At 43.6% G+C, this 72,089-nt stretch overlaps 1 protein-coding gene and 1 pseudogene across 1 annotated transcript; one reads left to right on the forward strand and one right to left on the reverse strand.

Annotated features, from left to right (window-relative positions):
* The first annotated feature begins 11,039 nt into the window (after window positions 1-11,039).
* On the forward strand, window positions 11,040-46,958 carry LOC105034623 (glycolate oxidase 1-like; annotated as a pseudogene).
* Window positions 46,959-60,750: 13,792 nt separating this feature from the next.
* On the reverse strand, window positions 60,751-62,395 carry LOC105034622 (protein TIFY 5A-like). The gene is made up of 3 exons (XM_073257937.1): window positions 61,873-62,395; window positions 61,645-61,750; window positions 60,751-61,117 (listed from the first exon to the last, which is right to left on the reverse strand). Exons 1-3 carry the CDS (start codon window positions 61,968-61,970, stop codon window positions 60,914-60,916), a joined length of 408 nt encoding a protein of 135 aa, XP_073114038.1. The 5' UTR covers window positions 61,971-62,395; the 3' UTR covers window positions 60,751-60,913.
* Window positions 62,396-72,089: the final 9,694 nt, after the last annotated feature.

Below are 72,089 nucleotides of genomic sequence, written 5' to 3' on the forward strand. Positions count from 1 at the left end.
AGGTCTAGAAGTTGAAACAATATTTTTGGATTTAAATGAAACTCGTGTTTGTTTACCTAGTTGGCATGCATCACAAATTCTATCTTTTTCAAAATTCAGTTTAGGCAAGCCAAGAACTAATTCTTTTTTAATTAATTTTGAAAGAGAATGCATGCTAATGTGTGCAAGTCTATGATGCCAAAGCCAACTAGTCTCATTAACTTTAGCATTCAAGGATACTAGGCATTGCATGTTTATTTTGGCTAAATCATTTAAATCTACCATATAAACATTGCCATGTCTATGTCTAATAAATTTAATGCCATCGTTAACAGGACTAGTTACAATGCAAACAGATGATTCAAAAATAACTTTATACCCTTTATCACAAAATTGACTAATGCTTAGTAAATTATGCTTTAAACCATTAACTAGCAAAATATTTTCAATGTATTTGGAGGGAGTGATACCAATGTTACCTATACCGATGATCTTTCCTTTGCCATTATCTCCAAAGGTGACCATCCCTCCATCCTTAGCATCAAGCGTGATGAATTGTGATTCATCACCAGACATGTGTCTCGAGCATCCACTGTCAAGATACCATTTCCTGTTTCCTCCTTGGGATGCTAGACACACCTACAAGCAAAAGTCAAATTTTTATTTTAGGTACCCAAGCTTTCTTGGGTCCTTTTTGGTTAGTCATAATGGTTTCTTTTGGAACCCATATTTTCTTTATAGTTGAGTTTGCAGATTTGTTAAAGAGGCAAGTGTATGACTTATGTCCTACTCTACCACATTTGAAACAAGTAATATTGGTAGACTTGTTACTTAAAGAGTTTACATAAATATTTTTCAGATATTTTTGTTTCTTCAAGGGGTTATAGCCAAGTCCAGCCTTATCATATACGGCTTTTTGATTATCAAGAATCATATTGAGTTTGTTTAAGCTTAAGGTGAACTTTTCTACTATTGGTTTCAGCTTGGTAATTTCATTCTTTAAGCTTTGATTTTCTTGAAGCAAGGTGGATTTTTTAATTGAAAAGTTTTCAGCTTGTTTTAATAAGGATTGATTTTTCAATTTTAGCTCTTTGTTCTTCATCTCTAGTTTCTTTAATTCATCAACTAAATCATAGAATGCTTCATGCAATTCTTCAAATGTAAAGTCACTTGGAGTTTCGGAAATTACCTCATTTTCGTGTGCCATAAGGCACAGGTTGGCTTGTTCGGTTGAGGTTTCCTCATCGGAGCTTGAGTCATCACTCGCACTCCATGTGGCCAGCATGGCCTTCTTCTTGAACTTCTTGGGATCTTTCTTCAGTTGTGGACATTCGGATTTGAAGTGTCCCGGCTTCTTGCACTCATAGCAGATAAGGGGTTGGTCTTTCTCTTTTTCTTTGCTTTGTTCCCCTTTTGTGAATGGCCTCTTCCTCATCTTCTGTTTCTTTTTTCTTAAAAATTTCTTGAATCTTCGGGTGATGAGAGCCATCTCTTCATCCTGTTCTTCATCTTCAGTGTCATCAGTTTCTTCATCAGGAGGAGCTGTGGATTTGAGGGCAATGGTTCTTTTCTTTTTGACTTCTTCCTCTTGGTGTTGCTTCATGCTTAGCTCATGAGTCATCAAAGATCCAAGAAGCTCTTCTAGAGGTAGAGTGTTCAAGTCCTTGGCTTCTTGGATGGCAGTCACTTTGGCTTCCCAAGTTCTTGGCAAGGACCTGAGAATCTTTCTTACAAGCTCACTGTTAGTATAGGACTTATCAAGACTCTTTAAACCATTAATGATATCAGTAAAATGAGTAAACATTACAGTTATGGACTCATCATGCTCCATTTTAAACAATTCATATTTATGCACAAGCATGTTTATTTTAGACTTTTTACTTGATTGATTCCCTCATGGGTTACTTCTAACCTATCCCATATTTCTTTAGCAGATGAACAAGTAGAAATGCGATTAAATTCGTTTGCATCAAGAGTACAATAAAGGACATTCATTGCTTTAGCATTTAATTGGGCCATCTTCTTATCAACCTCATCCCATTCTTTCTCGGGTTTGGTTGATTCCTTACCATCTATAATTTTAGTGGGTGTGTGAAGACCGTTCACTATGATACTCCATATATTATAGTCGAGTGCTTGAATGAATATTTTCATCCGAGCTTTCCAATAGGTGTAATTAGACCCATTGAAAAGTGGAGGTCGGTTGGTGGATTGCCCCTCGGTAAGAGAAGTACCGACGTGGGTTGCCATAGATCTTTGGCTCTTTGATTGTTTAGATCAAAGACGGGCTAGAGCACCGGGCTCTGATACCACTTGTTGCCCAGCTATGTAACCCAAGAGGGGGGGTGAATTGGGTTTCTAAAAATTTGAACTTAACTAATGACTTATGAAAAATGTTTGTCAATAGCTAAATGAATGAGGAGAATAAACTTAATTCAAGACTAATTGCCAAAAGCAAGAATGCAAGAAAATAATAAAGAGTTAAAGAGAAGCAATTATGCACACCACAAACATAAGGATTTATAGTGGTTCGGTGCCAACCTTGCACCTACATCCACTCTCCAAGCTCCTACTTGGGAATTTCAATCCACTAAACTTGTATTCAACCCGAATACAAACATCGAAAACTCTGACACTAGCTATCCCAAGCTAGTCTACTTATTTTCCGGGTACAAGCCAACCCAATACACTCCGATTCTAGGTTCGGATCAACCTTCCCTTGTTTTGGAATCCCTCCAAAACAAAAACAATCACTCAAACTGAGTAAATCAATTTATAGCATAAATAAGTACAAGAAAAGCTCCTTTAATGAGCGAATATAATTTTAAATACACTTTACTCAAGAGAAGAAGCCCATTTTTGGATTTCCTCAAGGTGGATGGAGAATTGATTGAGCGCTTGAGGAGTTGGTAAGCTTGGATTGATGGCTTCTTGAAAGCTTTAAATGAGCTCTTGATTAGGGCTGAAAAGTTGGCTTGAGAAACCCTTTTTCAAATTCTCTCTTTTGAATGCTCTTGAATGCTCTTCTTTTTCTCTTTCAATCTCTTGCTATCTCTATTTTGTTTCCCACCTTTTGAATCCTTTTATAGCTTTAAAAAATAGAGGAAAATATTCTAGGCTGAAAAAGAGCCGTTAGACCACATTAAATGAGCATTAAAAGCACTTAAAATGGGTTAAAAACTAGCCATTGCGGAGAAATCCCGTCATAGGGGTTGACTCATGAGTCGACTCATGCCTCAGGGGTCGACTCATGAGTCGACCTCTGTTGAAGAATCCAGAAAATAGGGTTCTGTAATTTTTGGCCTAAAACTGCAGGGGTCGACTCATGAGTCGACTCATGCCTTGAGGGTCGACTCATGGGTCGACTCACAGGTTGTGCCAAGCCAAAAATTCTGCGTGCCAAAGAGCTCATTGTGCCATGAGTTGACTCAATGAGTCGACTCATGGATTTCAAACATGCATAACTTACAAAATACAAGTCCAAAAACAATAAAATTTTCGTCAATAGATCACAAATCTTTTGTTCTACCAAATGATACTATCAAATCAGGGTTTTGATAAAATTATGATTTTGCCTCTGAAGAGCAAAAAGACTTTTTCAAATGAAAATTATTGGTACCTCTTCAACTGCTTTGTAATCATCAAAATCAATCTAAGGAGCAACAACTATCAACATAAAGTACCATTGCTCCAGCTAGAAGAACCTATCTACCTTGCCTGGCTTCGGAGTCTTGTAAAAGGGGAATTCATGGTCCAACGTAGACCATAGTTCAAGATAATGAGGTCCCACTTTAAACAATAATATGAATGAGAAAAACCTTTTGCTTCCCTTCGGATTTTGGCAGCTAAATATTGACTGCAGTTTCTCTTCCAATGATCCAGCTAGTCACAATCGAAGCAACCATCGATCTTTCTCTTTTTGTTTTCATCTTGCTTGACCTAGTCTTGCTTTGGTGGCATTGCACCTGCTGCTGCTGCTCATATCCTTGATTAGCACCCTTCTTATTTTCATTCCTATTCCTCAATCTAAATTTTCTTCTAGGATGTGGTGCTTACGCATGATGCACTTTTGGAGTTTTAATTTGTTTCACTAATTTCTTAGCCTCTTAGAGTTGTCAGTACAGCTCGACAAGGGTCAAGGTCAAGGTTCTCAATTTCGGTATCGGTGGCCATTCCAGTCGGCCAGTGGCACGGCCCAGTATGGTTCCGTATCGGATTGGACTGGTGTGAATTGACAAAGGGAGGAAGGGACAAACCGGAGAGGAGAAAAAGAGAGATAGAGAGGAAAAGAGAGGAAGAGAAAGAGAGAGGGGGTTCGTCGGAGGGCCTTCGACTGGCCGTCGTGGCCGTCGGGTGGCATAAATGCTACCTGTGGCTCCGTGGCATAAAACAAAAATGATCGTCCCTGTTTCGTGGGCTTTTTAAAAAAAATCCGATAACAGTGAAGCCGGGAATAGGTTTGCCAGCTTTACTGTTTCTAAGCTTTTTTAAAAAAAATTGAAATAGTGAAACCAGCAAATCGATTGCTGATTTTATTTTTAAAATTTTTTTTAAAAATTTTTAAAAAAGTGAAGCTGGCAAATCAAGTGTCGGCTTCACTGTTCATCTTCCATTTTAAAAAATGTGAACAGGGTGGTCACCCCTATTTCGCAGCTACGGCTCCGTCTGTGCCACTTCCACCATCCGGTGGTCATGGCGGCCACATGGAGACCTCCGACGGCCCCTCTGCCGTCCCATCCTCTTGTCTCTGATGGCCTCCTCCTCTGTCTCTCTTTCTTTCTCACTCGTTGTGTAGCCCTATCGGGCGAATCGAGCTTGCACAGGCCTTCGATGGCCAGAGAGGGCCACCATCGGCCTCCGACGGGCTCTCCCTCTCCTCCTCTCTCTCTCTTCTTTTGTTTTCTTCTCTTTTTTCTCCTGTACCAGCGTATGCTGTTTTCACTGTCGAAACCATTTCGATTCTCTATCGGTCCGGTTCGGCACATCTCGAAGGGTCTGAACCACCTGGTTCGGGTTGGTTTTGAAAATCATAATCAAGGTCTTACCATCAAAGTATAAATTAAGAATAAAATTGCTATAAGATTCATGCAGTGTTTGCAACATGGTGTTAGTTTGGATGTTTGAATCCGTCTCTGACCTTAGGAGCTCCAACTCCTGAACGTGGCCAATCATCTTAACTTCATGACAAGTGATAGATCCACCTTCTAGTAGCTTGGCATTTTTAAACACTGAAGGTCTAAAGGTGTGCTAGCTTGTTCTGTCCGGCAAATATTTCCTGAACATATGTATAATCTTAGAAGCCAAGAATGCCGTATCGAGCCGAACCGCTCGATACGGGACGTACCGAACCGAACCGATGGCCAGCCAATCCGGTTCGATCATTTTTTTTGGAAAATAGGTCTGAACTATACGAAACTGGACGGTTCGGTACGGTTCGGGGCCATACCGCCCAAAATCGGATGGTATAGCTCGATACGGTTTGATTCGGTGTTGAACCGAATCGTACCGACAAAAATCACATGGGGGGAGGTGGCAGGTGTGGGAGGGTGTGGTGGGGTTCGGGCTGTCATTTAGTGGCAGCCCAGATGCTTTATTTGAGAGACCCGAGAGCTCTTTAAGAGAACTCCCGAGCTCTCTGGCATTCGACGATACACGAAAAAAATTAGAAAAAAAAGAAAATTTTGTCAAATTACAGCACTGGTTCGAGGAGATACTGATTTTTGATCGAAAGTAAGATAATGTATTATTCTTTTAGTAAATATTTTATTTTTATATTTTTATGGTTAAAAAAAAGATAAGAACGAAGAAGTATGAAAATAAGAAAAAATCATGTTAAATTTTTGTGATTTTGGTATGATTTGATTATATGCGATAGATCTTTAAAAGATCTACATGATGATACTAAAATCATTGATTTTCATTAGTTATATAATTTTTAAATATATATATATTTATTTATAAAAAATTTATTAAAAAAATAAATTTAAAAAAATAAAAAATCAAAGTTTCAGAATCATGTTTAGAATATTTCAAGTTACTTGAATCTAACCTCAATTTTTTTTTAAAATTTTTAAAATTTAAAAATATTTTTATAATTATTTAAATAATAAAATAATATTATCAAATAAAAAATATATAAAAATAGTATTACATTTTAGTTAATTTAAAAATATTATTTGAAGCATATAACATATTTTTTTGAATTTATAATTTTTAAAATTATTATTAAATTTTTTTTTAAATTTATATATAATATTTTTTTAATAATTATTAAACTGCTATGTTTTGTTATACTTGTAAAAATTTGTAAGAAGAAAGATTCAGGTTGTGATATTCGTTGACTTTCATTAATTATATATTTTTAAATATATATATTTATTCATAAAAAGTTATTAAAAAATAAATTAAAAAAATAAAAAATTAGAGTTTCAGAATCATGTTTAGAATGATTGAAGCTACTTGAATCTAACCTCAAATTTTTTAAAAAATTTTAAAATTAAAAAAAATATAATTATTTAAATAATAAAAAAATATTATCAAATAAAAAATATATAAAATTAGTATTATATTATAGTTAATTTAAAAATATTATTTGAAGCATATAATATTTTTTTGAATTTACGAGTTTAAAATTATTATTAATTTTTTTTAAAATTTATATATAATATTTTTTAATAATTATTAAACTATCATATTTTGTTATATTTACAGAAATAAGTAAAAAAGATTCAAAGCGTGACATTGATTGGGATCATAGCGAGATGCTCTTGGCTCAACATCATTGAAAATACAAATGGTGCAACACAGAATTCAAGAGAAGAGGGGCGACTAGGTTGAAGCAGCATCTGGCTGGTGTTATCCTGATGTATCCATGTGTCAGAAATACCCACAGAAGATCCAATAGTTGATGAAGAAGTACTTCACTGATTTGAAAGCAACGAAGAAAAGGATAAAGTAGAAGAGGACGGAAGTGGACCGTCAAGCTGTAGAGCCACATTCTTATCACTCTAGAGAGTCAAAGGAGGCTTCTGTTCCAAATGATGAGGCACAGATTGAGGCTGTCATTCAGGCTAACTTGGCTGATCAGTACCGACAGGAGGAGATGATCAGGTATAAAGAGCAATGTGGACCATCATGCTATAAATCGAGGTTTGGATCGACGACCAATGGGAGAGAATTTGAGTTCAGAAGACTATCTCAGTCAGAGAGCCTGGTGGTAGAGGGAGCAGACACAGTATGTCATTATTGGGAGCTTTTGACAGTAGGAGAAGATCCTCCAGAGATATTCCAACAGGAGCCACCATCCATGATTTGGATCCATATACTTTTTCCAACAAGGATTCAAAGCAGCAGAGGATTGACAATATGGTGAAAAAGGATATGTGGTGAGCTATTGGATCATGATTTCATTTCAGCTATATTTCAGTAAATGTAGCAGGCAAACCTTACTATCGATCTACCATTTCAGCCATAGAGACTGCCGGTCAGGGTGTAGATCCGTCAGGACCTAAGGACATCTATGGTCAGCTTCTTGAAAGTAACAAGAAGGATCTGCAGAAATGGATTGCTTCTTATAAGAATAAATGGCCTATATACGGACTAACAGTGATATGGTTGAATCGATCTTACTAGACAGAGCATCATTAATTTTTTGACATATTGTGATGGAAAAATATTTTTTCATAAATCAATTGATGTTTCAGATAAAATGCACAATACCGCATATATCCTTGATCTGATGGAAGAGGTGATTGATTCAGTGGGTGAGCAGTATATCATGCAAGTTATCACAGATAATGGACCACAATATAAGACTGCTAGAGAGTTGCTGATGGAGCAGCGACCGCAGATATACTAAACCCCATGTGCTGCACATTGCATTAATCTTATATTGATGGATTTGGAAAGATTCGTAGGGTGCAACAGGTAGTGGAGATTGCTCAGACTATTACTAGATTCATCTACAATCACACATGAGTCCTTTCATTGATACAGATGTATACTGAGGGGAGATCTTAAGATCGGATATCACATGATTTGCTATTAATTACATAGCACTTGATAGTCTTCTTCAGAAAAAAATAGCTTTACGTCAGATATTTGTCAATGCTGAGTGGCAGGAGAGCAGATATGCGAGGGCCGACACTGATGGAAGTCATGTGGAGAACTTGGTGATGAGTCAGTTATTTTAACAGCAGATTGAGAAGATAGTGAAAGCTATTAAGTCATTATATGAGGTGCTTCGCATCATGGATAGTGAAAGATACCTCCAGATAGGCTTCTTATATTACATGATGGAGAGGGCAAAGAAACAGATCAGTAAGAATGATCCGAAGCATGCTCAAGAATTTATTAACATCATTGAGCGCCGTTGAGACTATCAGATGGGTAGAGATTTGTATCTAGCCGGTAAGCACGAATTTAAGAATATTTTAAAATATTTTTTTTATACTTATAAAAATATACTTAATCAATTATGAAATTTATCTGTAGCTTATTATTTAAATCTGAGATTTTAATATATCATTTCTGAGATAGATATGGATAACAAGCTTCTTGCTACTCTTCATAATGTGATATATAAGATGGTGCCCGATCCAAAAATCGTATCCTTATATCTGCAAGAGGCATGCTAGTTTAAAATAGATATAATTATTCAATTGAATTCGATCTATACTCAATGATATATTTATAAATTTAATAAATATATTTTTTTATAAATGAAATAATTTAGAGAGGGATAAGACAGCTTTGGAGTCCCATTAGCTACCGTAAGCAAAAAGCAGATGAGTTTAGATAAATTATATATCAATAATGAACAGCATAGATTGATATCAAATGTCTAATAATATCATAAAATTTGATATGTAATTTTACTTTTACAGTTGAATGGTGGATTTATTTTAGAATGTCCGCAGAATATTTAAGAGGTGTGGCTGTCTGCATTTTTTTCAGATGGTCTCTGCTAGTAGCTGTAAACGTAATTGGTCGACTTTCGTCCTTATCCACAGTAAACAGAAAAATTATCTGATACAAAAGTACCTCAATGATCTTGTATATATTCACTATAATCTGAGGTTGAGACTAAAATACATTCAGGAGAAAGTACAATCTAAGTATATTGATTTGATACTAAATGATTATGCTGACGAGGATGATGATCTGATCATCGGATGGCTTGCATGTCAGCAGCAGAAGCTAGAGCTTGATGAGTCGGGGTCTCCTCCACGACCAGCCAGTGTGGTAGCTAGGGAGATCAGGGTGGATCCAGGGTAATGGGTAGAAAAAAATATTCCAAATAACGTTCCAGCTGATCAACAATAGCTTGAGGAGACACAGGAGACTCATTCATCATATGACTTGATGTCCGATATATCCTCACAGAAGTTTGATCAATCAATATTTAGACGAGATCGGCAGTCAGCAACAAAATATCCATCCTCCCAATCATAGAAAACTCAGTCACAGAGGGGCATAAGGGAGGAAAAGAAAAGATATTGCACGTGCACCACTCTCGAGAGTACATGAGCTATTTGACTCAGATTCAAAGATTAAGGAGAGTGATGATGATACTAGTAGTAGTAGTCATGGATCTAATGATCAGAAAGGAATTGGAGGACAGGAGACCACTGCTTATGAGACACAACCTAGGATGATATTCGATTTATCAGTGAGTCTCAGTTTACACATACCACAGAAGATAGGGACCATGATGGATGAGTCGGTAGAGACCGTGGGGAGCTGATTTCATATAGACGATGGGCTCCTAGAGGTCGTCCAGCATACGATGTAGCTGCAGACGATCTTGCATGTGGAGTTGGATCCATGGATGTATCTGGATCATCCTTGCATTATGGATTCTATTATCTGCAGCCACCTTATGATCCATGTGAATATGGTGCATCCGAGACATCATCTTCTAGTGTTACTATCCTATGCAGTGTGGAGCATCTTACGGATCAGAGTTTGCTACCGACATATTTGAATAGGCTCCTCTACAGCATACTATCATTCTGAGGATACTTCTCAGAGCTAGAGTTTGAGTGAGAGATCTAAGATGTCTTACAATCCAGAGAGGATACCTTATGGGATGAATATTCAGGATTATAGTGCGTTTTGGTTAGAGAGATGGACTGATGTTCCTCCAGACTATGTTAATGAGTCAGATATCTACGAGCGTCACAAACACTCGACGAGATATTAAATGTAGAGCAGATCTTGAGGTTAGTATATCATTTTTTGTGCTTTGTACTTTAAAAGTTTAGATACATTTTAATGCACATATATATATATTTTAATTTTAGGATAATAAAGTTGTAATATAATGTAAATAAATATATATTTGAAATTTTGGATCAAGAGTTCCTGTACCGCTACCGAACTCAAAAATTAAACCAAAATATGTCAATAATATACAATATAATATAATTTTGGGGTTATAATTATGAATTAATAACTTGAAGACTTAAAAAAAAAATAAAATAAAAAAAATTTATATCGGTACCCAGTCGATACGATATGTCGGAGTGTATTGTGTATTGGTATAATACGGTACTAGTACCATATCATACCGGTCCGATGCCGACATGCGTATCGGTACCGATATAGTGGACCTTGTTCGGAAGCAATTTGTGTCAACTCATTCTATAATATGAAAGTATCTGACATGCTAGCCAGGATAATGACTCTTGCCTTTTTTTATTAATGTGCTTTCAATTTTTATTTACTTCCTTCTATTGATCTATAAGGTCAACACTATTAGGATATGTTGGCCTACCCCCTGTCAACACCTAGTTGAGATTATTAATTGATAACACAAAATCCGGCTTCTGTCTCCGAGTTACGCAGTCAAGACTAACCAACTTGTTTTCTCTTGGTATTTCCATTAAGGCCCTATTTGGATATGATAACATTTAGCCCAATCCTATAGGATTTGACAATCACAAGGATAAAAATTCAGTAGGGACTAGGATTGAGTGTTTGGATGCTTTATCCTCAGGATAGCTATCCTATTGGAATACTTATCCCATATGATAAAAATAAAATCTTCAATGGGGACATTATTTTTATGGTTATTGGGCTCCTCTTCTCAGCCCCCATCTTGGGGTACTTAGTGGCTATCAACACCTCTTGTTGCCACCTCTAACGTCCGATACTGTCTCCAGCCACCTCCTTTGACATCCATCCGGCTACTCCGGAGTCCGACCTCCTTTAGCAAGTAAGCTCTCTCTCTCTCTCTCTCTCTCTCTCTCTCTCTCTAAGCAAAACCCATGCTGTCCTCCGTCCCCATGGTGAATGCCACTAGCTGCGCTGTCCATGAGGCTTTCCCGCCACCTAGCACCCGTCGACGTCCCACTAGTGCCGGCCGAGGCTGGACCCTCTTTGTCCCAAGAAAAGAATCCTGTCCACTTCGTACACCACTCACCTCCCTCTCTTTCAATCCTGTCTCTACCTTCCTCAACCTCTCACCCTCCTGAGTTGCCTACTCCACCTCTCCCTTTTCACATCTTGATTGTTTCTACTAGATGCCCTTCCATTGTTTAATGAAATGCCCCTTAGAATTTATTAGATGTTTGTTTCAGTTATCTCCCTTCTTTTCTAAGCAATTATATCTTATCAATTTTGTATTCAAATAAACTAAGTTATCAATACCACTGAACTTCCAATACTTTATCTTAAAAGAGTTTGTAGGAAATAAAGGATTGTGTGGGAGCTCACTTTCAAAATATGGTATGGGGGGGTTACTGATACTCGGTACACTGAATCGGCCCATGTACTATGCATACTGACATAGTGACAGGGTAGCACCGATACGGCACCCGGTGCCGAGATGGAGTACCTTGCTCATACCCTTGTCTCGTTAGCTTAGCTACTCCAAATTTTCTTGTGCTCATTAGTCTTTTCTTGTAGTCCATTCTACTGCAACAAAACCTAGTTCCTTCAACATGGCTATGAAGAGTGCACATTGGAGAGATACTATGGTAGCCAAAATTAAAGCCTTGGAGGATATTGAGCCAATACTTCTCTTCCCCTTGGCAAGAAGGCAATTGTATGTACATGCTTGTTCGAGATAAAGAGGCAGTAGATGGTTCGACTGAATGATATAAGGCATGACTTGTAGCCAAGGGATACATTGAACAAGAAGGCCTAGATTATAATTATAGTTTTGTGCCAATGGCTAAATTAACCACTTTGTGATGCTTGCTAGATGTGGCAGCCACTTAAAATTGGCTTTACATTGATTAGATTTGAACAATGCTTTTATGCTCGGCAATCTCCATAAATAAGTATGCATTCCACAAGATTTTCTTGAAAGGACACATGCATGTCATCTCAATAAGTCACTTTATGGGTTCAAGCACAATGGTTTGCGAAATTTTCTTATGCTCTTCATGATGTTGGATATCGTCAATTTAAGGTTGATTACTCTACATCATCATTGCTGGTAATCAGGGTTTTTCATACCGTGCCGAACCGGCCGGTACACCCCATATTATATTGGACCGATAGGGAACCGGCACGATTCGGTCGGTAAATTCAGTACACCGGCGATATAGAAGGAAAAAAGAGAAAAAGTAAGAAAGAGAGAGAGAGAGGGGAGGGAGGTGGGAGTTATCGGAGGCCGATGGTGGCCAGCTGCAGCCATCAGAGGGCTTCTGAGCTCCGTATCGCCCAATAGGGCTTTCAAGAGAGTGAGAAAGAGAGAGAGAGAGTGCTTGGGGGGAGGGACCTACTAGACAGACGACGCCTCCATCGCGAGGCCCTTGATGGCTGGCGAGCCGACACCGACGGCCTGAGGGCGGTCGAGCGGGTGGAGCCCCTCCATGGCTCTGCCTCCTTTTTCAAAATAGACCGTCGTCTGTTTCGATTTTTTTTTTTTGGTTTTAAACTAATGAAGTCGACAACCCAGTTGTCGACTTCAAAAATTTTTTTAAAAAAAGATAAAAATCATGAAGTCGACAAATTATTTGTCGGCTTCACTTAAAACTATATTTTTTAAAAAAACTCGCGAAACAGGGGCGACGCCCCTGTTTCACGACCGCGGCGCCGCGCGCGTGGATTGCGCCCTCCGACGGCCATGGCGGCTAGCCAGAGGCCGTCCGACGGCCCCGCCGGCTCCTTCCCCTCCCTCTTTTTCTTTCTTCCTCCTTTTCTCTCTTTCTCTCTTTCTCTTCTTTCGATTCAGGTTTGCTTGCCTTCGTCGGTTTGGTACGGTATGAAACTATACCGAACCGTACTATCGGTGGTACCGGTTCAGCATACCTTGCTGGTAATGATGCTAGTGTCATAATTTAGTTGAAGATTTTCTTAGAAAAATGCTTCCACATTTAAGGTCTTGGCCCACTAAAGTATTTTTTAGGCATTGAGGAGGCCTGCTCAAATATTGGCTTTTCTTGAATCAAAGAAATATTTACTTGAAATTCTCACTATTTTTGGCTATTTGGGCTCTCATGATTATGATTTTCCTATGGGGGAACATCTTAAATTTGATAACAATGGTGCTTGGCTTGATGATCCTAGTTGTTGTCATCACCTTATCAGCCATTTCATCAACTTAATAATCATCATGCGAGACATTGTATATCTGGAAAATATTCTTGAGTAACTTTATGCATCAACCTAGCCAACCTCACATGAATGCTACCTTACCGTTCATTATATCTAGATTACACCTTGCTGAGGCATACTTATCTTCTAGTTCATGTCACTTGAAATGCTATATTGATTTTGATCAGGTGAGTGGTCCTCTGACCTGGTGCTCTACTTCTAGGTTTATTGCCCTACTTGGTCAGAGTGTAATATCTTGGAAGACAAAGAAACAAGGAACACTATCAAGGTCCTCTACGAGGCTGAGTATCGATTAATGGCCAGGATAGCTTGAGAGATGACTTAAATATCTTCTTAATGCTTTGGGCATAACATGTTTACCGCCTGCACAACTTTATTATGAGTTTATGACAATCAGGCTGCGCTTCATATGTTGCTGCAAATCTGGTATTCACAAGTGCACTAAACATATTGAACTTGGTTACCATCTTGTGCATGAGAATAGCACTCAAGTTTGATTTCCACTTGTTATGTTCAAACCAGTCAATAGAGAGCTAATGTGATTACCAATTTGCCACTGCCGTTGGTCATGACTCATGATCAATCCCATGCTCCAACTTGGGGAGAAGTATTGGGAAGGTTTATTTATTTTGAATTTGAGTTCAAATGTTTGAATTAAAATTTAAGTTTAAATTCATATGTTTGAATTCAAATTTGATAGTCAAATCAATCATCATGGTGTAATTGGTTGTAATTTGTCACAATTCTGACCTCTTTTGTCCCTTCAGTTATGGGATTATGCAATTAACTTTGTATATATATTTTTTGCACAATGGAATGAGAAAAGAATGCATCTCCAGAAATTTACAGTTAACCTACCTAGACCTAAAAAAAAGAACAAAACAATGATAATACCGGAAATCATCTACGGAACTAACCGTTCTTCATTCTCTGTGCCCCACAAATGCATTGGCCATTCTTCATTCTCTGTGCATCTTTTCTTTCCTTTCCTCCATCGTGCCCCTCTCGCCCCATTGGATCCACCTTCTGAGCCCCTCCTCTATCTCTCTCGGTGGACCACTCCCTCCCCCTACATCCACCCACTTCCAACCTATCTCTCCCCACCTCTTCCCCATATTGTCTTTTGTCTCCCAAAAAATCCTGCCAGATACCTGCTTGGTTTAGGATTCTTGCTCAAAGTGTTTGATGGCAGCATAGACAGGGGCAGTAGAAGTGGCAGTGGAGGGAGGGGGCAGTGGTGGGTGCATGAGCATGTATTGAAGGAAGATAAATGGCAGGTTGCCCCCCCTGTGGACTTCATGGAGACCAGAAGCCTAACCTGCTCATGGTGGACCAGGGTCTGCCATCTTGATTCTCTTTTCTCTTTTGTATGTCAGAAAAGCTGTGACGGTGTGACCTACTCCCAGTTTTAAGGAGTGTTTGGATGAAAAGTTTCAATTCTGGGCATTAGTTTTGAAGCATGCATGCTCTAGAATTTATGGACATGGAAACTGAGTAAGTTTTACTTTATTAGTTATTGTTCACGATTTCCCAGCATCAGTCTTTTCTTGGTTACTGTGGAAATAAAAAGAAAATGGTCCACAACTAAATTTGATGTTGTGATCATTGAAGGTCAGCTGCTAAGGTCCAAAAGGGGAATCAATGGTTGGAAGAATCAGCTCCAGTAGTCCACAGATCACTGTTCATACCGATGAAGGGCATATCATATGTCAGCAAGACATTAAAATATAATGGGACCTCATCCCATTGCTGGAAGTATAACAGGCGAATATTGAAGCATCTAATACATCTCCAAGTCCTTTATCTTGTCTTTCATTCTATTTGGTGGCTATTTGGGAAGTTTAGATATAGCACAGATTTAGATTAATAGAAAGTTTAGATACACCATTTGACAGTCTTCTAACTAAGAAGCAGTTTTTTACTTTTATTTTTTGTCCTGCTTGTGATTTGCTGATGCTCTTTTTAGCTGCTGGATTTTCTCTCTCTTTTCCTTCTTCCTCTTTCTTTTTTCCTCATCTCTCCTTTCCTTTTCCTCCATTTTCTTCTGTTTTTTAGGGTCTCTTCTAGGACTTTCCTGTTGTATCATTTCATCCTTGCAATGCAATGGTGGTGGCAGGTTCACCACTACCATCCAGAAAACGAACCATAATTATTTTCTAGGCTCTACCTGCTTTGATCTAGAAAGATAATAGCCTTTATAAATGAACAATCCTATAATTTGATGGGAGGTTTTTTTTTTTTCTGAATAAAGATCCTGGACATGTCTGACCCCTTTCCTTTTTCCTGTCCAAACACTTTCTTCTCCTCTCCCTTTCATTTATTTCTTCTTCTTTAATTACTTTCTTTCATTGCTGTCTATGATTTTATTGCTGCCAGATCTACGGTCTTTTATTGGGGAATTCTACAAAAATCAACCAAAGTTACCTGAACTAGATTGCATATCAACCAGCAATGTCACATTATCCAATCAACTGTACATATCTTTATCCAAATGCCTCGACCTCCCAACCCAAAAAAGATTTTTTCCCTATCTTTCTAATTTTTATAATTGCCAAAAGAAGCATCATCTGCACTGTTTTCTATGGCAGGTCCACAACATGGTTTCTAGATCTCATCTTTTTTCTTATATCCATGTATGCCTTGTCTTCCAACAACCCCAGAATCACAATTCAAGGGTGTGGCAGCCGCCGCATGCTCACAAGGGTTTGCCCTATAAGCATGCAAGGCATTCCATCTATCAATGAATTCAATATAATCAGGAATTCATATAATTCATTAGAGGGGAGAGAGGGACTATCAGGGTGTGAGAGAGAGATGACAAAAGGGTGTGGTTTCCTCATCCACTACCTCAAACACACATATGCACATGGAGGAAAAGAGGGGAATGATGAGTGAGTGAGAGAGGGGGGGGGGGGGGTTGGAAGGGAATAAGGGGGGAAAGAGTGACTGTGGGGTGAGAAAGAGAAGGGAGGATAATGGAGAGGGCTTGGATTGGAAATAGAGGAGAGGTACTCTTGCCTATACTCACATACACATACACACACTCAAAGGAGGAGAGATGGAGAGAGTGAGGAACAATGGGGAAGAAGGGAGACAAGAAAGGAGAGGGCAGAAGGGACTCGAGCACAAGAGAGAGGGAATATATGTGAGGGAGAAAGGAGCAACAAAGCTTTTTTGGTATGGGACGTCTAATGGGCAGGAGAGAGTAGGAGAGTGCATGAGCAAGAGAGGGTGCATGTGAGCGAGAGAGCGATCATTGAGATGGAGGGCGGCATGGAAACAATGAAACAGAGATGTTGCTTTATTTTAATAGAGAGCACCTTTCTTCCCTTATCTAAGAAACCAAGGGCTTAACCATCCATGGGGATGGTCGGGCCCTTGGCCATCACCTATCGTACAACCTCCAACCACTAAAAAGAGAAAAAATGGACCCTAGAAGGGACCTTGGGTGGTGAAACAGTGATATCCTGTACTATCCTTCTTAAGGTCCTACAAGGGCAAAAAATGAAGGAGAAGACAAAAGGAAAGCTTACTGACAGGATGAGAATGCAGCATATCAGGAAGATGAGAAAGAGAGAGAGCAAGAGTGAGCGATGGAGGGTGATGGAAGGCGGATAGGATGCATGAAGGGAAAAAGAAAAGAAATAGGGGTGCTCTGTTTCCACAGGGTGCAGCCCCCTATCTCTCAAAGAGAAAGGGCACATGGCCCTCTTTTGCTTTTCAAATCAATAAAGGCATTGCCTATAAGTGGGCCTTGATGCTAGCTGGACCTGGGCTGCAATCTTGGGCCAGGTATCACATCCTCCCCTCTTTAATTAAATTTCGTTCTCGAAATTTACATACCTAAAAACTATAATAATTAGGATATACTGTGCCTCCTTTAATCCTGTAACTCCTAAGAATGATCACCCCACAATAGCTGGATTTGATGAATCCTTTCCACTATCAATGCACAATTTCAATTGCCAAATACTTTTGCTTTTGATTATTATCCCAATAGACAAGAGATCTAACTTTGTCATAGATTACCTTGTAAGATGCTGTTTGAATAGAGATAAATGTTCATGCTAACTTTTTGTCATGAGATCTGAAATTTACTATCATAAATAGATTGTTCATGCCCCAGCCCTTAGGTCAAAGTCACTGCCTTTAACATATTCTTCAAGGTCTAAATAGACTTATTCTACTGGCCTTGAATTCAAGATATTCAATCAGCTATAAAAATTTCTATATAATGTGATCCAAAACTTAATATGGAACTAAATCATTAAGCATATAAACTTCAATGCAACTAAAGATCAATAATCTTAATAAACATCTATGTTATAAAAGAATAGATGATACCTTCATGTGATTTAACTTTTTTTTCTTCTACAGAGAATTTTCCATTAAAGATGCTTTAGCATCTAAGTGGAACATCTTATATTTGTCCACTTCTTGTTGTAACTATCCAAATTTATCCATTAAATTCTTATGTTTTCTCAACAATACTTTATATTCCTATTTTAGTTGTCGATGTTTCTGTCACGCCTCTCGATCCGAAATTATGAGCCGAAGGTCATAGCAACCACCGCATACTCATAGGAAACTCTCTCCACAAGCATATAAGGCATCTTATCAGGCTATCATAAAACAACAACGGAATAATTAGTCAATAATTTAAATCGAAAATATAACAATCTAAATTTCAACTTTAATATCTCAATAAATTCAACAATATTCAATAGGTCTTATATCAAATTCAATAAGACTTTCAATCTAAAATAAAAGTACGGAGGTTCTGCTTCTAATCACTCTTCCATTCATATCTTGTATCATCTTAATTTCTCAACATCTGTAAAATAATAAAATAGGAGGTAATGAGCTAGACAGCTCAGTAAGCAATAATCACTTTAAATAGATTTCATCAAGCATTAAAGTAAATAATCATTTATAGAAAATAAGCATATAGATTTCATCAATTTGAAATCAATTTCAATTATGCAATATAGTTCATGCCAATTTCATTTCTTTTTCAAAAATTCGAGTTTCTTTCGAGATTTCAATTTTTTTCATTCTCAAGTTCTTTTCATCAACCATTAGCTATGACCATATTTTTTCTAGGGCAGGATCATGACACCGTGTATCATCTTGCGGTGAGCTGCGAATCATTTGACAGCAAAGTCCTTCAAAATCATTGATCTCGCTAGCGACATGTCATTGGTCTCATTAGTGATATAAATCTTCAGGACAAATCAATTGTCAATGTATTAACCTTCATTGGCGGGATCTTTTATATAGTCAGATTGTCAATTCATATTGTTGGGTATAAAATACCCTCAGTCGAAGTTCTCAACGGGATTGACCCTCACGAGTCGTCTCCAACTTCAACTGCAAGAAAGACTCCGTCCGGACTCCTACGGGAGCCGGGCTCCGTCGCCAACTTCAACTTCAAGGAAGACTCCGCTCGGACTCCTACGGGAGCCGGGCTCCGTCGCCAGCTTCAACTACAAGGAAGACTCCGCCCGGACTCCTACGGGAGCCAAGCTCCGTCACCAACTCCAACTGCAAGGAAGACTCCGCCCGGACTCCTACGGGAGCCGGGCTCCGTTACCAACTCCAACTGCAGGGAAGACTCCGCCCGGACTCCTACGGGATCCGGTATCCGTCACCAACTTCAACTGCAAGGAAGACTCCGCCCGGACTCCTACGGGAGCCGGGCTCCGTCGCCAGCTTCAACTTCAAGCAGACTCCGCCCGGACTCCTACGGGAGCCGAGCTCCGTCATCAACTCCAACTGCAAGGAAGACTCCGTCCGGACTCCTACGGGAGCCGGGCTCCGTCACCAACTTCAACTGCAAGGAAGACTCCCCCGGACTCCTACGGGAGCCGGGCTCTGTCGCCAGCTTCAACTGCAAGCAGACTCCGCCCGGACTCCTACGGGAGCCGGGCTCCGTCACCAACTCCAACTGCAAGGAAGACTCCGCCCGAACTCCTACGAGAGCCGGGCTCCGTCACCAACTCCAACTGCAGGGAAGACTCCGCCCGGACTCCTATGGGAGCTGGGCTCCGTCACCAACTTCAACTGCAAGGAAGACTTCGCCCGGACTCCTACGGGAGCCGGGCTCCGTCGCCAGCTTCAACTGCAAGGAAGACTCCGTCCGGACTCCTACGGGAGCCGGGCTCCGTCACCAACTCAAACTGCAGAGAAGACTCCGCCCGGACTCCTACGAGAGTCGGGCTCCATCAACAACTTCAACTGCAAGGAAGACTCCGCCCGGACTCCTACGGGAGCCGGGCTCCGTCACCCACTTCAACTGCAAGGAAGACTCCGCCCGGACTCCTACAGGAGCCGGACCCCGCACCAACTTCAACTACAGGGAAGACTCCGCCCGGACTCCTACGGGAGTCGGGCTCCGTCACCAACTTCAACTGCAAGGAAGACTCCGCCCGGACTCCTACGGGAGCCGGGCTCCGTCGCCAGCTTCAACTGCAAGCAGACTCCGCCCGGACTCCTATAGGAGCCAGGCTCCGTCATCAACTCCAACTGCAAGGAAGACTCCGTCCGGATTCCTACGGGAGTCGGGCTCCGTCGCCAGCTTCAACTGCAAGCAGACTCCGCCCGGACTCCTACGGGAGCCGGGCTCCGTCGCCAACTTCAACTGCAAGGAAGTCTCCGTCCGGACTCCTACGGGAGCCGGGCTCCGTCGCCAGTTTCAACTGCAAGGAAGACTCCGCCCGGACTCCTACGGGAGCTGGGCTCCGTCACCAACTCCAACTGCAGGGAAGACTCCGCCCGGACTCCCACGGGAGCCGGGCTCCGTCACCAACTTCAACTGCAGGGAAGACTCCGTCCGGACTCCTACGGGAGCCGGGCTCCGTCACCAACTTCAACTGCAAAGAAGACTCCGCCCGGACTCCTACGGGAGCCGGGCCCCGTCACCAACTTCAACTGCAAGGAAGACTCCACCCGGACTCCTACGGGAGCCGGGCTCCGTCACCAACTCCAACTGCAGGGAAGACTCCGCCCGGACTCCTACGAGAGCCGGGCTCCGTCACCAACTTCAACTGCAAGGAAGACTCCGTCCGGACTCCTACGGGAGCCAGGCTCCGTCGCCAGCTTCAACTGCAAGCAGACTCCGCCCGGACTCCTACGGGAGTCGGCCTCTGTCACCAACTCCAACTGCAAGGAAGACTCCGCCCGGACTCCTACGGGAGCCGGGCTCCGTCGTCAACTTCAACTGCAAGGAAGTCTCCGCCCGGACTCCTACGGGAGCCGGGCTTCGTCGCCAGCTTCAACTGCAAGCAGACTCCGTCCGGACTCCTATTGGAGCCGGGCTCAGTCACCAACTTCAACCGCTGGTAAGCTTCGTCCGGACTCCTACGGGAGCCGGACTTCGCCCCTGACTTTAATTGCAGGAAGACTCCGCCCGGACCCCTACGGGAGCCGGGTCTCATCCCCGACTCTGGCTAAAGGAAGACTTCGTCCGGACTCTTATGGGAGCCGGATTTCGGGCTCCTCTCAAATGGATAGCTAACCACCCCTCGCCGCCAGACACTCCAGTCGAACTTCAGCCGACAGGTCTGCACTCCCTGGCGTGACGCTGCAACGGCCACGATCCTGCTTCACTTCCTGCGACGGATTTCGCGCGGCTCCATTACTCCCTGGCGTGACGCAGCAACGGCCACGATCCTGCTCCACTTCCTGCGACGGATTCCGTGCGGCTCCATTACTCCCTGGCAGACCGCTATGATGCCCACGATCCTGCTCCACTTCCTGCGACGGATACCACGCGATTCTTCCATCCTCTGGCAAGTCGCGACAACGGACGTCGCTTCACTCCCTGTGGCAGACTCCACGTGGCGTGCTTCGGTGATAGCCACGGGTCTACTCTACTACTCTCCGCAACAAACTCCGCCTGACTCTGGACAGCCCACGACCAGACGGTTACAAACATCGCTATCAGTCTGTTGCTCCCTCCGCCTATAAAAGGGGGAGTCCCAGATACGTTATGGTCTAAGCTCTCATCTTTATCTAGAAATTCTGCTAAAATTTTCGTTCGAGCACTCCATTCTTGTTGAGACAGAGAACTGACTTGAGCGTCGGAGGGTCTTGCCGGAGCAACCCCACCTCCGGTTGAGACTTCTTTTGCAGGTCCCGGCGGCGATCGCGACTCCCTCGACTCCAGCTTCTCCGGCGCAGGCGGATTTTTGCACCAACAGGATTGGCGCTAGGAGGGGTGAACCTTCGCGGTACCCTTGTTCTTAAAGGAGCGCTCAACGGGACCGCCCCCGGGCATCTTTTCCGGCATCCTCTCCTCCTTCCTCCACTTGGTCTTTGCTCGATGCCTCCCCGCAAGGCGTCCACACGACGATCCACGGCCTCCGCGGCCAGATCTCAGGCTCCGGCCTCACCTCCTGTTTCCCAACCTCCTCCTCCGGCGACGGCAGTCGGCGCGGAGCAGTTTGATCTGCTAGCGCAGCAGGTCAGAGGCCTCACTGAAGTTGTGCAGGCCATGCAGCAGCAGCCGCAGGCATCAGTGCGCCTGGAAAGGGTGTCACCAGAACACCAGAATTCGACGGTGGGGCGGGCCACTTGGGCCAGCCGTCTCGTCTTTCCTGGAAAGACGAACCCGAGGGTGGAGAGCCCTCAATCGGACCATGATTCCATCCCTGGAAGATCCCTGCCTCTATTCTGCTAGAGGACCCTCGAGATCCGAAGTCGAGAGGATTTCCTGGACCGAAGACTCCAAGAGATGAACCGGCGGATCGAAGAACTCCGCCACGCTCCTCCCGTTTATGGTGAGGATATTTGCACAGACCCTCTCTTTTCTCAAATGATCATGCAGGAACCGATCCTGCCAAACTTCAAGCTCCCCCAGTTCGAAAGCTACGACGGGACTTCGGACCCGGTTGATCATCTGGAAGCCTTCCGGATGATGATGCTGCTTCATGGCGCTCCCGACGCCATTCTATGCCGAGCCTTCCCATCCACCTTGAAAGGAGCGGCGAGAAACTGGTACTCGGCGCTGAAGTCGGGTACCATCTTTTCCTTCGATCAGATGAGCCACCAATTCGTGGCCCATTTTGTCAGCAGCCGGCACCCCCGGAAGGGTTCGGAGTCCCTCATCAATATCAAGCAGAGGGAAGGGGAGTCCATTCGGGCCTACATTAACCGTTTCAACGTCGCAGTGCTGGAGGTCCGAAATTTGGACCAATCAGTCGCAATGGCCGCTCTGAAGGGCGGTCTTCAGAAGAATGACCTTTTGTTCTCCTTGGAGAAAAAGTACCCCAGGGATTTTGCTGATTTATTGGCTCGGGCTGAAGGGTACGCTCGAGCGGAAGAAGCCTTCAAAATGAAGGATGAGGAGACCGCGAGAGAGCGGCAGGTGGGAGACTCGAGTAAGCCCGCAGTCGAAAAAAGGTCGAGAGAAGCTCGACCGCATTCTCGATCCCCTCCTGGGCACAAGCGTGCCCATACTCTGCCCCGGGTACGCAGGTAGAGAAGTCCGGACGGCGGGGTTCGGCGGGGTTCTCCACCGGGAAGATTCCGCAACTACGCCCCCCTCAATGCTTCGAAGGCCCAGATACTGATGGAGGTCAGGGAGCAGCTTCCTAGGCCAGAGAGGATGCGCACACACCCCGGAAAGTGCAACCCCAACAAGTTCTGTCTCTATCACCGCGACCACGGCCACGACACGGAGGAATGCATCCAGCTCCGAGATGAGATCGAGGAGCTCATCCGGCGAGGTCGACTCGACAGATTCATCCGACGCCGGCCTGAGGGTAGAGAAGATCGGCCAAGGGCCCTGCCGCAACCTGAACCGCCAAGGAGGGAGGAGTAGCCCGGAGATCGGCCTCCAATTGGGACCATCGACTCCATCGCCGGAGGGCCTCAAGGAGGAGCAGACCTTCCACGACCATGGAACTCGGGAAACCTGTAAATGTATCGCTTACGATTTTGCCCTGAATCTAAATTCCTTTCGACTTCGCATGCTCCTCCCATTTGAAATGGATCTGTTACGACTGGGGATAACCCCTTCAAACAATTAAAACAAGGTTATACTAGGAACGGGAGGAGAACCTCATCCTAACATAACTAAAATGAAAGTCCGATTATCTTGAGATCGGATTGGGGGAGAGGCCTCACAACGCCCTAATGCGCGCCCATAGCCATGTCAGGAACAGGAGGAGAACCTCGTCCTGACATGAGCAAAGTCAAAGGCCCGGTTCTTTTAGACCGGATGGGGGGAGAGGCCTTACAACGTCCTAATGCGTCCCCACAGCCATGTCAGGAACAGGAGAAGAATCTCGTCCTGACATGAGCAAAGTCAAAGGCCCGGTTCTTTTAGACTGGATGGGGAGAGAGGCCTTACAACGCCCTAATGTGCCCCCACAGCCATGTCAGGAACAGGAGGAGAACCTCGTCCTGACATGAGCAAAGTCAAAGGCCCGGTTCTTTTAGACCGGATGGGGGGAGAGGCCTTACAACGCCCTAATGTGCCCCCACAGCCATGTCAGGAACAGGAGGAGAATCTCGTCCTGACATGAGCAAAGTCAAAGGCCCGGTTCTTTTAGACCGGATGGGGGGAGAGGCCTTGCAATGCCCTAATGTGCCCCCACGGCCATGTCGGGAACTGGAGGAGAACCTCGTCCTGACATGAGCAAAGTCGAAGGCCCGGTTCTTCTAGACCGGATGGGGGGGAGACCCTTGCGATAGCCCTTATGTGCCCCCGCGCCCCCGTTGGGAACAGGAGGAGAACCTCGTCCTGACGGCGATGAAACCCGGCCGCCCAACAAGATCGAATGAAGGGGAAAGGCTCCTCAGCGACACCTTCATACTTCTACGCAACCCCGTAAAAAGCAAGGGGAGGGCCCTCACTCTGAAAAGAGGAGGGAAATTAAAAAAGAGCGACGAACTACGACGGAAACAGATGAAAGACAAACTACGCCAAAGACGTAAGGAACCCCGTCTCAACAAAGATGGAATGTTCCTACCAAACACCCCTGGCCTCTAAGAAGGCTCTCGACATGGGTCAAGAAGATGGCGGCACCTCCGAGGTAGTGCGGAGTCCAGACCACCAAGGAAAGCAGACCAGCACATCGACGACTGGGCACCTCCAAACGACGCCAACATCGGACAAGTCGAACGACAAGAGAAGTCCGGCGGACGATAATTTAATACAATATGCAGACGAGGTAACACAAAATTCTCTTTTCATTCCATTTGCGAAATATACACCACGAAGCCCAGAAGGCCAAAGGAAGAAAAGCAAAGCGATAAAAGCGAGACAAAACAGCAAAAGGAAAAATGTATACATGAGAAGACGGAAGGCCAAGAAGAGCCCTAGGGAAGCTCTGCTCCTTCTGACCTAGAATTATTTACTCCACCCCCTATCCAGGACTGCCTCAGATTCTCAACTTCTTCTAGCTCTCCCTTTTTCAGCAGTGCGTCCTGGAGCGCCCGACGAAGTCGCTGGCTTTCGGCCTCCGCCTCTCGACGCCTCTTTCTCAGGACCTCAGATTCTGCCTCCGCGTCCGTGACGGCTCGCTGCTCGTACGCCAGTTGGATCTTCAGTTGCTGCAGCTCAGTCGTCCTTTCCCCGAGGGCGACAGAAATCCCTTCAACGGTTCCTCTTAGGGACTGGAGTTCATCAGAATCCCGAGCAGAAGTAAGCTGAGCCCTGTCAGCCAGCTGCCTTTGAAGACAGGCGACTTCGTCGGCCGCCACCCTGAGTCTCCCTTTATACTCGTCCACCTGCCTACGCCAACCGGCCCGATGCACGTCGTAGCTCACCTCGGCGTCCTGAAGCTACTGCTGAAGGTTGGAGACCTTCTTCGACCACTCCTGGTCGCCGTCGGCCCGGGTTAAGAGCCGGGACGAGCTCCCTTCCAGCTGGCCGATCATCTCCTTCGCAGCCGACAGTTTCACCCGGAGAGCACTAATCTTGGCAGCTTGAGCTCAAATTCGGTCGCTGGCGCTCTTCTTGCATTCCTCAAGCTCCTTCGCGAAGTCCGTCTTCCTCTGGCTATACTCCATGATCCCCGTCACGTGGAGATTCCGAAAGCGGGTGGCCTCCGCGGTGGCTTCAGAATGATCCTCTCTCAATCTGCGAAGCTCGCCTTTCATCTTCTTTGACTTCTTTGTCAAGTGAAGAACTTCCTTCTTCAGCCGCTGGATCGTCGACTTCAGTGGGATCCCCAGGGGCAGGGGAAGTGCTTCGGCAGGGCACTGTCATTGGGAGACAAAAGTGTCAAGATGCGTCTCATCACAGAAAGAAAAGCAGAGAGAAGAAAGGAAGGAGGGAGAAGCCATCCACGCCAAGAAATTCAACTTTATTGATTGGATGATTCTTGAAGACAAAAAGAAAAAAAAAATTGTGGTAAAATAAAAATACAAGGTCGAAGGTCTCAGACCTCAGAGGCAGGAGTTGGAGAGCTCGGCATTCCTGGAAGGGGGGCTGCGGCAGCGGTGGTAGCGGGAGAGGGACCGACCTCGTCTTCAGACTCCTCACCCAGGAAGCTGAGGTCGAGCTCCAGAAATTTCCTGGCCACCTTCTCCTGACAGAGCTCGAACCCCTTGATGAACGCCTCCTGGCCGAATTGGACATTCAGGTCCCTCATCTCCGCGGAGGTCTTGAACTCCTCTACCGCAAGAACCCTGGCCTCCGAGATCAGGACTGGAATCTGCTCAGCCAAATTGGCGACCTCGGCCTCTGCCTTTCTCACCGTCTCCTCCAAGGTCTGCTTTTCCTCCTCCCGGGCTTGTTTCTCTCTTTCCAGGGCCTCTTGGAGGGCGGCTACTTCGGCTGCCTTTTCTTTGAGGCGAGCGACCTCGGCCCGGCAATGCTCCTCCACCTGGACGGCGTCCCTCCTCGCCCGGTTCATCGCCTCGATATTGGTGAGGAGCTGGTGCCCAATCTGCAAGGGCGACAAGGGGATCAGAACAATGGTCGAATAGCCGGTCAAATGAAGGTTTGTTTACCTCGAGGAAGGATCCTAGGGAGTCCCAAACCCGTTGCTCAGGATCGGCGCGGTCGATCCTCTTGACTACCTCGGGCAGGATGCAGCCGTCGATCAACCGCCTGATCAAGTCCCTGTCATTGAAGGGATTCTCCGGCTCCTCTTTGGAACCAAGGGACTCGTCAGCGGCGGCTCGGTGGCTACTCACCCTACGGGCCACCGACTTCCTTCTCTTCCCCCTCTCGACTATGGGTGCCTCCATGGAGCGGACCCCCGAAACGGGAGCCCCAGTTGACGGACTCCTTGAGGAGGCTCGGGGGGCCGTAGGTTCGGCGTCCGAGGGAATGTCGATCGCTGGAGCCGTCTGGACGGGCGCGGCCAAGCTCGACTCCTCCGCCCTGGCCCTCTTTGCCGATCCGGAGGCCGCGGCACCCTTTCTTTTGTGGGCCTTGAGGCTCCTGGCGAACATCCGCGCTGCTTCGGCGTCTATTCCTTAAAAAAAAAAAAATCAATCAAGAGTCAGAAATCGATAATGGGGTGAAAAAGGAAGGAGTGGCACAAAAAAAAAAAGAGAAGGAAGAAGAGAGAAGAAAAAGAAACAAAAAGAAGAAGGATAGAAGAAAAGAAGAGAAAGGAAAAGATGAAGTACTCGCAGGATCCTGGGGGCTCAGGCCGACGTTGAACAAAAATTGCTCCCTCAGAAGGTTGGGAAGGGAAGGAGCGGAATAGGCGAGAAGCTTCCGGGCAGCCTGGAGGTCGTCCTCCCCCAGGCTGGGGGCCCGGCGAACAGAATCCCTCAGAGAGCCCCAAGGGGGCAGGCCCAGCCTCAGGGTCGGGTAGTGGACGAAGAGGTATTTTCCCTTCCAATTGTGGATCGAAAAGGAGGCACCTTTCAGCAACCCCTTCTTGCCGAACTGAGGGGAGAAATACCACCAGTCCTTCGCCGAAGGATGACGCTTGAAGGTATAGAAATGCCTAAACAGAGAGAGGGACGGCTGGACCTCGACTACGTGGCAAAGGGAGAGAAACCCTATCAAAAACTTAAAAGAATTCGGAGCAACTGAAGCCAAAGAGATATCTAAGAAGCGGAAGAGGGCGACAACAAAGGATGGAAGCAGAAGCCGGAGCCCGGCACGGAACGCCTCCTGATACAGGCAAAAGCGACCGGATGGAGGAGTGCTAGCCCGATCGGAGGGGCCGAGAAGCTCCAGGTCATACTCCGGAGGAACTCCGTATTGAACCCTTATCAGCAGGAGTTCATCCGGAGTCAAGGAGCAGGGAATGGCACCCGGCGCAAAAACCGGGCGAGGCCCCGCCCCAGGTATGGGTTCATCTACAGAACGGGGGACCTGAGGGGTTGAAGCGGAAGAACTCCCGGAACCGCCGGAAGCGGAAGTACCGGAAGACATTTCGAATACCTTCAAATGAAGATCCTGATGATCCCGAAGCAAACGGACAGGACAAAGGGCGAGAGATCACAGGAGGCTGACTCAGAGGAATAAAAAAAAAAAATGGCAAAGAAAGGGCCCCTAAGTGGCGGGAAGAGAGACGAAGGTTCTGGGACTAACCTAGATCGCTCTGAGGGATGCAGAGGGGCGAGGACAGGGATGACTCGAAGGACGCCTATGGCCCAAGAAGACGCCAAGAGAAACAGGGCTCTCGAAGAAAGGGCAGATACCGCTAGAATTCTGAAGCGGAATAGGGCCCCTAAAGGCGGAAGGACGGGTTTAAATAGACCCTGGGATCCGGCGCCATAATGATCGCGAATCCCCCCAGGTCGGCCCGCGCTCGACACGTGTCCCACTCGCCACGGCAGGCGGCTGAAAGCGGCTGACGGTTGGCAGGGCCATTATTGCGCCGTACCAGGGCCAGTGTACCAGCGGGAATTTCGAAGGGTCCTTTCGTATCGCCCCGATTCAAAAAGACTCCAGCACGCGCACATTTAATGCCAAAATATCTGGAGGCGGTCGTACACAGGGTTCAAGGGGACAACTTCGGCTGTGCAAACCTCTCTGTACTTCCTTCATTCGAAATTCAAACTTGGAAGTAGGGGGACTGGTGTTGGGTATAAAATACCCTCAGCCGAAGTTCTCAACGGGATTGACCCTCACGAGTTGTCTCCAACTTCAACTGCAAGGAAGACTCCGCCCGGACTCCTACGGGAGCCGGGCTCCGTCACCAACTTCAACTGCAAGGAAGACTCCGCCCGGACTCCTACGGGAGCCGGGCTCCGTCACCAACTCCAACTGCAGGGAAGACTCCGCCCGGACTCCTACGGGAGCCGGACTCCGTCACCAACTCCAACTGCAGGGAAGACTCCGCCCGGACTCCTACAGGAGTCGGGCTCCGTCACCAACTTCAACTGCAAGGAAGACTCCGCCCGGACTCCTACGGGAGCCGGGCTCCGTTGCCAGCTTCAACTGCAAGCAGACTCCGCAGGAACTCCTACGGGAGCCGGGCTCCGTCACCAACTCCAACTGTAAGGAAGACTCCGCCCGGACTCCTACGGGAGTCGGGCTCCGTCACCAACTCCAACTGCAAGGAAGACTCTGTCCGGACTCCTACGGGAGCCGGGCTCCGTCACCAACTCCAACTGCAGGGAAGACTCCGCCCGGACTCCTACGGGAGCTGGGCTCCGTCACCAACTTCAACTGCAAGGAAGACTCCGCCCGGACTCCTACGGGAGTGGGCTCCGTCGCTAGCTTCAACTGCAAGGAAGACTCCGCCTGGACTCCTACGGGAGTCGGGCTCCGTCTCCAACTTCAACTGCAGGGAAGACTCCGCCCGGACTCCTACGGGAGCTGGGCTCTGTCACCAACTTCAACTGCAAGGAAGACTCCGCCCGGACTCCTACGGGAGCCGGGCTCCGTCACCAACTCCAACTGCAAGGAAGACTCCGTCCGGACTCCTACGGGAGCCGGGCTCCGTCACCAACTCCAACTGCAGGGAAGACTCCGCCCGGACTCCTACGGGAGCCGGGCTCCGTCACCAACTTCAACTGCAAGGAAGACTCCGCCCGGACTCCTACGGGAGCCGGGCTCCGTCGCCAACTTCAACTGCAAGCAGACTCCGCCCGGACTCCTACGGGAGTCGGGCTCCGTCATCAACTCCAACTGCAAGGAAGACTCGTCCGGACTCCTACGGGAGCCGGGCTCCGTCGCCAGCTTCAACTGCAAGCAGACTCCGTCCGGACTTCTACGGGAGCCGGGCTCCGTCGCCAACTTCAACTGCAAGGAAGTCTCCGTCAGGACTCCTACGGGAGCCGGGCTCCGTCGCCAGTTTCAACTGCAAGGAAGACTCCGCCCGGACTCCTACGGGAGCTGGGCTCCGTCACCAACTCCAACTGCAGGGAAGACTCCGCCCGGACTCCCACGGGAGCCGGGCTCCGTCACCAACTTCAACTGTAAGGAAGACTCCGCCCGGACTCCTACGGGAGCTGGGCTCCGTCACCAACTTCAACTGCAAGGAAGACTCCATCCGGACTCCTATGGGAGCCGGGCTCCGTCACCAACTTCAACTGCAAGGAAGACTCCGTCCGGACTCCTACGGGAGCCGGGCCCCGTCACCAACTTCAACTGCAAGGAAGACTCCGCCCGGACTCCTACGGGAGCCAGGCTCCGTCACCAACTCCAACTGCAGGGAAGACTCCGTCCGGACTCCTACGGGAGCCGGGCTCCGTCACCAACTTCAACTGCAAGGAAGACTCCGCCCGGACTCCTACGGGAGCCGGGCTCCGTCGCCAGCTTCAACTGCAAGCAGACTCCGCCCGGACTCCTACGGGAGCCGGGCTCCGTCACCAACTCCAACTGCAAGGAAGACTCCGTTCGGACTCCTACGGGAGCCGGACTCCGTCGCCAGCTTCAACTGCAAGCAGACTCCGCCCGGACTCCTACGGGAGCCGGGCTCCGTCGCCAACTTCAACTGCAAGGAAGTCTCCGCCTGGACTCCTACGGGAGCCGGGCTCCGTCGCCAGCTTCAACTGCAAGCACTCCGCCCGGACTCCTACGGGAGCCGGGCTCAGTCACCAACTTCAACCGCTAGTAAGCTTCGTCCGGACTCCTACGGGAGCCAGACTTCGCCCCTGACTTTAATTGCAGGAAGACTCCGTCCGGACCCCTACGGGAGCCGGGCCTCATCCCCGACTCCAGCTAAAGGAAGACTTCGTCCGGACTCTTACGGGAGCCGGATTCCGGGCTCCTCTCAAATGGATAGCTAACCACCCCTCGCCGCCAGACACTCCAGTCGAACTTCAGCCGACAGGTCTGCACTCCCTGGTGTGACGCTGCAACGGCCACGATCCTGCTCCACTTCCTGCGACGGATTCCGCGCGGCTCCATTACTCCCTGGCGTGACGCAGCAACGGCCACGATCCTGCTCCACTTCCTGCGACGGATTCCGCGCGGCTCCATTACTCCCTGGCAGACCGCTATGATGCCCACGATCCTGCTCCACTTCCTGCGACGGATACCGCGCGATTCTTCCATCCTCTGGCAAGTCGCGACAATGGACGCCGCTCCACTCCCTGCGGCAGACTCCACGTGGCGCGCTTCGGTGATAGCCACGGGTCTACTCCACTACTCTCCGCAACAAACTTCGTCTGACTCTGGGCAGCCCACGACCAGACGGTTACAAACATCGCTATCAGTCTGTTGCTCCCTCCACCTATAAAAGGGGGAGTCCCAGATACGTTATGGTCTAAGCTCTCATCTTTACCTAGAAACTCTGCTAAAATTTTCGTTCGAGCACTCCATTCTTGTTGAGGCAGAGAACTGACTTGAGCGTCGGAGGGTCTTGCCGGAGCAACCCCACCTCCGGTTGATACTTCTTTTGCAGGTCCCGACGGCGACCGCGACTCCCTCGACTCCAGCTTCTCCGGCGCAGGCGGATTTTTGACCAACACATATCATTTTTGAATTAAAATTTTTCATAATTCATATTTTGTTATTCTAGTTCGATAGGAATACACATAATCATGTGGTATCGAAATCAATCAATATAATGCATAATGAAATCAATATGTTCAATCATGCTTCATCATAATATTTTAAATAAGATATTTTTCATAACAAAATATCATTCATCCAATTCATGCATCATTTCACAAATCATGTTAGAAAAATATATTATAATTTATCGATAAATCTAGAAAAAGTGAAGCATTACTTACTTCATTCGCATTCCAACAAATCCACATAATTTTAGAAATATCTTTCCAAAATCTTCAATTCATAGATTATATCACAGTATCCAATTATCGGGTATCCACAATCCCTATACAAGATCAAGTCCAATAATCAAAAAAATACGAATACGATATTTAACGGTTTAGATTGGTCCGATCATCTAATTTCTTTCGATTAAGATCCAATTAGGACATAAGTGGTTCAGAGAATGACTATTTAGGTCAAATCAGATTCGAAGTGATAGAGCTGAGAATCTTTTATTGAGTTCATAAATCAAGTGGAAAGAGAAAATCAGAGGAGAGAGAATTCATAAGGTATAATTCGAATTGATTAGGTGATATAATCCAACATCTCGATCGGTCCGAACAAGATAATTTTCATCAAATCATGATTCAATTACTCCATAGATAACTCAACAAAATGATGGATGATAAAATCTAATAATATCTAGTTTGGTCAAGATGGGTGTCAACATGCCAATCAGTGATCATGGATTAGAATTCCTTCATTAAAATCATTCAAACTCATCAAAATAAATTTTTTTTTCTTGATAAATTTTAAAAAAAATAAACTTTTAGAGAGATACAATTATAGAAAGAAAAATTCATGAAAAAAGACATAATCTAGAGAGAGAAAGTAGAGAGAGAAAATAAAACTTCTAGTGAGAGAAAGTGAAACGTTCTTAGGGAGAGAAAGTGGGTTTCCAACTCAGAGAAAGGAGAGAGGAAAGGGAGAGAAATTTTTTTTTTTTCTTTTCTTTTTTTTCTTTTCTTTTCCTTTTCTTCTTTTTCTTTTTTTTTCCTTCTCTTATATATAATTTTTTTCATGGTGAAACAGAGGACTGCGTCCTTTGATCCTCTCTTCCCACGAAGCAAGCAGAACAAGGAACTTCTTGTTCCTGTCTCCGACGCCAAGGCGGGCCTCCTTCCCATCGAGAAGGCTTGCAGCTGGAGGAGTAGCACAAGACTGGGATTGACAACTCAGGTCTGGCGATCGGCACGGCAACCAGCAACAACAACCAAAAACAAAAATAGGAAAATCTGAATTCAAAGTTTTCAAGAGATATTTTGGCAGCAATTTCAACAAAAATTCAGCCAAGATTCAAGCTTAAAACCCATAGACCTTTGAGGGAAATTGATTAAAGGAATTTATCTACTCTTTGACTTGGATTGATCCGATTCTTGATAGCCAAAACAAGGGTAAACTGCCAGCAATCCAAGGAAAAATAAGGGCAGCGAATTGATGATTTTTTTGGTGAGGAAAAATGAGGGATTTAAGCCTTTAAATAGACCTTTTAAGGGAGGGAATCTGAGTTTGATTTGGTCTCTTAATCCTAAAGGTTTTAGGATTTGAATCAGTGAAGAATTCCTTTGGGAGTTCTTCTGTGAGTCCCCTTCCACAGCAACGCACGTGCTGTTCCCTCTTTTTTTTTTTTTTAAAAATTCATACATGGCCTGTTTGGGCCACTTCTCTTGCTGGGTTGGTTTAATTGAGCTGAGTATTACATTCTTCCCTCCTAAAAGAAATTTTATCCTCGAAATTTTTCTTCTTTAAGTCCTCAAAAATTCTTACTTGGGATTTATGGTTTAAATCTCACCCTCAAACATTTCAATATTCTAATTCTCGATATAAATTTATTCTTAAATCATTTCATAAAGAAAAGGTCAATACGTTAAGTGTTGATCTGAATCAAAACCATTCATTTCTTATTATCAAAATCAACATCTCAAATTTAAATAAGAATATCAAGGGTCTCACCAAAATCATTATCTACTCTTGACTTAATTAATCTAACAAAAGATTTTTTTTTTTTACAAACTTTACTATATTCTCCGTAGATAAATATTTAAGTATAAAAATCTAATATCAAAATCAAAGATCGATAAACAATCTCAATTTTTTTTTCTAATAGATAGAAAAGTATAAGCTTCAAATATTTCAAGTCTAAGGTCAAGAATCAATGGTCCACTCATCCAAGATTCAAGATGCTAAAATTTTTTTTAGCATAGTAAAGAAGAGACCGACTTGTGAAAATCATATAGTGACACCAGATTATCTAGAATCAAAATATCATCCTTTCCATTATCAATAAATTCTTTCCACAAGGAATATCGAAATCATATCATCTTTTATAAATTCTTAACTTAAAAGATCAATATTGTTGATTAGCTCAAATAATCCAGGTCATTATGCTTCCACTATGCACTCTGATCTAAACTATCAAAAATTCATAGGATGTAATAACTTTCAACAAAATATTACTTCGTATTGAGAAGATTCAAAATTTAACTTTCAAGTAGGTTAAAAGAAACTTTCAAGTCTCATCCCTAATACGCATCGAGCATATTTATCTAAATCAATCTTTAAGTCAATTGACATCCCAAAACCATCATATAAGTTTACTATAATTCAATATGAATTAAATCTTAATTCTCTTGTCAATTCAACTAAACAATTCCATATCAAACTCTAGTGAGTAAAAGAAATTAGATGAATTTTCTCAATCGATGCAATCAAGTTCTACGATCATACATCAAACGTATTAGAAAAATTAACTCACTTATCTCTTGTAATGTTTCTTTTATTAAGACTTTTATCATCTATCAAAATCTTCCATAATAATCATGCAGGCCACTTAAAGTCAAATTCTCCATTCAATATTAGGTTTATTAGGGACTTCAATAACAATGGTAAAAGAACTTTAGTTCAATTCATAATTTCTAAATTTTCAAATTAAAATTTTACATTACGTCTCATAATCTCCAGTAGATATAACTAGAATCTTTTATCTTAATCCCAAGATGGCAAATCAAGATTTCACTAAATGAATATTCGACTATCCCATAATTAATCTCTTCAATATGAAATAAACTTCGTTGCAATATTCCTCAAATATATTTTTTGTTTCTACATGCAAATTTCATATAAGATCAATATTCCGGTATAAACTTCAAAGAATATTGCAATCAAATATCATGAAAGGTCTTCTTAGTCCAACTTGAAGTAACACTTTTATGAATAAATCTTCATCTTATCACTGAATAATTAATTTTAAAATTAAGAGCAATATCATAATATTCTCTCATGTCAAATTTGAGCTCACAATTTACTTAAACAATTAATGATTAAATTAATAATCATACTAAATAAAATTTCATGATCAACCTCTTGTAATTAGTTTAGATCAAATCTAGCAAATCATTACATGATCTATAGATTGTCTATCATATTTCAAACTCTATGCGTCATAATCTTTTGCGAGCCATTCATACATAATCATAATATTTAAAATTTATAAAGATACCTCACACTACAATCATCAAAGATCTACACCATAATGTCTCTAATGTCTACTACATACACTCATCTTATATTTAATTTTACGTCTTAATTCATCCACTAATGCTCTGATACTATTTTAATTGTCATGCCCCCTGATCCGAGATTGTGAGCCGAAGGTCATGGTAACCACCGTATACTCATAAGGAACTCTCCACAAGTATGCAAGGCATCTTATCAGGCTACCATAAAGCAACAATGGAATAATTAGTCAATAATTTAAATCAAAAATATAATAATTCAAATTTTAATTTTAATATCTCAATAAATTCAACAATGTTCAATAGGTCTTACATCAAATTCAATAAGACTTTCAATCTAAAATAAAAGTATAGAGATTCTGCTTCTAATCACTCTTTCATTCATATCTAGTATCATCTTAATTTCTTAACATCTATAAAAATAATAAAATAGGAGATAATGAGCTAGACAGCCCAATAAGCAATGATCACTTTAAATAGATTTCATTAGGCATTAAAGTAAATAATTATTTATAAAAAATAAGCATATAGAGTTCATCAATTGGAAATCAATTTCAATTATGCAATATAGTTCATATCAATTTCATTTTTTTTCAAAAATTTGAGTTTCTTTCGAGATTTCAATTTCTTTCATTCTCAAGTTCTTTTCATCAATCATGAGCTATGATCATATTTTTTTTGGGCAGGATCATAACACTGTGTATCATCTTGCGGTGAGCTGCGAATCATCTGACAGCAAAGTCCTTCGGAACTGCTTGTCTTGCTGACGGTTTGTCGCTGATCTCGCTTGCAACATGTTGCTGGTCTTGTTGGCGACATAAATTTTCAGGACAAATCAATTGCTAACGTATTAACCCTCACTGACGGGGTCCTTTACATAATCAGGTTGTCAATTCATATCATTTTTGAATCAAAATTCTTCATAATTCATATTTCTTATTTTGGTTCGATAGGAATACACATAATCATGTGGTATCGAAATCAATCAATATAATGCATAATGAAATCAATATGTTCAATCATGCTTCATCATAACATTTCAAGTAAGATATTTTTCATAACAAAATATTATTCATCTAATTCATGCATCATTTCACAAATCATGTCATAAAAATATATTATAATTTGTCGATAAATCTAGAAAAAGTGAAGCATTCTTACCTCATTTGCATTCCAACAAATCCACATAATTTTAAAAATATCTTTCCAAAATCTTCAGTTCATAGATTATATCATAGTATCCAATTATCAGGTATCCACAATCCCTATATAAGATCAAGTCCAATAATCAAAAAAATACGAATACGATATTCAACGCTTTAGATTGGTTCGATCATCTAATTTCTTTCAATTAAGATCCAATTAGGACATAAGTGGTTCAGAGAATGACTATTTAGGCCAAATTAGATTCAAAGTGATAGGGCTAAGAATCTTTCATTGAGTTCATAAATCAAGTGGAGAGAGAAAATTAGAGGAGAGAAAATTCATAAGGTATAATTCGAATTGATCAGGTGACATAGTCCAACATCTGGATCGGTCCGAACAAGATGATTTTTATCAAATCATGATTCAATTATTCCATAGATAACTCAACAAAATGATGGATAATAAAATCTAATAATATCTAGTTTGGTCAAGATGAGTGTCAACATGCCAATTAGCGATCATGGATTAGAATCTTTTCGTTAAAATCACTTAAATTCATCAAAATAAAGTTCTTTTTCTTGATAAATTTCAAAAAGATAAATTTCTAGAGAGATACAATTCTAAAGAGAAAAATTCATGAAAAGAGACAAATAATCTAGAGAGAGAAAATTTTAGAAAGAGAAAGTAGAGGGAGAAAATAAAACTTCTAGTGAGAGAAAGTGAAACATTTTTAGAGAGAGAAAGTGGGTTTCAAACTCAGAGAAAGGAGAGAGGGAAGGGAGAGAAAATTTTTTTTCTTTCTTTTCTTTTTTTTTCCTTTTCTTTTTCTTTTCTCCTTTTTCTTTTTTTTTCTTCTCTTATATTTTTTTTTTCATGGTGAAACAGGGGACCATGTCCTCTATTTCTCTCTTCCCACGGAATAGGCGGAACAGGGAATTCCTTGTTCCTATCCTCGATGCCAAGGTGGGCCTCCTTCCTATCGGGAAGGCTTGCAGCTGGAGGAGCAACGCAAGATCGGGACCGACGACTCAGGTCCGGGACTGGTGACTCAGGTCCGACGATCGACGATGGCAACCAGTGGCAAAAACCAAAAGGAAAAAGGGAAAAACAGGAAAATTCGAATTCAAAGTTTTCAAGAGATATTTTGGCAGCAATTTCAACAAAAATTCAGCCAAGATTCAAGCTTAAAACCCATAGAGCTTTGAGGGAAATTGATCAAAGGAATTTACTTGCTCTTTGACTGGGATTGATCTGATTCTTGATAGCCAAAATAAGAGTAAACTGCCAGCAATCCAAGGAAAAATAAGGGCAGCGAATTGATGATTTTTTTGGTGAGGAAAAATGAGGGATTTAAGCCTTTAAATAGGCTTTTTAAGGGAGGGGATTTGAGTTTGATTTGGTCTCTTAATCCTAAAGGTTTTAGGATTTGAATCGGTGAAGAATTCCTTCGGAAGTTCTTCCTTGAGTCCGCTTCCACAGCAACGCACCTGCTAGTCCCTCTTTTTTTTTTCTTTTAAAATTCATACATGGCCTGTTTGGGCCACTTCTCTTGGTGGGTTGGTCCAATTGGGCTAGGTATTACAGTTTGATTATAAATCTTCATAACTAGTGTGGATTCTTTGATACACATATTTGTAATATTCCTTATCTTCAAAAATCACATCCTTAATTTCCAGATTAAATTTTTTCTTCACTCAATTAATATCGAAAGCGGCAGCCTTCTCCTTCGACTCATGTTGCTCTCATGCTCTAGGACCCCAAAGCCTACTAGTTTCTGGTGACCCTTCTTCCTGACTTAAGATAATATCAACAAATGATCTTACATACTAGCCATCTTGAAGTTCACATCCATAGATTGGCTTGGGAAGTCCTAACTTTTCAGTAATTTCCGCCAAAATGGTCTTCGATGAAGTATTGATAACATCCATTTCTCTGCAATTACCATTAATATAAATATTAAATATTTATGCAAAATGACTATCAGATATATATTCAATATAAATTCTAAATTGGATTATAAATATGCACAGCATATTGACATCTCGGGCTAACATCATAGTACAATTTATAAACAATTTCCAAGGAACATGTGGGTTCCAATTTCACCACTCTTCCATTGTGCCACTCTGATTCATTCCTTCTACTAAATACAAGAGACTTCATTAAATCATCCCTGTTCCAATATAGCCACATCATACATGTCAATATAATATCTCAAACATTTAAGTGCATGTCCTTTTCTCTTGCTTTGAAACTTCAAATCTTAATCTTGCATATGTTGTCCTCTATTTCACCAATTGACTACAATCTGTAGTATCACTCCCCCCAACCTTTCTTTCTTAACATCCTGAATTTCAATAATTTGTCTCATAGAACAACTAATAGCAACTATTGAGTTATAACTTCCTTAAATCCCCCAAGATAACAAGTTATACTCCTAATTTATTTAAGCAACAAAAGAGTAACTAAACACGACATATACATATACAACACAAATTTGCATTCCAGTATATTTTGGTGCTGCTAGGATGTACTGTATCACTGGTACGATGAGCCTCTTCTAGGATTTCCCTCTTCTACTCTGTGCAATAGGAGGGATTTTGCTTACTAGTGCTTGAGTTGATTGAGCTACAGAAGGTGTCAAAACAGTTCCGCTCTTTCTTGTCATTGGACAAGCTGCTACTTTGACCATTTTGTCTACACTGAAAGAACGCACCGGTGTTCTAAGGATAGTTTATATTTGAATGATTTTTCTCACACCGTGAACAACGATTAGAACTTCTTTGCTACTGGCTAACCATATGTTGCTGGATAAATTTTCTTTACTGCTATATCAAAATTTTGCCCACTCTATAATGCCATTGGTCTAGACTTCTTTCTCTGACCTTCCCTTTCCTTTTATTCATGCTCGATTTCTCTTTCTATTATCAATGCTATATTTAGAATTTCTCGATAGATAGTACATTGTAATGGTTCTACCTCTTTTCTAATTGCTGCTCTTAAAGCCCATCTGGAACTTGTAGGCTCGGGTCACTTCATCCTCTACCAGCTTGGGGGGCAACTTGGCAAGTTCATTAAATTTGGGCTCATGTCTCTTTGTCCTCCACCAGCTTAGGGGCCAACTCAGCAAGTTCATTAACTTTGCTTCATATGGGGCCATAATTATGCCTTTCTACCTCGAAGTAATGAATTCTTGTTGTTTCTAAGCTCTAATAATGGAAGAAAAATATTTTTCATAGAAGGCTTTGTAGAATTTTTCCCAAGTAAAGAGATCTGTTTCAGAGACATGCATGGTTTGTACTATCCTCCACTAGTCATAGGCCTCTCCTTGTAGCATTAGGAGGTATAGGCTATTTTGTATTCTTTCGGGCATTTAATAACCACAATGGCCTTTTCCATTTCCTCTAGCTAGCTTTTAGCCTCCAATGGTTCATTAGGAGTCACTTTCCTAAATTCTGAAATACCTCCACACTTCACAAAATGGGCTCCAACACTTGACGATTGTGGTTTCTTTTGTTGCAACAGTTGCTGTTCTTGCAGAAATTATCGCTGTATTTGCCATTGAAATTGCAATTGTTGTTGCTGGAACCATTTTTGCTGCTCTTACTGTTCTTGAAATTGCAACTGTTGTTGTGTTGTTATTCTAACTATAGTCTCCATAAATAGGAGCAATGCGGGCTGCTATTGTTGTTCAGTCTGGATATTCCCGACAGAGGTTGTGACACCCTCCTGCTGACCTGTGTTGTCAACATGTTGATTTGAAGGTTCCTTTATATGAGAGTTATCAATAATGTTGGCAACCTTCTTAACACGATAAGCAACAATAGAAGTTCATTGTAAAGTTTTAATTAAACTAGGATGTAGCATTATTAAATACTTGTAGCATAATAGTTAGGGATTATATCTGATATTTGATAACTACCCCACCTACACTAAATGTACATCATATCCTGGGGCCTAGATAAATTCTTACAATTGAAATCTATGCTTTGATACCACTTTAACTATCATGCCCCTGACCTCAGAATCATAATTCAAGGGTGTGGTAGCTACCATATACTCATAGAGGTTGGTTCTATAAGCATGCAAGGCATTCTATCTGTCAATGAATTCAATATAACTTGAAATTCATAAAATTCATCTGCAAGTAGTAGTGATTATCAGAACAACTAAAGTATTAAATTAAAATGTCAAACAAAATTATACACCCCACTCCTAGTTATAAACAGAGATCTATTTCCAAAATTTACAACTCAAACTTTCAGTGTCTAAGTATTTAAACATAACCCCAAGCCACACTTTAATATACACCACTAATCAAAACCAAGTATACTAACTAGGAAAACTACCTTGCCTTTATTTACTTACCCTAACAAGTCAGTGCTTGCCTAGCTCTTGGTCTTTGGGTCTGAAAAATATGGGTGACGATTATGAGCTGCACTAATTAAGTAACAAATCCACTTTGTAGAATTGGATCAAGCTAAATTACATAATGCAATTTAATTAAATTATATGAAATATGAGACACCTATATAGGTGACTCCATGATAATTATTTTCAATAATATTCACATATTAAAATGATACATTTCATCTTTTCAATGTTGTGCACATAATGAATTGATACTTGGAATCAAAGTAAGATAGATTATTCAAGTCTCATGATCATACTGTGCTTACATTCATATACTTATACATATACTTGAGTTGGGTATCCAGTTTCGGACTTTTGCTTGACAACCAATGAGTATTGCTGCATTTAACCCATGGGCAGAGGTCACTCCATGTTTAACCCTTGTGGTTTGGGACCTTTGGGTCACTACATGTTTAACCACTTGTGGTTTGGATTTTTAATTGGAACAATGATCATACAGCCACACTTAACCCGCGCGGCTTAGGTCATGCCACGATTACCCCCCCTTGTGGGGTCACCACATTTAACCCCTATAGTAGGGTCACACCATGATACCTATGGCCCTGTGGTGGGGCACATAATCAGGTCCGGTTCCATACATAGTCATGTTGAGAGTCAAGTGATGCACATATATACATATTTAAATCTTCTTTTCTTTTTCAATACCACTTGAGTTTTATATTTGAACATGCAACAATTTCATTTTTATACGTTTTACTCCATTATGATTATTTAAACATGCATTTACTTAGTATAATTATAACGGTAAACCGATTACTACATAATTATGAAATTTCGTCGATAATTTATTTTAGGAATCATAACATCGATTCGTACCATTAATCTTAAACAAATACTATAAAGTGTAGATGTTACTTATGTTGTAGATGTCATCTAGATAGGTACTAGACATTTTACAGGATTTCTGGAGACCTAGTAATGCCCAAATCAAATGTAATCAAATTAGGGTTACTTTAATATTTTAAAATACTTTCTAAAAATGTCCAAAAATTCTTAAAATTTCTAATTCTTAATCTACCATTGCTATTATGTGGAATCGGGCAATCACCTTGCCCCATTTTCCATCATAGGGTGGAAGAGGAGAGGTGGTACAGTGGGGCCTTCTCAAACTTATCGCAGATAAGGGGGAGAGGGACTATTAGGGGTAAGAGAGAGATGGAAGATGGCTATGCTTCCCTCACTCACTACCTGACACATACACATGCACATTGGAGGGAAAGAGAGGAACTATAAGTGAGGGAGAGAGAGAGAGATGGTGGAAGGGATTTAGGAGAGAAAGAGGGACTGTGGGATAAGAAAGAGAAGAGAGGATAACGGAGAGGGTGTGGAACGGAAATAGAAGAGAGGTACCCTCGCCTACACCCACAAATACATACACACACCTGAAGGAGAAGAGAGACAGAGAGAGAGGGAGAAAGTGAGGGAAGGTGGGGAAGGAGGGATGAGGGAGGGCAGGCGAAAGGGATCCGAGTACAAGAGAGAGGGAAGAGATGTGAGGGAGAGAGAAGAGCGGTGGAGGCTTTCTCAGTGTGGGATGTCTAATGGACAAAGGGGAATGCATGAGCAAGAGAGAGTGATGGATGGAGGGCAGCATGGAAACAATGGAATAGGGCATTGCTCTATTTTAACAGAGTGTGTCTCTCCCTCTCTCCCCCTTCTTACTAAGAAACCAACAGTTCTTAACCATTTGTGGGATGGAATGAGAGAGAGGGGATGCTGATGGTCAAGCCCTTGGTCCCCACCTACGGCATGGCCTCTGGCAACCAAGAAGATGAAAAAGGAGATTGAAGAAGGCCTTTGGGTGGTAAAAAAGGACATCTTGTGCTGTCCTTGTTAGGATCTTCCAAGGGAAGAAAACAAAGAAGAAGAGAAGAACTTTAGCTTACCGACAGGCAAAGAAGGGTGAAACACTGAGAGGATGAGAGAGAGTGAGGGAGAGCGAGAGGGAGCGGTGGAGGGCAATGGAAGGGAGATGGGATGCACGAAGGGCAAAAAAAAAAAGGAAACGTGGATGCTCTGTTTAAACAGTGTGCAGCCCCCTTTCTCTTATAGAGAAAGTGCACATTGCCCATTTCTGCTTCCCAAATCAACAAAGACACCATCAATAGGCAGATCTTGACTCTTGACGCTGGCTAGGCTGAGGCCACAATCCTGGGCTAGTATCACACATTTGCATGTGATTCTTAAGTGATCCTGCATCACAATTAGTAAATCAAATGATACGCAGAATGTACATTTGAAATGGATGTCCTGGTGCATGAAGCTCTCGCCATTGCGGGGTCTAGGGATGGTTAGATGTATGTAGGAGAGGCTGTTTCTGTGTTTCATATCAGTGACCTCAAGATCACAATATAGGGAATATATATTTATCTTTTGTAAATTTAGGGACTCATACCTTTTTTAAGTCAGGAAATTGGTTATGATTTATTTTAGCTAGATTCACATGTAAGCTCAAAAGACTTAGTCTGGAATCTCAAGAATTGATGGCCTATTTTAGAAACTTCAACAGATATGAGATCAAATCATGGCTTTTCTGTTAGCTGCTTCTTTCATATCAAAATTTTTCAAATTTTAGTATATTTTACACCATGTCGATCCTTGAATTTCTAGAATCAAAATTTCCTCTTGATGCATCAATTTTGCAGATTTACATTGCCTCCATATTTAACTCTGAAGAACTTTGAGGGTTTGGACCTCGAAAAAATAGATAAGGTGAGGAGCAACTGAAATATTGTTGAACAATACAACCAGAGTTCTTTATTATTCTCTGTAATGTTGTATGCAATGCTCTGCAGACTAATGACTCTGGGATAGCATCATATTTTGCTGATCAAATCAACTGCTCTCTAACCTAGAAGGTATGTTTATTATTATGACTGGTGAATGATGAAATGATGATTCAGTATCATTGTATTCAACAACAATGTAGACCTTGTAGGATGCTTGCTTGCTGCATCTTATGAGGCAACCATACTATTAGCAGTTTCTGCTTCCTAGCTGTAGGACTTGTTCAAATGTTCAATAGATGATGGAACTTGTGGTTCAACTCTTCATGCTGCTTCCAAAAAGTGTCACATTTAGAGACTCAAAGTTTAAATCTTCTGAAGCCCTTCAGCCTAATTTTGACCTAATTTATCTGTTTGACAGTAAGAATGTTCTTAGGGGCTGTTTGGGGAGGAATTTACCAAGTCCAATGGCCTCAGAGAAATTCCAAGTATAAAAGATCGCTGAGGACAGGATTTGTTGTTTCAATGGATACATGACAAGATCAAAGTACCATGTGAAAACCTTATCCACTGGAAACAATTGCTCCCTCTTCCTCTCCCCCATGGGTCTTTTTGTCCATGGTGCTTGCCCCCTCCTTGCAAAACCCCCAGTCTCATCTCAAGGGCTTGCCCCCCTTTAATGTGATGGCCATCAACCATCCTCATCATCGACACCACTTTGGTAATGATATCCCTCCTCCCCTCTTCCCTCTCCCAACTTAGCAAAAACCCATTGCCCACCACCACCGGTTCCTTTTCACCTTTCCCTCTCCTCCCATCTTGTGTAACCTAGAGGACATCTATAACCACCAAACACACCTGGACCATAAATTGTCAGATAGGGTTTAAACTAAATAGAGATGTACCATATATTGAGATGAGGTTTGGAATACTATCTTTGACATCCATCTCATTTGCTTGCTTTTGGGGGAGGTGGATTATCATGTACCTTAAGCTAGTGAAGGTCTTAAGTGAAGAGAGCATTAGCTGGGGAAGACGTGGACTGATGAAGACATGGAGTTTGGAGATCAACTTCAGAGTTTCCAAGATGTTTTCTGTAATTACATTTTTTTTGTTTCTATTTTTTGTTCCAGAAGAGGGTACTTCTTTTGTGTCATCATTTTCTTAGGATAGATAAACTTTAATAGCATATATGCTCTTTCTAGTCTGTTTTCACATTCTGTAGTTTTTGTGTTAAGTTGCAGTGATGTCTTTTCTTCATTTCTTAACTTTGTTCTCTATCTTCATTCCTTTAAATTGCCACAAGTAGTCATAATGATTAAGTGATGGGCTTCTAGATCTCAGATAATGTCCTAATATTTATTTTCTGAGTTGTCCTTAAAATGGGGTGTCATTTTAATGCATCAACACTCCTATCAATGAAGAAATGCAATCAACAAATTCTTAATATGGGCCAATAAGCATTGTTGGCCTTACCGAATCTGTGCTGAATATTATCATGTAATATTGCTAGAAGTTTCCTTTTGGTTTTGGTTTTAATAATATTTCTTTTCCTTCTTCTCTCTTTAATTCAGTTTCTTAAAATTGCTCGGAGTGATGGTTAGGGTGAAGTGATAGGCTATGTAGGTCCTACAAAAAGGTTCACATAAATGGTGCCACTGTTAGTGCTCGATTCTCTAGAGTTTTATTCTTGTCTCTCACTGATTCATCTTGATAGATGTAGCAAGTGTTATAGAAAATGCATCATGTTCTTTTCAATTTAAAAATATTTTATTGCATTTTGTACCAACCTGGTCTAAATTTTCTATTTCTTTATAGATTACTATTATATAATGTTGCATATCAATTCCCTGGTTCATTTGTCTCTTGGCATCCAAGTCTAGGATAGAATTAAAACACCCGGATTTTTCTTCCATTGGATCCTATATGTTTTTATCTCATATAATAAAATATCTTAACCACCCAATCAGGCCTTATTAACAAAAGTTAATTCTTTGGAATTACAGGAGAATTCTTTGATCTCTTAACATGTTGGTGTTTTCATCACTATTGGTGGAATCTTTAGAGCATTTGTCTCTCTGACATTGATTTGCCTAGGGTTGATTCATTTATCATTTCTGAGAATGCCTGCTTCGTATTTGGTCAGGATGTAAAATGGTTGCAGACAATTACTTCTTTGCCAATTCTACTGAAAGGATTTATGACTGCAGAGGACAGTAAGCATTTGGTGTTCACTCAGTTTTGTTTTATTTGTTTAATCTGATAAATAAACTTCTCCTGGTTGTAAGGTCGTGTAACTTATGGTCCTCTTCTAACCATGCAAATACAGCATGGCTGGCCATCCAAGCTGGGGTGGCTGGTATTATTGTGTCCAATCATGGAGCTCGCCAGCTGGACTATGTTCCCGCAACTATCAATTGTCCGGAAGAGGTACAGAGGCTTCTCATAATAAACTAGCCCATGGTTTTATTTTTCATTTTGTCTTCTTCGCTAGCCATTAACTGAAAACTGTAGATTTTGCCAAATATACACTTGCTTTATACCACTGCTATATATGATCAAGACTTCATTTAAAACAGTGATGGTGAATACATATTGTGCTAGTTTCTATATGTATACATATTAATAATTATATGTTTCCAACATGTAGATAATTTTTGTCAGCAATCCTAAGAATAATCTCTCTTGTTATTACAATTAAGTTGGTTTAGCATGTCATACAATGAAGTATTTTTAACATGTAAGGTCGTTAAGAGTTTTTATCCCAAGAAGGAGAAGAAGATAGTTTCTTTTCCAAGTTCTCGGGCCTTTCACAGCTAAAGCTGCATGCAGAGGCATTATATTGGCTTTTCTTTTGATACTGACCTACTGAGTTCAGGTTGTCAAAGCTGCGCAAGGTCGAGTTCCTGTGTTTCTTGATGGTGGGGTCCGTTGTGGCACAGATGTTTTCAAGGCTTTAGCTTTGGGAGCCTCTGGTGTATTTGTAAGTAACTAGTACATGATATAATTCAGATAACACAAGTATATAGTCCAGTCGCACCATTATTAACATTCCCGATTCTGATAAAACTCTATCTCGAAGTTGAAATGAACTCAAATAGTTTTTCATTCTTTTTGGTTCTTTGGTTTCTCCTGCTAGTTACTCTTTTTCATTTTCTTTGAAGTTTACTCTCTTCTTTAATTCCTATACTCACCTCAGATTGGAAGGCCAGTAGCATTCTCATTGGCTGCAGAAGGTGAGTCTGGTGTGAAAAAGATGCTTCAAATGCTTCGAGATGAATTTGAAATTACTATGGTACTAAGTGGTTGCACCTCTCTCAAAGAGATCACTCACAATCATATTCTGACAGAGGTGGACATGTATCATGGTCCCTTCAGGTTATAAATTACTCTGGGTAATTATTGTTCTGAAGAGGCATATGCTTTCTGATGCTTGGAGAGTATTATTTACATGGCTAGTTTCTGTCCGGAAGTACAGTAATAAATATTTCACAAATGTTGGGAAATTTTAAGCTCCAATGGTTATAGGGAATAATATTCTCATAAACAGCTATCCTGATGGCCTTGGTCATTATTCTTTTGCTATCTCTGATAGCGTACTACCTGGACTTGAAACTTGTGTTGATGAATACCTGGAAAAATGTGATATGATTGTGCAAATTTTGCTCTAGCTTGGTGCTTGTACCCCTTCTCCAGACATAAAAGATGGTATTCAAGGTGAGGTGTTTTTCCAAGGGTTTGACAAAGCTACTTCTTCATCTTTTTTGAAAAAAAACGATGGGTCCGCTTTTTTTTTTTTTTTTTTTAGCTTTTTGTATTTCATATGATAGTGGGATGACATGCTTCTGTTCTACAAGTATATCAGCTCTTCTAGCTCCATGGTTTTGTGTTGTCATTATCATGGTTGTTGTTGGTGCAAAAATCCGCCTGCGCCGGAGAAGCTGGAGTTGTGGGGGTCGCGGTCGCCGCTGGGACAAAAGAAGTCTAAATCGGAGGTGGGGTTGCTCCGGTAAGACCCTCCGACGCTCAAGTCAGTTCTCTGCCTCAACAAGAATGAAGTGCTCGAACGGAAATTTTAGCAGAGTTTCTAGGTAAAAATGAGAGCTTAGAGAATAACGTATCTGGGTTCCCTCTTTTATAGGCGGAGGGGGCAACAAACTGATAGCGATGTCTGTAACCGTCTGGCAGTGGACCGTCCAGATTCAGGAGGAGTTTGTTGCGGAGAGTAGTTGAGTGGACCCGTGGCTATCACCGGGGCGTGCCACGTGAAGTCTGCCACGAGGAGCGGAGCGGCGTCCGTTGTCGCGACTTGCCAGAGAATGGAAGAATCACGTGGTATCCGTCGCAGGAAGTGGAGCAGGATCGTGGCCATTATTATGGCCTGCCAGGGAGTGATGGAGCTGCGTGAAATCCGTCGCAGGAGGTGGAGCAGAGTCGTGGCTGTTGCTGCGGCCTGCCAGGGGGTCCAGGCCTATCGGTCGGAGTTCGGTTGGGGTGTCTGGCGGAGAGAGGTGGCTAGCCACCCGTCTGAGAGGAGCTTGGAGTTTGGCTCTCGCAGGAGTCCGGATGGAGTCTTCCTTCAATTGAAGTCGGGGACGAAGTCAGGCTCCCACAGGAGTCCGGACGGAGTCTTCCCGCAGATGGGGCTGGAGACGAAGTCTGGCTCCCGTAGGAGTTCGGGCGAAGTCTACCTGCAATTAGAGTCAGGGGCGAAGTTCGGCTCCCGTGGGAGTCCGGATGAAGTTTACCATCAGTCGAGGTCGGAGATGAAGTCCGGCTCTCGTAGGAGTCCGGACGGAGTCTTTCCGTAACCGGAGTCGGAGACGAGGTTTGGCTCCCGTAGGAGTCTGGGCGAAGTCTACCTGCAATTAGAGTCAGGGGCGAAGTCCGGCTCCCGTAGGAGTCTGGATGAAGTTTACCATCAGTCGAGGTCGGGGATGAAGTCCGGCTCCCGTAGGAGTCCGGGCGAAGTCTTCCCATAGCCGGAGTCGGAGACGAGGTCCGGCTCCCGTAGGAGTCCGGGCAAAGTCTACCTGCAATTAGAGTCAGGGGCAAAGTCCGGCTCCCTTAGGAGTCCGGATGAAGTTTACCAGCAATCGGGGTCGAGGACGGAGCCCGGCTCCCGTAGGAGTCCGGGCGAAGCCTTTCCGCAGTCGGAGTTGGGGACGAGATCCGGCTCCCGTAGGAGTCCGGGCAAAGTCTACCTGCAATCACAGTCAGGGGTGAAGTCCGGCTCCCTTAGGAGTCCGAAAGAAGTTTACCAGTAATCGGGGTCGAGGAAGGAGCCCGGCTCCCGTAGGAGTCCGGGCGAAGCCTTTCCGCAGTCGAAGTTGGGGACGAGATCCGGCTCCCGTAGGAGCCCGGGCGAAGTCTACCTGCAATCACAGTCAGGGGTGAAGTCCGGCTCCCTTAGGAGTCCGGACGAAGTTTACCAGCAATCGAGGTCAAGGAAGGAGCCCGGCTCCCGTAGGAGTCCGGGCGAAGCCTTTCCGCAGTCGGAGTTGGGGACGAGATCCGGCTCCCGTAGGAGCCCGGGCGAAGTCTACCTGCAATCACAGTCAGGGGTGAAGTCCGGCTTCCTTAGGAGTCCAGATGAAGTTTACCAGCAATCGGGGTCGAGGATGGAGCCCGGCTCCCGTAGGAGTCCGGGCGATGCCTTTCCGCAGTCGAAGTTGGGGACGAGATCCGGCTCCCGTAGGAGCCCGGGCGAAGTCTACCTGCAATAACAGTCGGGGGTGAAGTCCGGCTCCCTTAGGAGTCCGGACGAAGTTTACCAGCAATCGGGGTCGAGGACGGAGCCCGGCTCCCATAGGAGTCCGGGCGAAGCCTTTTCGCAGTCGGAGTTGGGGACGAGATCCGGCTCCCGTAGGAGCCCGGGCGAAGTCTACCTGCAATCACAGTCAGGGGTGAAGTCCGGCTCCCTTAGGAGTCTGGACGAAGTTTACCAGCAATCGGGGTCGAGAACGGAGCTCGGCTCCCGTAGGAGTCCGGGCGAAGCCTTTCCGCAGTCGGAGTTGGGGACGAGATCTGGCTCCCGTAGGAGTCCGAGCTGAAATCTGGTAGTTGTAGGAATCTACCGTTGGAGAAGTTCAGCCGTTGGCGAAGTCCGGGGTAGTTTGGATTGGAGTTGAACCTGGCTGGAAGAAGTCTGGAAGGGATTCGGGGAGTAGCTGATAGTCGTAGAAAGTCGACTGGCGGCGGAGCTTAGTGAGCGCTTAGGGCGGTTTAATAGATAACTGGGGGAACTCATGTTAAAGGAGCTCGGGTGGTGTAGTGGGAGTTCGTCCGTCTGGAGAATTCAGTCAGCACTATGGGAATCTGGTTATTGGAGAAGTCCGGGGAGATACCGTCTGCGGTCGACAGCCGTCGGAGTCTCGGGAGGGTCAATCCTGTTAAGAACTTCGGCTGAGGGTATTTTATACCCAACACCAGTCCCCCTACTTCCGAGTTTGAATTTCGAATGAAGGAAGTACAGAAGGACTATCACAGCCGAAGTTGCTCCCTCGATGTCCGCGCACGATCGTCCTCAGATATTTTGGCATTTAATGCGCGTGCACCGGAGTCTTTTCAAATCGAGGTGATCCGAAGAGGCTCTTTTGGAACCTGCAGCGGAATGGTACTCAAGGCGTGGCGCAATAAAGGTACGGTCAGCCGTCTGCCACTTTTTAACCGCCCGCTGTGGTGAGTGGGATACGCGGCGAAAAGAGACCGGCCAGAGGAGATTCGCAATCATCATTACGCCGGATCTCAGGGCCTATTTAAACCCGCACTTCCGCCTTCAGGGGTCCTATTCCGCCTGAAAGTTCTATCGGTGTCCGCCTTTTCTTCGAGAGCCCTGACCCTCCTTGGCGTCTTCTTTGGCCCTAGGCGTCTTTCGAGTCATCCCTGTCCTCGCCCCTCTGCATCCTTCAGAGCGATCTAGGTTAGTCCCAGAACCTTCGTTTTTCTTCTTGCCATTTAGGGGCCTTTTCTCCATTTTCTTCTATCGTATTCCTCTGATTTGGTCTCTCGCAACCCCTCGTCCTTTGTCCGTTTGATTTCTCCAGGATCTTTAGGATCTTCGTTTGAAGTCATTCGAAATGTCTTCCGACACCTCCGCCTCTAGTAGTTCTGGGAGTTCTTCCACCTCAGTCCCCCAGGAGCTCCACTCTGTAGACGAACCCACTTATGGGATTGGGCTTCGCCTGATTTTTGCACCGGGTGCCATTCCCTGCTCCCTGACTCCGGATGAACTCCTACTGATAAGGGTTTAGTATGGAGTTCCTCCGGAGTACGACCTGGAGCTTCCTGGTCCCTCCGACCGGGCTAGCACTCCCTCACCCGGTCGTTTCTGCCTGTATCAAGAGGCCTTCCGTGCCGGACTCCGGCTTCCGCTTCCGTCCTTTGTCGTCGCCCTTTTCTGCTTCTTAGATATCTCTTTAGCTTCAGTTGCTCCGAATTCTTTTAGGTTTTTGATAGGGTTCCTCTCCCTTTGCCACGTAGTCGAGGTTCAGCCATCCCTCTCTCTGTTTAGGCATTTCTATACCTTCAAGCGTCACCCTTCGGTGAAGGACTGGTGGTATTTCTCCCCTCAGTTTGGCAAGAAGGGGTTGCTGAAAGGTGCTCCCTCTTCAATCCACAACTGGAAGGGGAAATATCTCTTCATCCACTACCCAACTTTGAGACTGGGCCTGCCCCCTTGGGGCTCTCTGAGGGACTCTGTCCATCGGGCTCCCAGTCTGGGGGAGGACGACCTTCAGGCCACCCGGAAGCTTCTTGACTATTCCGCTCCTTCCCTTCCCAATCTTCTGAAGGAGCAATTTTTGTTCAACATCGGCTTGAGCCCCTAGGATCCTGCGAGTATTCCATCTTTTCTTTTCTCTTCTTTTCTTCCGTCCTTCTCTTCTCTTTTTTTTTTTTTTGCATGTCACTTCTTCCTTTTTCACCCCATTGCTGATTTTCGATTTTTCAATTTTTTTTTCAAGAATGGACGCCGAAGTAGCACAGATGCTCGTCAGGGGCCTCAAGGCCCACAAAAGAAAAGGTGCCGCGGCCTCCGGATCAGCAAAGAAGGCCAGAGTGGAGGAGACGAGCTCGGTCGCGCCTGTCCAGGTGGCCCTCGCGGTCGATGTTCCTTCGGACGTCGAACCATCGGCCCCCCGGGCCTCTTCAAGGAGTCCCCTCGCTGGGGCTCCCATTTCGGGGGTCCGTTCCACGGAGGCGCCCGGAATCAAGAGGGGGAGGAGAAGGAAGTCGGTGGCCCGCAGGGCGAGTAGCCGTCGAGCCGTCGTTGAAGAGTCCCTTGGTTCCGAAGAAGAGCCGGAGAATCCCTTCAATGACAGGGACTTGATCAAGCGGTTGATCGACGGCTGCATTCTGCCTGAAGTCGTCGAGAGGATTGACTGCGCCGATCCTGAGCAGCGGGTTTGGGACTCCCTAGGGTCCTTTCTCGAGGTAAACAAGTCTTCATTTAATTAGCTTTCCGACCCTTGTTCTGATCCCCTAATCGTCCTTGCAGATTGGGCACCAGCTCTTTGCCAACATCGAGGCGACGAATCGGGCAAGGAGGGACGCCATCCAGGCGGAGGAGCATCGCCGGGCCGAAGTCGCTCGCCTCAAAGAAAAGGCCGCTGAAGTAGTTACCCTCCAAGAGGCCCTGGAGAAAGAAAAGCAGGCTCGGGAGGAAGAGAAGCAGACCTCGGAGGAGATGGTGAGAAAGGCGGAGGTTGAGGTCGCCAATTTGGTGGAGTAGATTTCGGTCCTGGTCTCGGAGGCCAGGGGTCTTGCAGTGGAGGAGTTCAAGGCCTCCGCGGAGATGAGAGATCTGAACGTCCGATTTGGCCAAGAAGTATTCATCAAGGGGTTCGAGCTCTGCCAGGAGAAGGTGACCAGAAAATTTTTCGAGCTCGATCTCAGCTTCTTGAGCGAGGAGTTTGAAGATGAGGCCGGCCCCTCTCTCGTTGCTACTGCTGCCGCAGCCCCCCTTCCAGGGACACCGAGCTCCCCAACTCCTACCGCTAAGGTCTGAGACCTCCGATCTTGTATTTTTCCTTTACTGCAATTTTTCTTTTCCTTTTGTCTTTACGAAACATTCAATCAATAAAGTTGAATTTCTCGTCGTGGATGGCTTCTTCTCTCTTCCTTTCTCCTTTTTGTTTTTCTTTCTGCAATGAGACGCGCCTTGACGCTTTAGTCTCCCGATGGCAGCGTCCTGCCGAAGCACTTCCCCTGCCCCAGGGAATTCCGCTGAAGTTCACGATCCAGCGGCTGAAGAAGGAAGTTCTTCATTTGACAAAAAGGTCGAAGAAAATGGAAGGCGAGCTTTGCAGGTTGAGGGAGGGTCACTCTGAAGCCACCGCGGAGGCCACCCGCTTTCGAAATCTCCACGTGAAGGGGATCATGGAGTACAGTCGGAGGAAGGCGAACTTCGCAAAGGAGCTTGAGGAACACAAGAAGCGCACCAGCGATCGAATTTGGGCTCAAGCTGCCAAGATCAGTTCTCTCAGGGTGGAACTGTCAGCTGCGCAGGAGAGGATTGGCCAGCTGGAGGAAAGTTCATCCCGGCTCTTGGTTCGGACCGACGGCGATCGGGAGTGGTCGAAGGTCTCCGACCTTCAGCAGCAGCTTCAGGATGCCGAGGTGGGCTACGACGCGCATCGGGTCGGTTGGCGCAGGCAGGTGGATGAATACAAAGGGAGACTCAGGGTGGCGACCGATGAAGTTGCCCGTCTTCAAGGGCAGCTGGCTGGCAGGGCCCAGCTCGCTTCCTCTCGGGATTCCAGCGAACTCCAATCCCTGAGAAGAACTGCAGAAGAGCTTTCTGTCACCCTTGGGGGGAGGACGGCTGAGCTGCAGCAATTGAAGATCCAGCTGGCATGCGAGCAGTAGGCCGTCAAGGACGCAGAGGCAGAATTCGAGGTCCTGAGAAAAAGACGTCGAGAGGCGGAGAGCGAAAGCCAGCGATATCATCGAAGATACATGGAGATATTAATGAGAGAAAGAGAATTGGAAGCAGAAGTCGGACGTTTAAGAGATTCCCTGGCGAGGATCGAAGCTGAAAGTCCGAGGTCGGAGGAAGCTAGGCCCCCTTAGGGCTCTTTTTGTCTTTCCATCTTCCCATGTATATATTTTTTCTTCTGTTGTTTCGTCTGGTTCTTGTCGTTTTGCTTTTCTTTCTTTAGCCTGCTGGGCTTTGTAGTGTATATTTTGTGAATGAAATGAAAAGGAGATTTTGTGTTACCTCGTCCACGTGTTGTATTAAATTATCGTCCGCCGAACTTCTTTTGTCTTTAAGACTTGTCCGACGTCGATGTCGTTTGGAGGTGCCCAATCGTCGCCACACTGATTTGCTTTTCTTATCGTCCATGGTCGTATGCTCGAGCTTGGTGGTCCGAACTCCGCATTACCTCGAAGGTATCGTTGTTTTCTTGACCTGTGTCGAGAGCCTTCTTAGAGGCCGGGGATGTTTGGTAGGAACTTCCTGTCTTTGTTGAGACGAGGTTCTTTAGGTCTTTGGTGTGGTTTGTTTTTCATCTGTTGCCGGCGTAATTCGTCGCTTTCCTTTTTAATTTTTCTCCTCTTTTCGAGTGAGGGTCCTCCCCTTGCTTTTTGAGGGGTTGCGTAGAAGTGTAGAGGTGCCATTGAGGAGACTTTTTCCCTTATTCAATTTTGTTGGGCAGCCGGGTCCTTATCATCGTTAGGATGAGGTTCTCCCTCTGTTCTTGACGTAGTCGATCTCAGTTCAGGTTAGGACGAGGTTCCCCTCCTGTTTTCAGTGGGGTTGTGGGGGCACATAAGGGTCATTACAAGGGCCTCTCCCCCCATCCGATCTAAAAGAATCGGACCTTCGACTTTGCTCATGTTAGGGCGAGGTTCTCCTCCTGTCCCTAACAAGGCTGTGGGGGCACATGTGGGTGCTGTTTGGCCTCTCCCCCCATCCGGTCTAAGAGGAACCGGGCCTTCGACTTTGCTCACGTTAGGGCGAGGTCCTCCTCTTGTCCCTAACGTGGCTGTGGGGGCGCATAAGGGCGTTGTAGGGCCTCTCTCCTCATCCGGTCTAAAAGAATCGGACCTTTGACTTTGCTCATGTTAGGACGAGGTTCTCCTCCTATCCCTAACATGGCTGTGGGGGCGCGTAAGGGCGTTGTAGGGCCTCTCCCCCCATCCGGTCTAAAAGAACCGGGCCTTTGACTTTGCTCATGTTAGGGCGAGATTCTCCTCCTGTCCCTAACATGGCTGTGGGGGCGCGTAAGGGCGTTGTAGGGCCTCTCCCTCCATCCGATCTAAAAGAATCGGGCCTTTGACTTTGCCTCTGTTAGGGCGAGGTTCTCTTCCCGTCCCCAACATGGCCCAGGGGGCATCCGAGGGCCATTATATGGGCCTCTCCCCTGATTCGATCTTAAAATAATCAGACTTTCATTTTGCTCATGTTAGGACGAGGTTCTCCTCCTGTTCCTAACATGACCATGGGGGCACTCAAGGGTCGCTATATGGGCCTCTCCTCCGATCCGATCTTAAAATAATCGGATTTTCATTTTTGCTCATGTTAGGACGAGATTCTCCTCCTGTTCCTAACATGACCATGGGGGCACTCAAGGACCGTTATATGGGCCTCTCTCCCGATCTGATCTTAAAATAATCGGACTTTCATTTTGCTCATGTTAGGACAAGGTTCTTCTCCTGTTCCTAATATGACATTGTTTTAATTGTTTGAAGGGGTTATCCCCAATCATAACAAATCCATGCCAAAAGGGAAAGACATGCAAAGTCGAAAGGAATTTTGATTCAAAGCAAAGTCGTGAGCAGTACATTTACGGGTTTCTCGAGTTCCATGGTCGTGGAAAGTCTGCTCCTCCTTGAGGCCCTCCAGTGATGGAGTCGATGGTCCCGATTGGAGGCCGATCTCCGGGCTGCTCCTCCCTCCTTGGTGGTTCAGGTTGCGGCAGGATCCTTGGCCGATCTTCTCTACCCTCAGGCCGGCGTCGAATGAACCTATCGAGTCGACCTCGCCGGATGAGCTCTTCGATCTCGTCTCGGAGCTAGATGCATTCCTCCGTGTCGTGGCCGTGGTTGCGATGGTAGAGACAGAACTTGTTGGGGTTGCGCTTTTCGGGGTGTGTGCGCATCCTCTCTGGCCTAGGGAGCTGCTCCCTGACCTCCATCAGTACCTAGGTCTTCGAGGCATTGAGGGGGGCGTAGTTGCGGAATCTTTCCGATGGAGAATCCCGTCGAACCCTGCGATCCGGACTTCTCTGCCTACGTACCCGGGGAGGAGTATGGACACGCTTGTGCCCAGGAGGGGTTCGAGAACGTGGCCGAGAATGGGGGCTTACTCGAGTCTCCCGCCTGCCGCTCTCTCGCAGTCTCCTCATCCTTCATTTTGAAGGCTTCTTCTGCTCGGGCGTACCCTTCAGCCCGAGCCAACAAATCAGCAAAATCTCTGGGGTACTTCTCCAGGGAGAACAAAAGGTCATTCTTTTGAAGGCCGCCTTTCAGAGCGGCCATTGCTACCGATTGGTCCAAATTCTGGACCTCCAGCGCTGCGACATTGAAACGGTTGATGTAGGCCCGAATGGACTCCTCCTCCCTCTGCTTGATATTAATGAGGGACTCCGAACCCTTCCGGGGATGCCGGCTGCTGACAAAATGGGCCACAAATTGGTGGCTCATCTGATCGAAGGAAAAGATGGTACCCAACTTCAGCGTCGAGTACCAGTTTCTCGCCGCTCCCTTCAAGATGGATGGGAAGGCTCGGCATAGAATGGCGTCGAGTGCGCCATGAAGCAGCATCATCGTTCGGAAGGTCTCCAGATGATCAACCGGGTCCGAAGTCCTGTCGTAGCTTTCGAACTGGGGGAGTTTGAAGTTTGGCGGGATCGATTCCTGCATGATCATTTGAGAAAAGGGGGGTCAGTGCAAATATCCTCACCATAAGCGGGGGGAGTGTGGCGGAGTTCTTCGATCCGTCGGTTCATCTCCTGGAGTCTCTGGTCCAGGAAATCCTCTCGACTTCGGGTTTCGAGGGTCCTCTGGCAGAATGGGGGTAGAGATCTTTCAGGAGTGGAGTCGTGATCCGACTGAGGGCTCTCCACCCTCGGGTTCGTCTTCCCAGGAAAGACGGGGCGGCTGGCCCAAGTGGCCCGCCCTATCGTCGGATTCTGGTGTTCCGGTGACACTCTTTCCAGGTGCACTGATGCCTGCGGCTGCTGCTGCTGCTGCATGGCCTGCACAGCTTTAGTGAGGCCTCTGACCTGCTGTGCTAGCAGATCAAATTGCTCCGCGCCGACCGCCGTTGCCGGAGGAGGAGGAGGCTGGAAAACTGGAGGTGAGGCCGGAGCCTGAGATCTGGCCGCGGAGGCCGTGGATCGCTGTGTGGACGCCTTGCGGGGAGGCATCGGGCAAAGACCAAGTGGAGGAAGGAGGAGAGGGCATCGAAAATGATGCCCGGGGGCAATCCCATTGAGCGCTCCTTTAAGAACAAGGGTACTGCGAAGACACAGCCCTTCCTCTAGCGCCAATCCTGTTGGTGCAAAAATCTGCCTGCGTCGGAGAAGCTGGAGTTGTGGGGGTCGCGGTCGCCGCTGGGACCTGCAAAAGAAGTCTAAACCGGAAGTGGGGTTACTCCGGCAAGACCCTCCGATGCTCAAGTCAGTTCTCTGCCTCAACAAGAATGGAGTGCTCGAACGAAAATTTTAGCAGAGTTTCTAGGTAAAAATGAGAGCTTAGAGAATAACGTATCTAGGGTCCTCCTTTTATAGGCGGAGGGGGCAACAAACTGATAGCGATGTCTGTAACCGTCTGACAGTGGGCCGCCCAGATTCAGGAGTTTGTTGCGGAGAGTAGTGGAGTGGATCCGTGGCTATCACCGGGGCGTGCCACGTGGAGTCTGCCATGGGGAGCGGAGCGGCGTCCGTTGTCGCGACTTGCCAGAGAATGGAAGAATCGCGCGGTATCCATCGCAGGAAGTGGAGCAGGATCGTGGCCATTATTATGGCCTGCCAGGGAGTGATGGAGCCGCGTGGAATCCGTCGCAGGAGGTGGAGCAGAGTCGTGGCTGTTGCTGCGGCCTGTCAGGGGGTCCAGACCTATCGACCAGTGTTCGGCTGGGGTGTCTGGCGGAGAGAGGTGGCTAGCCATCCGTCTGAGAGGAGCTTGGAGTCCGGCTCTCGCAGGAGTCCGGATGGAGTCTTCCTTCAATTGAAGTCGGGGACGAAGTCCGGCTCCCACAGGAGTCTGGACGGAGTCTTCCCGCAGCTGGGGCTGGAGACGAAGTCTGGCTCCCGTAGGAGCTCGGGCAAAGTCTACCTGCAATTAGAGTCAGAGGCGAAGTCCGGCTCCCGTGGGAGTCCGGATGAAGTTTACCATCAGTCGAGGTCGGGGATGAAGTCCGGCTCCCGTAGGAGTCCGGGCGGAGTCTTCCCGTAGTCGGAGTCGGAGACGAGGTCTAGCTCCCATAGGAGTCTGGGCGAAGTCTACCTGCAATTAGAGTCAGGGGCGAAGTCCGGCTCCTGTAGGAGTCCAGATGAAGTTTACCATCAGTCGATGTCGGGGATGAAGTCTGGCTCCTGTAGGAGTCCGGACGGAGTCTTCCCGTAGCCGGAGTCGGAGATGAGGTCTGGCTCCCGTAGGAGTCTGGGCGAAGTCTACCTGCAATTAGAGTCAGGGGCGAAGTCCGGCTCCCGTAGGAGTCCGGGCGGAGTCTTCCCGTAGTCGGAGTCGGAGATGAGGTCTGGCTCCCGTAGGAGTCTGGGCGAAGTCTATCTGCAATTAGAGTCAGGGGCGAAGTCCGGCTCTCGTAGGAGTCCGGATGAAGTTTACCATCAGTCGGGGTCGAGGACGGAGCCCGGCTCTCGTAGGAGTCCGGGCGAAGCCTTTCCGCAGTTGAAGTTGGGGACGAGATCCGGCTCCCTAGGAGCCTGGGTGAAGTCTACCTGCAATCACAGTCAGGGGTGAAGTCCGGCTCCCTTATGAGTCCGGATGAAGTTTACCAGCAATCGGGGTCGAGGACGGAGCCCGGCTCCCGTAGGAGTCCGGGCGAAGCCTTTCCGCAGTCGGAGTTGGGGATGAGATCCGGCTCCCGTAGGAGCCCGGGCAAAGTCTACCTGCAATCACAGTCAGGGGTGAAGTCCGGCTCCCTTAGGAGTTCGGACGAAGTTTACCAGCAATCGGGGTCGAGGACGGGGCCCGGCTCCCGTAGGAGTCCGGGCGAAGCCCTTCCGCAGTCGAAGTTGGGGACGAGATCCGGCTCCCGTAGGAGCCCGGGCGAAGTCTACCTGCAATCACAGTCAGGGGTGAAGTCCGGCTCTCTTAGGAGTCCGGACGAAGTTTACCAGCAATCGAGGTCGAGGACGGAGCCCGGCTCCCATAGGAGTCCGGGCGAAGCCTTTCCGCAGTCGGAGTTGGGGACGAGATCTGGCTCCCGTAGGAGCCCGGGCGAAGTCTACCTACAATCACAGTTAGGGGTGAAGTCCGGCTCCCTTAGGAGTCCAGACGAAGTTTACCAGCAATCGGGGTCGAGGACGGAGCCCGGCTCCCGTAGGAGTCCGGGCGAAGTCTTTCCGCAGTCGGAGTTGGAGATGAGATCCGGCTTCCGTAGGAGTCCGGGCTGAAATCTGATAGTTGTAGGAATCTACCGTTGGAGAAGTTCAGCCGTTGGCGAAGTCCGGGGTAGTTCGGATTGGAGTTGAACCTGGCTGGAAGAAATCTGGAAGGGATTCGGGGAGTAGCTGATAGTCGTAGAAAGTCGGCTGGTGGCGGAGCTTAGTGAGCGCTTAGAGCGGTTTGATAGATAACTGGGGGAACTCATGTTGAAGGAGCTCGGGTGGTGTAGTGGGAGTTCGTCCGTCGGGAGAATTCAGTCAGCACTGTGGGAATCCGGCTGTTGGAGAAGTCTGGGGAGATACCGTCTGCGGTCGACAGCCGGAAGAGTCTCGGGAGGGTCAATCCTATTAAGAACTTCGGCTGAGGGTATTTTATACCCAACAGTTGTCATTGTTAAGCATTGTTCAAATAACTGGCGGGCCATGTCCCTATTTTTGGACCTGGTCTGTGGATTTGCTACCAGTCGCCTATTGCTCTCTACATGATATGCTGATTCAATGAAACTAAGACATGTATAATTAATTAAGAGACAGGGAAGTAGGGAGGCAGAGCTCTTTGGTCTAGAGGGCTGAGGAGGCTGAAGTGATGGAGTTGGTCTCATTTGTAGGGCAATGGTAGGAGACAAAAGAGAGAAGAAGACGACTTAGAGGAGTGAAATCTCAGCATGAGCTATGGAGAGGTGGATTTTGCTGAGCAATGGATGTAGAATGTTTAAGAGGAGAGATCAATCTAAATGATGTAGACTTGAGCTTGAGTGTAGCTTGATTCAAGGGTTTCAAACAAATGCTGCAATATCATATTACTGACTACTGAGTGGTGTGGAAGTAACATTGGAAAAGTTTACACAGCTGGGATGCAACCGTCCTATTGCTCTTCTTGTTAGCTTTCTATATTGTCGGTTAGAAGGGAAGCAATAGGAAAGTTGCAACTTTAGCTTCATAGCTTTGTGTGAGATCTCTGTTGCTAATGCACCTGTCTTAATTACCTCAACTACTGTAGGATGATCAGGCAAAGCTGGTCTAAGAATAAGCACACTGAATCTGTTAAGAGTCTCCCGAGAGTTCTAGCAGTTCCGCTGATGATGGTTTTGGAGCTTTTCTTTGTTCTTTTTTTTTTTTTTTTGGGTTTAATATGGTGGCTGCGCGAAGTCATGATTGTGATGTCACATAGATGTGTTGGATGATACCCAACTCGAACCAGACCTGATCCGAGTTTGCAAGTCTCGAATCTCTTTGGCCCGTGTCCTGTCCCAAAAATGGACCAAGTGGCATCTCCCTTGAGATGAGGTTATGCAGGGCTGCCGGACGGGGTTCGGGCTGCATCTTTCATACGAAATAATGGACTGTCTGTCATCACATCGACCGTTGGATTGCTCTTGCGCCAATCGCAAAGCAATCCGAAACTGCACAGATCTTGGAGCGACAGTTGTATGATCTAATGCTGGATTTGTTCGCGCAAAAGATACAAGACGATGGCTAGTTATGAACTAATACTATGCATCTAACAACTTCACAAATTTACCTCATCTACAAATGATATTCCATGTTGTTTGATGACCTGTCAAACTCTGAGTGCTGGTCTAGAGTTACAAGACGAGCCTGTAAGGGTAAGGCCTAAAATTAAGACCTAAGTTCTAGTTGGGTTGGGTATAAACTAGGGTATCCTAGATCTGGCCTCAAATAAGATTTAAAAGTAGTAGAGGTATGAAAGCCCGAACAGTATTTTGGTCTATTACTGCTTGAACTATATTTTAGTTTAGCTTTGGGTCTAATTGCTCGAACATACCCTCTTCAAGATCAGAATTTGGAATCTCCGATTTGCATGTTTTTCTTTTTCCAAACAAATAGAAAGAGTATTTACGTTGATAGTTTCTGTTCGTTTGCCTGGAAAAGGATACCTACATAATAGCATATCGGATGAAACAATGCTCTAAATGAAGGGGAGGGGAAAGAAAAAGAAAAGAAAAACTGAGTCACAAGTTTCAGATGCATTAGGAGGAGGGAAGGTGATGGTGGGGGCTTTTGTAAGGCGAGGCGTCACCCATCAGTCCTGCTTTTTCTTTTCTGCAAAAACTGCTTCAAAGATCGCTTCATCGAGAGGCCAGGATTTAGCAGCTGTGGCATTGCTGGTGGAGTCCGAGAAGCCGGTGAAGGTGGATACGGTTCCATGCCTCGATCCTTCTGTTTCTTGGCAGCCATTTCCTCCATTTCTCGCTGAGCCATGCATATGATGGCTCTGGCCTGCATCTCTCTCCCATCAATGGCAACACAAGGCTATGAGTGAATCTAAAACACAGTCAAATCTACACTTCTAAACAAGGTCTGAAATAAAAGCCGTTCTAAAATTATAACTGCTCTATTAAAAAATTTTGGAGCCTTCTCCACGTTATAGATATCATGAGAAAAATTTAAACTACATCTTTTATCGGGCATTACGTGGTTCTAAGGGCCAGAAAAACAACTTTGATTCAACTATTTCACGTGCCCCAACTAAAATAATGTTTCTGAGATTCAAATCTCTATGCTAACTGTTGGTACAATATTTCCCATTGATCAGTCATTAATAAGGATTTACGCAAATAATTCTGTTGCTCTTCATTAATTTCGATCAACCTTAAATTAACCATCATTGATATTCTCCATCGAGAACAGATCTGACGAAAAATGGTTGTAACAGAGACCATGGCATGGAGATGATATAGCAGAGACCTGTAAGAAAGAATCGTTCCAAGTCATAAAATAGGAGGGGAGGCATTAATTTCATATACCTGGATCTCTGTTGCATCACAAACGCAGACACGACCACCATAAAATATGGTAATCGGCTGCTGCTGCTGCTGCTGCTGGGATGTATTTCCTTCCTGTCCCTTCATCCTTAGACATTCCGGTAATATCTTACAGTGAGAGAAATAAAAAGAGGTGGTGTAGTTCTTCACATATGATACGAAAGAAACTGGCAGCTTCGTATGGATGGAAAGCTATGGTGTTGTCAATACCTGCTGGATTCCGCAGAGTCGGAATGGGAGGACGGGCAATAATGGCGTCCTCCAGGAGTGAGGCATAGCTCGGTATCACACTCTGTATCCTCTAACATTCTTCTTCTTCTTCACTCTTCTTTCCCTGGCTTTACTTCTTTTTTCCGCGACTTATATCTTAGAGAAATATATCGCTGCTTTTTATATCGGAGGTTGGAAAATGGAAACACCTTACTTTTAGAGAGGGAGAGGGAGGAGGGAGATTCCATCACATCTTTTTCCTCTATAAAGTGTGCTTTTCCATCTCAGGTATGGGAAGGGGGGTACGAGGCTTGAGATGGGAGAAGAAATTAATGTGATGAAGTTGTTAGAGAGGCACGGGGAGCATGAGTTTCTCATGTGTGAAATTGTTGTGGCCCGGTCCTACTCAAGCCGGCATGTGATTAGATCCTTCGACGAGGAACGGTAGCCCAGGTGCTTTTGGTCCGTTTTTCTTCCTTCTTTGGTTGGTTCGTTTCTTGCCGTGCTTCGCCGGTTCCTTTTGGTTGGGGAATATGATAGCAATAATGGTCGTTTAGGTTTCAGACGGCCTCGCGGAGGGGCAATCCTTATCTACTTGTTTTCTCTGTCAATCGTTGCCATCCACTCCGTCAAAAATTTAGAGCCATACTCGGGTCTTATATGTAAAAATAGAATTCTTTTTGTTAAATCTTATTTCCCCACTGGCCAGCTATAATTTTCGTTCGGCAAGTTGGCTGGACTGATTTGAAATTTGCAAGTTTTGAAGACTAGCACCATAGCATGTCGACTTGACTTTTAACCTTCTAGATTATCCAAAACTAAAAACTCGTGCTCAAATCTAGGTTAAATAATGTCAATTTTATTCTGCAACTTTGCGGAAGGAAGAAAAAAAAAAATCAAGTAATATTATATTGGCCAATTTTAGTTCAGATCAGCATATGATTGGATCGAGTTGCTTTATTTTAGATGGGTCGCAGCTTAGTAGCTAACTTTAATTATCACGCCTCCGATTCGAGATTGTGAATCGAGGGTCATGGCAACTGCCGCATACTCATAAGGAACTCTTCCCATAAGCATGCAAGGCATCTTATCATACTATCCTAAAACAACAGTGGAATAATTAGTCAATAATTTAAATCTAAAATATAACAATGTAAATTTTAAATTTTAATTTCTCAATAAATTCAACAATGTTCAAGTCACCTTACATCAAATTTAATAAGACTTTCAGTCTAAAATAAAAGTATGAAGATTCTGCTTCTGATCACTCTTCCATTCATATTTTATATCATCTTAATTCCTCAACATCTGTAAAAATAGTAAAATAGGAGATAATGAGCTAGACAGCCCAGTAAGCAATAATCACTTTCAAAAAATTTCATCAGGTATTAAAATAAATAATTATTTATAAAAAATAAGTATATAGAGTTCATCAATTCGAAATCAATTTCAATTATGCAACATAATTCATACCAAATTTATTTTTTTAAAAAAAAATTTAAATTTTTTTCGAAATTTCAATTTCTTTCGTTCTTAAGTTCTTTTCATCAACCATGAGCTATGATAATATTTTCTCCGTGACAGGGTCATAACACCGCGTATCTTCTTGTGGTGAGCTGCGAATCATCTGGCAGCAAAGTCATTCGGAATCGCTAGTCTCTCTGACGGTTTGTCGCTGGTCTTTCTGGCGATATAAATCCTTAGGACAAATCAATTACTAACGTATATGCCCCCATTGGCGGGATCCTTTATATAGTCAGGTTGTCAATTCATATTGTTCTTATATCAGAATTCTTCATAAATCATGTTTCATATTCTAATTTTAATAAGAAAATATATAATAATGTAGTATCGAAATTAATCAATATAATGCATTATAAAATCAATATGTTCAATCATGCTTCATCACAACATATCAAAATATGATATTTTCATAATAAAATATCATTCATCCAATTAATGCATCGTTTCATAAATCATGTCAGAAAAATATATTATAATTTATCGATACATCTAGAAAAAGTGAAACATTACTTATTTCGAACGTATTCCAATAAATCTACATAATTCTATAAATTTTCTTTCAAAAATTCTGTTCGTAGATCATATCGCGATATCCTATGATCAAACATCCACAATCCTATACAGGATCAATTTCAATAATTAGAAAGAATACAAATACCATATTTCAACGGTTTAGATTGGGTCCGATCATCTAATTGCATCTAATTAAAATGTAATTAGGACATAAACGATCCAAAATTTGATTATCAGATCAAATCGGATTTGAAGTGATAGGACCGAGGTTTCTTCATTGGTTTCATAAAATCAAGTAGAGAGAGAAAATCAGAGGAGAAAGAATTCATGAGGTACAATTCGAATTAATCAGATACCATAGTCTAACATCTCGATTGGTGTGATCAAAATAATCTAATCAAGTCATGGTTAAATCAAAATTATGGATGATCAAATTGAGAAATATCCGATTTGATCAAGACGAGTACCAGCACGCTGTCTGACAATTATGGATCAAGATTCTTCATTAGAATTAGATCAGAAATATTAAATTTTTTTTTTTCATTGACTAATCTTTTTAGAGAAAGAAATCGATCGAGAGAGAAATAACTTTAGAGAGAGAAAATTCTAAAGAGAAAATTTTAGAGAGAGAAAATTCATCTTGGACTCCTCAGACAATATGATTCAACAAATTTGATCGATCAGATCAAATCATGATGAGATTATCATGTGGATAATTCAATAAAATCATGAAAAATAGAATCTTAAAAATAGCTAATCTGATCAAAGTGGGTGTCGTTGTACCGTCCGGCGATCACAGATCAAAAATCCATCACTAGAATCATTTAAATTCATCATCATTCTTCTCAAAATTTTAGAAAATCTTAGGAGAGAGAAATAACCTAGAGAGAGAAAGTAGAGCGAGAAAGTAGAGAGAGACTAGAGAGAGAAAAAGAAAGTAGAGAGAAGAAGAGAGGGAGAGAGAGAGAAAGTCTCTCTCTTTCTTCTTTTTTTCTTTTCTTTTTCTTTTCTTTTTTTTTTCCTTCCTTTTTCTTTTCTTTTCTTCCCGTGGTCTTCCCTAGCCGAAACAGGGGACCGACAGGTCCCCTCCCTTTGATCGGCCGTCCGGGCCGCAGCCGGCACGGCGAAGGCCAACGGCAGGGGGGCAACCCTCTCGAGTTCGGAGAGGCCAAGGCCGGCAGTCGACAGTGATCGCCGGCGGCAGAAAATCAAAGAGAAGAAGATATCAAACAGGGGGTCCCTTCTCCGACGAAATCCGGTGACACCCGTTGCCGGCAGTTGTGCACAGTGGCACGGAAAAAAAGAGAGAAGAGAGAGGAAAAGGAAGAAGGGCTTATCTCAGTCTTCGGTGACCCCATCGGTGAGAAATCGTGGCGAGCACGAACGAAGGGCCGCAGCTTCAATCAGAGAAATTGGAGAGGAAACACCGGCGATCATCGGTGATTGCTATATCTTCACACAGAGGAGAAGAGGGGGGTTCTTATAGAGCTCATCCTAGGGTCCTTCAATGGCCCTAGGACTCCAATGTTCAATCGGAATCGGGGAAGGAGAAGACTCCGATCGAGAGTCTTCTTCCCCCGTTTTTTTTTTTTTTTTGGCTTTGTGGGCTGAGTTTAAGGCCTAATTGGGTCGGGCCATAACATTAATCATCTCCATCTCACAGCTTAGTTGCTAACTTAAATTATCTCCATCTTCTTCTTCTTCTTAGAATCAGGATAGGAGGAATTCCAGCCAAAATTGGACGAGGATGGGACTCCAGCCTAGATCACTATTATCAACATTCAATAACCTTTTACCAAGGGGAACAATTTGTGATCCCCTAATTACCTATAGCTTGACCCACTCTATAATGTTAAAATCTATCAAATTTGGCCAGATTATGAGTCAAAACAATGATCAATACTTGCTCCGACCCTGTGATTGGCCTTTGAGGGACCTCCGCCATCGATGATAGGAAAACTATGCATGGCTCATCTCGTTCTTTGAAAGTGTCTGTGGATTTGATTTTAGGCTTTAAACCAAAAGATATCCACTAGGCCATAAAAGAAAAAGAGGATGCCAATGTTGAATTTCCAAACCAAACAGGTCTTTTGGTCCACAATAAGCTTTCCTACTCTTACTATGTTCTCCCATATTACCATTTCCAGCCTAATCATTTTCTTCTTAGCCACCCAACTTGTTCTATCAACTTGTCCGCACACCCTATGAAGCCTGAAGCCTATTGAGTCGTCAAATTTTGGTGCTACCGCAACATTTAGAGGGCCATAATTAGGGTTTTGGATTTGGCATGAACCATTCCCTTCCTGACAATTTAGCACTCATGGTCAAGGGCATGTTACAAATGTGATTTTATACTGTAATACTATAAACTTGAAGAATCGAGAGATCAATCCACAAATCAAGAGAATTGCAATGACAAATACAAAACGTACATATTTTGTTGAAGCTAGAGTTATCACCAAATGGAGGATTGAAGCAATGTCCATTTCAAATGAAAAAAAAAGTCATTTCTTTTCATCAGTCGATCTTAAGCAATATAAATCCTTAAACTTGCATTTCTTCGACCTTTCACTTAATTACCCTTTCTTAATCAACATGGCAAATGATCAATATGTCACAGCAAAAGAATGGAAAATAGCTAACTTTTATTTGCCGGCGCTAGTTTAAAGCATTGGCAAGTATCAAATGGTCTTTCTCCCATTTATTAGAAATTGAGTAAAATAAATGACTTTTAATGATGCTTATAAACATCATCAGATACAAATTAAATAAATAATGACTTTTAATGATGCTTGTAAGTATCGTCGGATTCTAAATAAATAATAATTTTAACAACGCTCATAAGCATCATTGGACTCCAAATAAATAATGGCTTTTAACAATGCTCATAAGCGTCATCGGACTCTAGATAAATGAGATCTATAAACATTGTTGGACTATTTTTAACAATGCTTATAAGCGTCGTTGGACTCCAAGCTTTTAACAATGCTTATGAGCATCGTTGGATTCCAAATAAATAAAGGCTAAGCATCGTCGGACTCCAAATAAATTATAAGCATTGAAGTTCGCCATCTCGATATCGAACTCTATATTGATAAAATTTCACTTAGTGTCGGTGTGCAGTATGGTACAGTACGTCTGTATCAATACGTGGTAGTTTGATGTACCGATATACCATCGGTATGGTACAATACGGACAGTATTGGATGGTTTAGCTTGCTACAAAATTTTATGACAAGCATCATCGGACTCCAAATAAATAATGGCTAAGACCCCAACATCAGACTCCTTATAAGCATCATCAGACTCCACCCCTTCCACTTTGATCCCCCTTCTTCTTCTTCTTTATCATCCTAATTACCTTCGGCCGAATTGATTATCCCACATTGGAGATCAGAATAATTTTGGGAGAAGTACAAAAATAGGAAGTTAAGATACGATGAACAATCTCTTCTCAAAATTATGAAGGTGGGACATTGATGGGGGCGGCGATGTCAGGATGAGCCGCAACTCAGACAAATTCGGGACATGGAGGCGATTAAGGACGTCCAGATGAGATGCAATCTATCCTCCTCTACTGACGCTTATAACAATCATCGTAGATGATCGAATTTTCATATCTCTATAGCCGATGCACACATGATGCTCGAAGAAGTATCATATATGCACTTAGCAACATCTATAAGTGTCGGCAAAGGTCAAAAATAACGTCAAGCTATTTCATAAGTGTGTCCCTGTCTATCTTTTAGGCCAAGTGAGAGATATGTATGAATTTAATGTGCCTAAGTAAAACAATAAGATTGTTAACATAGCTTTCCTATCGCCTTCTCATTTCTTTTAGTTTTTGCTTGATAAATATTATGGCAAAATGGGAAAAGATGCTGTGATGGCCCGGTCCGATAACAAATCCCAGCCCATGTAACAAAGCCCGAAAAAAAAAAAAACAGAAAACAGGGGAGAAGACTCCCAAAGGGAGTCTTCTTCCTCCTCTCGCCGGCTCCCAATCGGAGTCGGAGATGAGCTCCCTCCGGCCCTATTTAAGGAGGAGATCCCTCCTCTCTCCTTTCCACCAAAAATTTTAAGCTCAATCGACGACAATCATCGAAAAATCTACCACGGAAGACCGTCCCTGTGCCGTCCAATTTCTCATCGAAAAAGCTTCGTCGGTGACGGAGGTAAGCCTTCTCCCCTTCCTCTCTTCTCTCCCCTCCTTCCCATGCCGATGTGCATGCTCGCCGGCGACTGGAGTCGTCAGATTTTGTTGCGGAAGAAATCTTTCTTTTTGCCATTTTTCCGTCGCCGGTGGTCACTGCCGACCACCGGTTTGGCCCCCTCTTGCCGTCGGGTCGCCTCTCCTCCTGCCGACAGTCACCCCACACCGGCTGTGCCGCCGGCCGGCCAACCAATGAGGGGATTAAAAATCTCCTGTTTCGGTCAAAACAAGCCCACGGGAAGAAGAAAAGAAAAAGAAGAAGAAGAAGAAGGAAAAGAAAAAGAAAAAAAAGAAAAGAAAAAGAAGGAAAAGAAAAAGAAAAAGAAAAGAAAAAGAAAAAAGAAAAAAAAAAGAGAAGAAAAAAAAATATAATAATAATAATAAATAGGATTTTCTCTCCTCTCTCTTCTGTGAAGAAAAAAAAAGAAAGAGAGAAAGAAAAGAAGAAAGAAAAATAAAATTAATTAATTAATAAATAATGATATAAATAATAAAATATGAGAAAGAGAGTTTCTCTCTCTTTCCTCTCTCCCTTCAGCCTGAACTAATATTTTCTCTCTCTAGAATTAGACTTTCTCTCTCTACTTTCTCTCTCTAGAATCCTCTCTCTAGATTATTTCTCTCTCCAAAGATTTTTTAAAATTTTGAGAAGAATGATGATGAATTTAAATGATCCTAGTGATGGATTTTTGATCTGTGATCGTCGGATGGTACACCGACATCCACTTTGATCAGATCAGGTATTTTTAAGATTTTAATTTTTATAATTTTATTAAATTATCTACATGATAATCTTAGTATGATTTGATCTGATTGATCAGATTTGTTAAATCATATTGTCTGAAGAATTCAAGATGAGTTTTCTCTCTCTAGAATTTTCACTCTCTAAAATTTTCTCTCTCTAAAATATTCTCTCTTTTGATTGATTCTCTCTCTAAAAAGGTTAGTGAATGAAAAAATTTTTTTTAATAGTCTGATCTGATTCTAATGAAGAATCCTGATCCATGATTGTCAAACAGCGTACTGGCACCCACTTTGATCAGACCATGAATCTTTAGATTTGATCATCCATGATTTTGATCTAGTTATGACTTGATTTGATCATGTTGATTTCACCACTCGAGATATTGGACCAATTGTAATGTTGGATTGTGTCACCTGATCAATTCGAATTGTACCTCATGAATTCTCTCTCCTCTGATTTTCTCTCTCCACTTGATTTTATGAAATCGATGAAGAAACCTCGGTCCTATCACTTCGAATCCATTTGATCTGATAGTCAAACTTTGGATCGTTTAGGTCATTATTAGATTTTGATTAGATAAAAATTAGATGATCGGACCCAATCTAAACCGTCGAAATATGGTATTCGTATTCTTTCTAATTATTGAAATTAATTCTGTATAGGATTGTGGATGTTTGATCGTAGGATATCGTGATATGATCTACGAACAAAATTTTTGGAAGAAAATTTATAGAATTATCTGGATTTATTGGAATACGTTCGAGGTAAGTAATGTTTCATTTTTTCTAGATTTATCAGCACATTATAATGTATTTTTCTGACATGATTTGTGAAACGATGCATGAATTGGATGAATGGTATTTTGTTATGAAAATATCTTATTTGAAATGTTATGATGAAGTATGATTGATCATATTGATTTCATGATGCATTATATTGATTGATTTCGATACTACATGATTATAAGTTTTATTATCGAAATTAGAATATGAAATATGATTTATGAAGAATTATGATATAAGAAATATTATGAATTGATAACCTGACTATGTAAAGGATCCTGCCAATGGGGGCATATATATTGGCAATTGATTGTCCTGAGGGTTTATGTCGCCAGCGAGATCAGCGACATGTCGCCAGAGAGACCAGCGACAAACCGCCAGCGAGACCAGCGGTTCCAAAGGACATGGCTGCCAGATGATTCGCAGCCTACCGTAAGCAGATACGCGGTATTATGATCCTGTCACAGAAAAAATATGGTCATAGCTCATGGTTGACGAAAAAAATTTAAGAACAAAAGAAATTGAAATCTGGAAAGAAACTTGAATTTTCAAAAAAGAAATGAATTTGGCATGAATTATATTGCATAATTGAAATTGATTTCGAATTGATGAACTCTATATGCTTATTTTCTATAAATGATTATTTACTTAAATGCCTGATGAAATCTGTTGAGAAGTGATCATTGTTTACTGGGCTGTCTAGCTTATTACCTCTTATTTTACTGTTTTTCAGATATTGAGGAATTAAGATGATACAAGATATGAATGGAAGAGTGATCAGAAGCAGAATCTCTATACTTTTATTTTCGGTTGAAAGTCTTATTGAATTTGATGTAAGGACTATGAATCATTGTTGAATTTATTGAGACATTAAAGAAAAAAATTTAGGTCATTATATTTTGGATTTAAATTATTGACTAATTATTCCGTCATTGTTTTAAGATAATATGATAAGATGCCTTGCATGCTTATAGGAAGTATTTTCTATGAGTATGCGGCAGTTGTCATGACCCTCGATTCACAATCTCGGGTCGGGGGCGTGATAATTAATATGGTATCAGAGCATAAGTGGATGAATTATGAAACATAGAATCAGATATAGAAGGAGTGTAAGTGGATAGACACTAAGGACATTATAGTGTAGATCTTTGATGATTATAGTGGGAGAAATCTTTATAAATTTTGATTAAATATTGAGATTATGTATGAAAGGATCATAAGAGATTATGACATATAGAATTTGAAATATGATGGATGATCTATTGATCATGATATGATTAGTTAGATCTTGATCGAAAGTAATCACAAAAGGATTGACATAAAATTTTATTGTGCATTGGTTATTCAAGTGAATCGTAAGTTCAAATTCGATGTGAGAATAATACTATAATATTACTTCTAGTTGAGAAGTTGACTATTATTGATAAGATAAAGATTTGATGATAAAATGTTGTTCCAGAATGGGCTAAGAAAATCTTCTATGATGCTTGATTAGAATATTTATCAAAATTAAATTTGGTATGTGGATCATATATAAAGTGACATATTAGGATGAATACATATTTGAGGATATTATAAAGAAATCTATTTCTTATTGATGAAATCGATTATGAGGTTGTAGAATATTCATCGTACTGAAATCTTTAATCATCATCCTTAGATCTAAATAATGGATCTTATTATGTCTCTTGGAGATTACATGATGTGTATGAAATTTTAATTTAAAGATTTTGTATCTAAGTTGATCAAGAGATTTTCTGATATTATTGTTGAGATTGTTAATAAAAAATTGATATCTTTAGATTAAGACAAAAGATCTGATTTATATTATTTTAGATTAAAGGATCCTTGTGAATTTACAATTTAGAAATTTTGGATTTAGGAATTGATATGGAGTTCCTTTGCTTTTGTTAACGAGGTTCCTAATTGAATCTACTATTAGATGAAGATTTAATTTTTTTTGAAGCTTGTATGATTGTTATGAAAGGATATTTGATAGATATTGAAGATCCTGATGATAGAAATTTTAGAAAAAAATATAATAATAATGATTTGAAATTCATATATATTCAGATTATGTCCAAATTTGGTGGAACATCGAAGGATTTTCTCGTTAATTTGACTTATAAAGATTTTTGATTTGAAAATTATCGAATTAAATTGATATGAGAATTAAGATTTGATTCATATTGATTATAGTAAATCTATATGATGGTTTAAATATGATATTGGACTCAAGGATTAATCAAGATTGTTGTACACCAGTAAAGGTATGAATGAGAATCGAAAGTTAATCTTTGACTTCAATTGAAATTTAAAATTTTAGATCTTTTCTATTGATAAGATAAAGAAATAATTTGATCAAATTTTTTTTGGTGAACTTAAGAAATTTTGATTGTTAGATCAGAGTGCGCAGTGGAAGCATGATAATCTGGATTAC

This window comes from Elaeis guineensis, chromosome 5, assembly GCF_000442705.2.
Source record: "Elaeis guineensis isolate ETL-2024a chromosome 5, EG11, whole genome shotgun sequence".
Taxonomy (NCBI): Eukaryota; Viridiplantae; Streptophyta; class Magnoliopsida; order Arecales; family Arecaceae; genus Elaeis; species Elaeis guineensis.

What these genes read in the sequence shown, in the direction of transcription:
- LOC105034622 (XM_073257937.1), bottom strand. Translation starts at nt 61,970, where the DNA reads ATGTTAGAGGATACAGAGTGTGATACCGAGCTATGCCTCACTCCTGGA. An exon ending in GACTCTGCGGAATCCAGCAG is followed by an intron (nt 61,751 to 61,872) that starts GTATTGACAACA and finishes GGAATGTCTAAG; the next exon opens with GATGAAGGGACAGGAAGGAA. An exon ending in GTGATGCAACAGAGATCCAG is followed by an intron (nt 61,118 to 61,644) that starts GTATATGAAATT and finishes AGAGAGATGCAG; the next exon opens with GCCAGAGCCATCATATGCAT.